Source organism: Leptodactylus fuscus, chromosome 1 (assembly GCF_031893055.1).
Source record: "Leptodactylus fuscus isolate aLepFus1 chromosome 1, aLepFus1.hap2, whole genome shotgun sequence".
NCBI lineage: Eukaryota > Metazoa > Chordata > Amphibia > Anura > Leptodactylidae > Leptodactylus > Leptodactylus fuscus.
Genome location: NC_134265.1, coordinates 300,571,486 through 300,643,574, shown reverse-complemented (window position 1 = coordinate 300,643,574; position 72,089 = coordinate 300,571,486).

Genomic DNA, 72,089 nt, shown 5'->3' with positions numbered 1-72,089 from the left:
GTCAGGTGGATACACAGCTGATAGTCCTACTGAATAGACTGTTAGAATTTGTATTATGGCAAGAAAAAAAGGGCTAAGTATAGAAAAATGAGTGGCCATCATTACTTTAACCCTTTCACTGCCAGGCACGTAGCTATACGTGCTCCCAAGGTGGCACTTCAGTAGCGGAGGATGTAGTTACTACGTCCTCCCTACTAATGCCGATATCTCTGGACTGCATCAACATATCTTGATGCTTTAAAATGCATTTTAAAGAAAGCATCAAGATATGTTGATGCAGTCCAAAGATATAGAGCTCCAAAGTGTCCCCCCCCTCCTGTCTAAGCAAGCAATTTGCAAACTTTAACAGGAAAGGGAGAGGGACACGAGCAGTTCAGAAGAGAGAGAGAGAGAGACAGAGAAACAATCAGACTCTGTACATACCCTGTATGTGACAGCAGGAGGGGGGTGGCAGGGACTCTATTGTCCCTATTAACCCTTCTCTTGCCAATCAGAGAACATACTATACATTTGTCTCTGATTGTCACATACAGGTATAATGTAATCCCGCCCCTGAGCTTTACTAGTGGGGTATTCTTATGTTATACCCCTTGAACATAACCAGGAAGTTTAATGGCACTGTGACCCAGGCATTTACTATTGTCCAGGTCGCAGCACCAAAAAAAAAGTCACACCAAACACTTACACAACATATACATAAAGTCGCAAATAAAGTTTACATTTCACCCAATCCCTGTCCTGTCTATACCTGAGCTTTCTACAGTAAAATACGTCTCTAAACGCTAAAATAATAGTAATAACAATTATCACTAGAGCTGAATGTATAGATTGCTAAAATTTTTATAGGGGGATGGAAAATAACATTTTTATGTAAAGTCCTATTTAATTTGCATGCACAAAATGGGATGGCGCATTTCTGCGATTTTGGAGATTCTTTAACATTTATTTATGAACTCCTCACATATTGCAGTTTTATGTACAGTACATTATGTTTGCAGAAAGGCATTGCTTGAGCCGCACTTTAGTGGCAAATTAGAATTTTTGCGCAATTTTTGCTAGCAATCTCTGTTTGCCGCAAAGTTGAATGAAGGTGGTTGTATATATGAACTATTAAATTGTGTTTTTATATACGGTATGCTGTGTACTCTGAAAAAAGTTAGATTTTGGTATCACAGTCACCATTTGGTAGGTGCAGTATAGCTTTTTAACATATTAGTGAACAACAGCAAAATCCTGCTTGTCTTCTGTATTCGTGTTTTAGGGAGTCTGAGCTCTTGTTGTAGTTGATGTTTGCGGTACATATAGTATATTTACACATTGTATACACCATAAGCTATTATTTTTAAAGTATTTTGTATATGAATGTGAGATTGAACATGAGTTTTAGGTGCAAATCTGTGTTTTAGCGTATTCTTTAAAAAAAATATTTGTGTTGGTCTCAAAGTTGCATGAAGGTGGATGTGGCTATCGATGACCCATTAAGATATTTGTAATCTTCAGGTTGTCTACTTTCAAAAAATATATAGGGTTTAGGAGTTCACTTACTTTTCATGGTGTGTAATCCTTACATTTTATAGGATGATACTTTTTTATCATTTCCAGCTTCAAAGCAGATTTTTGTTCCTTTCAGTTCTAGCGATTTTCTGAAGACACGTGCATGCAGGTTCAGGCCATAGTGATATGTATGAACTCTGCACATGTTGAATTCTTATTTTTAGGAGGTTTGGTGCATTTAATTTTTTGTTTGGTTTCCGCTTTTAACAACTAATATACATTTATTAGCATTTTTTCATAAAACATTCACTTTAAATCAAAATTGCATGAAGGTGCCTGTTCGTATACAGTACCAAGTGGCATTTTGACAATGCTGCAGGTATGTACTTTAGGAAAATATATAGGTATGGGGGGGTTGGATGCTTTTTTAATGTTGCAATTTAGGTTTGATTTGTTCATCTCAAAACTGTGAAAATTGCTCTGGCTACTGGAGGTGCAAAATTTCCAGAGACCCTTGGCAGCGAAAAGGTTAAGAAATAAAGGTCAGTCAGTCCGAAAAATTGGAAAACTTTGAAAGTGTCCTCAAGTGCAGTTGCAAAAACCATCAAGTGCTACAAAGAAACTGGCTCACATGAGGACCGTCCAGGAAAGGAAGACCAAGAATCACCTCTGCTGCGGAACATAAGTTCATCCGAGTCACCAGCCTCAGAAATTGCAGGTTAACAGCAGCTCAGATTAGAGACCAGGTCAATGCCACACAGAGTTCTATCTGCAGACTGTTAGGATTGTGCAGCAGGTGTGGCCATGATATCACAGTCGCAGCCTGTTCCACTATTTTGGCCCAGTCTAGCATGTATGGGGTTAATCCCTTTGCATCCGATGGGCGTGGTTGGCATGCTGACTGATGCTGTTGTCAGCCTATCGGCGTCTGGCTTGTAGCACCTGGGCTGCTGATCGGTCCTGACTTCTTCCTATTTAAGGAGGCTGGTTCGGATGCCTGGTGCTCTAATATCAAACCCCATTTGTAAAATGTGTGTGTGTGTGTGTGTGTGTGCGCGTGCATGTGTTCCTGTGAATTTTCCTCAGTTGACCTTAGTTAGTAATAGTGCTAGAGGTCTCGCTAGAATGGTTCCCACCGATTTTAACCATAATTTCTCAAGATAGCTGTGATAGGAGGGTGATTTCGGGCATACGAGTGGCAGAGCTACGGATCAAGCAGCCATCTCATTTGATGGTCAGGCTCCACCCCCACCCCCCTGTGAATTTTCTGTGAAGAGCACTGCAGGAAAAACTGCGGTGCATTTCGACAGTGATTTTTCCTTTGGCACTTTTTCGCTGTGGCCCACTACGTGGGGCCTTACTCTAAGAGGGAATTAGTAATATTTGAAGTGTTTCTACTCATCACTGCATTGATTTTCAAGATAATAGGTTTGGTTCAACATGACAACAGCCCCTGGTTTTACATTATATTGTCATTGTAGTATTAGGATAATTGCATGCTTCGTCTATTGTTGAGGTAGAAGGTGATGACAGTTACCTGGACAACTCCCTTAATTACTTTGACATTTGTCATTTTATGACTCTAATATATATAGTACGACTTAGTAACAGCGATACATATTAGTGTTGTTACCAATTGTGCATTCTGTATTCTACAATACAGATGCCATTGAAATTATCTTATTTATTATTACCCTGTCCAAAGTACAGCTAACAGAGGTTTCTTCAACTGTTTAATGAATCCTCTTGATATGTAATTTTCATTCCACATTTTTATTTTATGTACAACAAATAGTTCAAGATGTTTTGATCTCATTCTGAGATTATTAATTAATAATTTTCTTGTCAAAACAAAGCATTTCTGTATGACCAATGATACTGGGCAACAGCCAAAAAGGTTTTGGTATGAAACATTCAAATTCCTATGTAATCAGGTTCCCTTTATACAAATCCATTGATAAAATATTGAAACTGACTCTTGTTTCAAAAATATTTCATAATACAGATTTGGTGAAAACTACGCAAAGTGTGCTTCTTCGTTAACTTAAAAATTTAATTTTACAAGTCCTTGATGACCAATTTCCTTAAAAATTGAAGCAGAGGTTTCACACACACTGCACATATATCTTGCCAAATGTCATCCAGTTTTCTTAAAAACTGACAGAATAGTTCAGATTATAATAGGAAATTTAGGTATGAAAATGGCACGTCTAGTTTTCAGATGGGTCAATAATTTTAAAATAATTTTTCAATTCCACAGTTGTAAAGAGCAGCTTCTGAGCTTCAATTCCTTGTATTTGAATTTGTTTGAAAAATTCTAAAGCAAGATTTCCCCAAAAAACTTAAAAAAAGCACTACTTCTGTTGCAAAACCTGTGGCAAGAGGTGTTTCCTATGACGTCTGCTCAGCATTATGCTCAGATTATGGTTAACCACATCCAGTATATAAGGAGCAGATGCCAGACAACTTGGCATAACATCCTCCAGCTTTGAGCTGCAGTGCACTATGCCACTTGATTGTGTACATAAGGTAAACAACTTTTGGTACATTTGTGGTGAGTTTGTATTTGCGGCACAAAAAGAAACTTTACGCCCATGATCTGTAAAGCCTATGAACTCTATTTTGGTTGCAAGGTTGGTGATCAAGATAAAGCATGGGCTCCTCATGTCTGTTGTGATACATGTGCAGTGAAGCTGAGGGAATGGATGAATCGGAAACAAATGTCTATGCCGTTCGCAATGCCAATGATATAGAGAGAACCAAAAGATCACACCACTGACTATTACTTTTGTGCTACACCAAGTGCTCAAAGCATGACAGTGTCAAAGAGGAAAAAGGTTGTTTATCCAAACCTCTGACCAGCCCTTCGTCCAGTTCCCCATGGACCAGAGATGCCACTACCACAGCCCCCAGACAACTGGACCATTGAGGAAGAAGAAGCAGATGTTGTAGATCATCCCATTGAGCAAGATGAATACTTTTGTCTTCCCAGTAGCTCAGAAGTCCATCTTGTTAAACAACAAGAACTTGATGACCTTGTTCGAGACCTCGATCTTAGCAAAGCCAAAGCAGAAATCTTCAGCTTCAAGGGTGGAACCTACTTGCAAATGGAATCAAGACCACTTCATATCGCCAGCAAAACCAACCTTTTGTAGATTTTTTTTTTGCAATGAATGGATGAGTATGATTTTGCAAAAACATTAATAGCTTGCTGGCAGCACTTGGAATAGACCACAATCCAGATGAGTGGAGACTATTCATAGATGCCTCAAAGGTGAGCCTGAAAGGGGTACTTCTGTACAATGAGAATGAAAAGCCTTCAAGCCACTGGAATGAACCACAGACAAAAGAGACATATGATACACTGAAGAATCTTTTGGAAATTATCCAGTATAATTCCTACAAGTGCGGTGACTTGAAGGTAGTGGCACACTTACTAGGTATGCAGCTGGGATACAAGTTTCCATGCTTTCTTTGTGAATGGGATAGCCGTACAGACAGCAAGCATTATGTTGTGAAAGATCGGGCAATGAGAAGCAACCTACAACCAGGAACTAAGAATGTGCTGCATGAACCACGTGTTGACAGGAAATAGATCTTGCTGCGACCATTACACATAAGACTTGGACTCTTGAAGATTTTCGTAAAGGCCCTTCATCATAAAAGTGAGTCGTTTCATTGCCTTAGAAAAATGTTTCCATACCTGAGTAAAGCTCAGGGAAGGTGTATTTATTGCTCCACGGATTCAGAAGGTTATGGAAAGTGAACATTTCACTGAACTTCTAGCAGGAGTGGAAAAAAAGGCATGGTGTTTTTACAAAAATATTGTTAATTATTTTCTTGGAAACAGGAAAGCATCCAACTATGTGGAAATTGTTGAAACTATGGTGGCAAATTTTAGAGATATGGGATGTCACTGGACTTCTTCCCAGACAATCTAGGATCTGTAAGTGATGAACATGGGGAACAATTTCACAAATGAATACCTACAATGGAAAATCATTACCAGGACAACTGGAATCACAACATGCTTGCAGACTATTGCTGGACTACCATTAGAGAAACGCGTACTTTCTGTTCATATGTAATGAATAATGTTGCATATCACAAAAATAGGAACCAGGACAGCATTTTCATTATCATTTTTGTATTCAGCACACTGAAATGTATCAGAAACAGTTGCTTTCATTAACCCTGCTGTTCTGTTCGCATTTGCTATACACTTGTACTGTTCCCGGGTCAATATGACCCGACCTATTAATTCTTGATTTTTAGCTACTCTAATTGTTTTATTTGAATACTTTTTTCATTGAAATACTGTATGTGAACATGTTTGATCATAAATAAAAGAAAAATTTAAATTCAGACTTAATTTTTTTTATTTATTTTTTTTCATAAAAAGGTTACACAGGCTTTTTGCAATTATCTTCGATTGTTGACATTCTGCACACAAATAATAAAGAAGCTTTACATTACTATTAGAGATGAGCGAACAGTGTTCTATCGAACACATGTTCGATCGGATATCAGGGTGTTCGCCATGTTCGAATCGAATCGAACACCACGTGGTAAAGTGCGCCAAAATTCGATTCCCCTCCCACCTTCCCTGGCGCCTTTTTTGCACCAATAACAGCGCAGGGGAGGTGGGACAGGAACTACGACACTGGGGGCATTGAAAAAAATTGGAAAAAGTCATTGGCTGCCGAAATCAGGTGACCTCCATTTTAGACGAATAGTGGATTTCAAATCCGGGTCATATGAGAATGTGAACTTTGTGACTATGAGACAGGGATAGCTGTACAGGCAGGGATAGCTAGGGATAACCTTTATTTAGGGGGGAATGTTATTAAAAATAACTTTTTGGGGCTCTATCGGGTGTGTAATTGTGATTTTTGTGAGATAAACTTTTTCCCATAGGGATGCATTGGCCAGCGCTGATTGGCCGAATTCCGTACTCTGGCCAATCAGTGCTGGCCAATGCATTCTATTAGCTTGATGAAGCAGAGTGTGCACAAGGGTTCAAGCGCACCCTCGGCTCTGATGTAGCAGAGCCGAGGCTGCACAAGGGTTCAAGCGCACCCTCGGCTCTGATGTAGGAGAGCCGAGGGTGCACTTGAACCCTTGTGCACCCTCAGCTCTGCTACATCAGAGCCGAGGGTGCGCTTGAACCCTTGTGCACACTCTGCTTCATCAAGCTAATAGAATGCATTGGCCAGCGCTGATTGGCCAGAGTACGGAACTCGACCAATCAGCGCTGGCTCTGCTGGAGGAGGCGGAGTCTAAGATCGCTCCACACCAGTCTCCATTCAGGTCCGACCTTAGACTCCGCCTCCTCCGGCAGAGCCAGCGCTGATTGGCCGAAGGCTGGCCAATGCATTCCTATGCGAATGCAGAGACTTAGCAGTGCTGAGTCAGTTTTGCTCAACTACACATCTGATGCACACTCGGCACTGCTACATCAGATGTAGCAATCTGATGTAGCAGAGCCGAGGGTGCACTAGAACCCCTGTGCAAACTCAGTTCACGCTAATAGAATGCATTGGCCAGCGCTGATTGGCCAATGCATTCTATTAGCCCGATGAAGTAGAGCTGAATGTGTGTGCTAAGCACACACATTCAGCACTGCTTCATCACGCCAATACAATGCATTAGCCAGTGCTGATTGGCCAGAGTACGGAATTCGGCCAATCAGCGCTGGCTCTGCTGGAGGAGGCGGAGTCTAAGGTCGGACCTGAATGGAGACTGGTGTGGAGCGATCTTAGACTCCGCCTCCTCCAGCAGAGCCAGCGCTGATTGGTCGAGTTCCGTACTCTGGCCAATCAGCGCTGGCCAATGCATTCTATTAGCCCGATGAAGTAGAGCTGAATGTGTGTGCTTAGCACACACATTCAGCTCTACTTCATCAGGCTAATAGAATACATTGGCCAATCAGCGCTGGCCAATGCATTCTATTAGCTTGATGAAGCAGAGTGTGCACAAGGGTTCAAGCGCACCCTCGGCTCTGATGTAGCAGAGCCGAGGCTGCACAAGGGTTCAAGTGCACCCTCGGCTCTCCTACATCAGAGCCGAGGGTGCGCTTGAACCCTTGTGCAGCCTCGGCTCTGCTACATCAGAGCCGAGGGTGCGCTTGAACCCTTGTGCACACTCTGCTTCATCAAGCTAATAGAATGCATTGGCCAGCACTGATTGGCCAGAGTACGGAATTCGGCCAATCAGCGCTGGCCAATGCATTCTATTAGCCCGATGAAGTAGAGCTGAATGTGTGTGCTTAGCACACACATTCAGCTCTACTTCATCAGGCTAATAGAATACATTGGCCAATCAGCGCTGGCCAATGCATTCTATTAGCTTGATGAAGCAGAGTGTGCACAAGGGTTCAAGCGCACCCTCGGCTCTGATGTAGCAGAGCCGAGGCTGCACAAGGGTTCAAGTGCACCCTCGGCTCTCCTACATCAGAGCCGAGGGTGCGCTTGAACCCTTGTGCAGCCTCGGCTCTGCTACATCAGAGCCGAGGGTGCGCTTGAACCCTTGTGCACACTCTGCTTCATCAAGCTAATAGAATGCATTGGCCAGCACTGATTGGCCAGAGTACGGAATTCGGCCAATCAGCGCTGGCCAATGCATTCTATTAGCCCGATGAAGTAGAGCTGAATGTGTGTGCTAAGCACACACATTCAGCACTGCTTCATCACGCCAATACAATGCATTAGCCAGTGCTGATTGGCCAGAGTACGGAATTCGGCCAATCAGCGCTGGCTCTGCTGGAGGAGGCGGAGTCTAAGATCGCTCCACACCAGTCTCCATTCAGGTCCGACCTTAGACTCCGCCTCCTCCAGCAGAGCCAGCGCTGATTGGCCGAATTCCGTACTCTGGCCAATCAGCACTGGCTAATGCATTGTATTGGCTTGATGAAGCAGTGCTGAATGTGTGTGCTTAGCACACACATTCAGCTCTACTTCATCGGGCTAATAGAATGCATTGGCCAGCGCTGATTGGCCGAATTCCGTACTCTGGCCAATCAGCACTGGCTAATGCATTGTATTGGCTTGATGAAGCAGTGCTGAATGTGTGTGCTTAGCACACACATTCAGCTCTACTTCATCGGGCTAATAGAATGCATTGGCCAATCAGCGCTGGCCAATGCATTCTATTAGCGTGAACTGAGTTTGCACAGGGGTTCTAGTGCACCCTCGGCTCTGCTACATCAGATTGCTACATCTGATGTAGCAGTGCCGAGTGTGCATCAGATGTGTAGTTGAGCAAAACTGACTCAGCACTGCTAAGTCTGCATTCGCATAGGAATGCATTGGCCAGCCTTCGGCCAATCAGCGCTGGCTCTGCCGGAGGAGGCGGAGTCTAAGGTCGGACCTGAATGGAGACTGGTGTGGAGCTATCTTAGACTCCGCCTCCTCCAGCAGAGCCAGCGCTGATTGGTCGAGTTCCGTACTCTGGCCAATCAGCACTGGCCAATGCATTTCTATGGGGAAAAGTTAGCTTGCGAAAATCGCAAACTGACAGGGATTTCCATGAAATAAAGTGACTTTTATGCCCCCAGACATGCTTCCCCTGCTGTCCCAGTGTCATTCCAGGGTGTTGGTATCATTTCCTGGGGTGTCATAGTGGACTTGGTGACCCTCCAGACACGAATTTGGGTTTCCCCCTTAACGAGTTTATGTTCCCCATAGACTATAATGGGGTTCGAAACCCATTCGAACACTCGAACAGTGAGCGGCTGTTCGAATCGAATTTCGAACCTCGAACATTTTAGTGTTCGCTCATCTCTAATTACTATTACTAAAACATGAAATTTAACTTTTTGAAAACAAATTTTATAAATCAACAAATGAAAAATCATAAAAACTTCAACCATTTTAGAAAGAAAAAAGAAAAAACTGAACATGTTCATGCTTTTTTACATTGAGCACAATAATAAGACCCATGTCCTTTACACAGATATTTTGAACATCCAGCACATGTCAGATTAGTCTTATTGTCACAGGAAGATGGACAGAGGCGACATCTCTTCCTTTTTTGCTGGTAGCTGTGCTGGTGGAGGCCGTGGATGTGGAGTCTCTTTCTTGAGCATGCTGGACACTTTTTACAATGGCTGCTGCTCCCTCACTTCTGGGGGTCACTTTTCTGCTCTCAATATATGGCCTCACCAGGAATTTTCCCAATTCCTCAAGAAATAATCTTCTTTTATGCAGATTATTCCGGTTCCAATCGGGGTCAATTTCTCTCCATAAGACAAATGCATTGTATGCAGAAACGTCCAGTATGTTATAAAATAAAATCATTGGCCACCGATTGGTTTTGCGTTTGCATGTATTTGTTGATATTACTTGGTCTAAATCAGGGGTCCTCAAACTTTTCAAACAGTGGGCCGGAGGCAGAGCAGGTCGCACAGACATCGGGAGCGGTGCCCTCCAATAGGTAAAGTGAAGCGCGCTCCATGGCCTGGCCCGAGCTCCTCAGGAGCTTCATTATAAATGCATGCCTGCCGGCGTTGTCGGCTGGGCCAGACAGAAGTGCTAGGCGAGCCGCATGTGGTCCGCGGGCCGCAGTTTGAGGACCCCTGGTCTAAAGTATCAACTGCTCCCTTTGTGGCATTATAATCCAAAATAATGTCAGGCTTTCTGTCTTCTCTATCACTTACGGCATTGTCATGGTGCATTGTGCTCATGAGAATTACCTGTTTGGTAAGTTGTTTTTTCTTCAACATCTGGCCTAGTTGATAGGATGTAAAAAAGTTGTCACCTGACATTTTGTCCTTTTAGTCCATGAGTCAAATCTAGAACAACACGCATACCCTGATTTTTTTCAGGTCTTTCATCAGGGGCTTTTCCTGTATACACTCGAACATTTAGAGCATATGAACTTTTGCTGTCGCAAAGTGTCCAGATCTTGATGCCATATTTTGCTGGCTTACTTGGTATATATTGTCTGAATGGGCACCTACCTCGGAATGCCACCAGTTAGGAGATGAAGTACACATAAAAAACATAACTTTTGCAGTCAGAAATAATCAGAGACCTGTAGAACAGTATAAAATGCTATCGGGTCATATTGACCCGAACAGTACAAGTGTAACAATCAGCGTGCAGCAAAAAGTAAACAAAAAAACAAAACAAAAACAAAACAAAAATGTAGAGCTCCACAAATGAGGAGAAGTCAAGGAACCACTAGTTTCAAATCCTCATAAAAAAAAATCTGCAGGGTCTCAAAAATCATTTAGGGTCATATTGACCCGAACAGAACAGCAGGGTTAAAGAACCTGAAAAGAAGTTGAAATTTGTTGTCCAGTGTGATATATAAAGCATTATTTTTGTGATATGCCTAAGAAATCAATATTTTTCAAAGGAACCTCAAAAAAAAAAAAAATCTATCTATACACCTTTTGAAAGCTTTTATAACATTCTGTTTTAAATCTATAGGAATTAATATGGAGTTGGTTCCCCTTTGTAACTTAAACAGCTCCATTTTTTCTAGCAAGATTTTGGAGTGTGTTTGTGGGAATTTTTGCCCATTGATCCAGGACAGCTTTCACAACGTCAGGTACTGATGTTAACCTAGAAGGTTTGGCACTCTGTGATTGAAGAGGTTAAGGTTAGAGATGAACAAACAGTAAAATGCTCGAGGTTCGATATTCGTTTCGAGTAGCCCCTCAATATTCGACTACTCGAATCGAATATCGAACCTTATTATAGTCTATGGGGGGAAAATGATCGTTTCAGGGGTAGGTAACATTCGATCAAATTATACTTACCAAGTCCACGAGTGAGGGTCGGGCTGGATCCTCCGAGAAGTCTTCTCCATGCAGCATCCCCGTGGCATCTTACGGCTCTGAATTCACTCTGCTAGGCATTGGGCCTGGGCAGAGCCGACTGCGGATGCCTACACTACAAGCGGACATGCGCAGTCGGCTCTGCCCAGGCCCGATGCCTGGCAGAGTGAATTCAGAGCTGGAAGACGCCGCGGGGAAGCTGGACGGAAAAGACTTCTAAAGGTAGGAGAAGAACCAGCGTTGATTGCTGTATAGCATTTGCCAATCAATGCTGGTTCTGCATCGAACTTTTCCATTCGAATAGCGAGTGGTACTCGATCGAGTATGAGTATTTCGAATACCGTAGTATTCGATCGAATACCTACTCGATCGAGTACTACTCGCTCATCTCTAGTTACGGTCATGGTGGTGTGTGAGCCAGTCACGTTCTTCCACAGCAAACTGATCCAACCATGCCTTTATGGACCCTGATTTATGCACAAGTCATGGTCATGCTGAAAAGAAAAGAGTTCCCTAAGCTGTTCCTATTAAATTGGAAGTATACCGTACAATTATCCAACGTCTTGGTATGCTGCTCCTCCATTCATTGCCTCACGGTCTTTTTCAGACATTAGTAAAGAAATATAAAAAAATAAATGAAAATTGTCACTTAAACACAGAATGAAGTGAGGTATAATAGCAGCATATGAATGTGAGTTTGATGCAGGACAATATGCCAGCAGGCAGTGTGTCAATGAGTCATCATTGATCTCATGCAACTACAGTTTTTGGGCTAAGGGCTACCAGCAAAGCATTATGGGGAAGCCCACTGAGCGAAGTCATATGATCCCCTTTCTTTGTCATGTTCTGATATATGAAATGGCAGACACTATTTGCCATATTCATCCTAAAGAAATTTGTTGGAATCCACAACTTTTGCTTATCTTCAGCTATTAATGATACATTGAAATTAGTATTCATACATCTTTTGTTATAGTCTATAGAATAAACCAGATAATGAGAATATTAAGTGCCAAACCTAAGATAAAAAGCTATGAGATAAAATAAAATCCTAATACTGTGCCTTGATTTACATTATACAAAACATGCATTAAGATAATTAGAAGAAACACTGAAGCAATTTTATACATATAGCAGAAAGATGAACATAAAACCTAGCTTTAATGCAAATATTCATCATTTACTTTGTATATCTTTCTGTACAATGATATGCAGCTTTTTTATTATGCTTGATTTAAGCACATTAGTCACAATTAAGGCAAAGAGACTCTTCATAAACGATGGTGCTATGACATATTCAATTATGGCAGAAGATGTTATCTTGAAATATTTGATTCTCTTTTGATGTCATTGAATAAGCAGATGCTTTATGTATGTGTGCCATGTTCCCTTTCAGTATTTTCCAGTGTTTTTAGCTTAATTATGTTGATTAGTGCAAGTGGTTACATCTGAAGAATTGATTGAGTTTTAATTGACTGTAGTTTTCTATAACCTGTGACACATGAGGTATTGTCTGTTTGCCACTTACATTTAATCAGAGATGTCACTACTTATTGCTTTTTCTATCCTCTTACAAGAAAATGTTCCTGCTAATTCCAATAGCACACACTTACTATTCACATTGATCTTCTTTTATATTTGACTTAAGGAAAGTTCTACTTCTCAATAGCAAATCACAATATGCACAACACTAAAAATGTGCTAACAGTTCAATAACTGCAAAAATATTAGTTTTACTTATTTTTCACTGAATTTAATCACATTTTCTTCCTGTTTAAAGAAACAACTGGGGGGGATTTATTAAGACGATTCTTATGCCATTCTTAATTCCCCGTCCGGTGCATGACTTGCTAGAATTACTAATAGGCTCTGGTCTCTTAGTAATTTTAGGGCATGTAAGAATACCTGGTACCAAATCTACCCCACCCCACCCCACTGACTAATCTACCTACTAATCTAATCTACCCCATTGACTAAAAAAAGTGGCAGGGCTGTGATGCACCACAGTGTGCCAAGTTGTGACATGTTTTTGCCACTTTTCAGGTGCATTTGTAAATATGGAGCAATGATGTAGAGATGTGTTAACCATTACATCTACTTTGACATGTCCAGGTATGTGAATCACAAGTTAAAGGGGAACTTTCACCCCCTCCCCCATCTCCAGTTCTTCTATAATGTGGTTACGGAGTTCACAGGAGTTTTACCAGTGAAAAATACACATCATTGGCTGGATAATTTAGCCAATCACAGAATACAGAGACTGCAGTGCAGGAAAGTTAATATGGCTCAATAAATATCTTTTCAAGTTGAAGGGGCCTGTAACCAGTACTAGTAACATATATCATTTGATAGGTGCTGTCACCCGAAGCATTTTTATATTTCTTTTATCTAAATCCGTTCAACCATTCTAAAGATATAAGTCCTTTTAGGGTTGATGCAGATTAGGGTATACAAGTCAAGTAGGTGGCAACATTGTGGTTTCTGTGAGGACGGAATCTTTATCTTCTGTAGGTCATACAGTGTTACTTATGGCCCACATGGCGAGTATATCCTAATTTACATAAACACTAAAAGTGCTTATATCTTTGAAATGGCTGAATAGATTTGGATAAATAAAACACAAAAATTTTCAGAATGAAAGGGCCTATCAGATGATGTACCTGGGTATGCTCCTTAATAATAAGCTGGACTGGGCTGATCACCTGGATGTGCTGCACAGAAAAGGACACAGCAGGCTCTACCTGATTAGGAGGCTGAGGGCCTTTGGAGTCCAGGGGACACTTCTTAGGGCCTTTGTCAACTCCATGGTAGCATCAGCCATCTTCTTCAGAGTGACCTGCTGGGGGAGTAGCATACCAGCCAGGGAGAGAAATAGACTTGGCAGGCTGGTTAGAAGAGCCATATCTGTCCTGGGGTGCCCCCTGGACCCAGTTCAGGTGGTGGGGAAGAATACTGTCCGTGGTGAGCTCCATGCTGGAGAACAACTCCCATCCCATGTATTAGACCTTGATAGCACTGGGCAGTACTGTCAGTGACCGACTGCTTCACCCCAAGTGTGAGAAGAAGCTTATTGGAGATCCTTCCTCCCAACCATGATCAGGCTGTATAATCAACAACAGGCTAAGTGGAGATCAATCCGCACAGAGAACTAAATGATCCTGAAGTCTTTCTTTTCTTTTTAGTTGCTATGACTCCTAGTACCTTTCTCTATCTGCTATGAGCATGTATATGTTCTTCCTTGTAATATATTACTTTATTCATGCTGCTGTAACACACTGAGTTTCCCCATGGTGGGACTATTAAGGATTATTTTGTCTTATCTTATGTACGTCATAGGGCTTTTCCTACTTAGTGAATAAAAGAATCCATTGTAAATTCAAAGACTACATTATCAGCCAGAACCTTTATATCAGATGTGACCTGCTGATATACATTGTAATCTCAAAACAGAACAAATAGAAGCAATAGAAAGAAATAAGTCATAAAACTTTTCACCGCTCAGATGCCAGAACATTTTCAATAAATAGAAAAAAAAAAGAAAAAAGACAAATCACGTGAAAAGTTATTTTACTTTATTGATGTTATTGCACAGAAGGAAAGTGAAGAATATTAGGGATCGTATACAAGACCTTGATGAGCAGAGTGCATTGGGAACTACTGCAGTTTTCAGTATATGAATGTCATACGTTTATTAAATGCCTGAAGATTATTTGTCATGTTTCCTTCTTTTAGGCATACACTATGAGCAAATCTAAAATCAATCTCTCTAATATCAGTTTCTTTATGACAGTTCTATGCAACTTATAAACTGTATTCAAAACCTATTGTAATAATTTAAAATGCCTCCATTTACTGCAGCGTGAATGGGATTTTATTATTGCTTTAGACCTTTGTTCTGTTGTGTTTTAATATTCCAACATGGAAAACTGCAGCATCCACATTATAATACTAATTTGTGCTGGTTTATGATAACCCTTTTTATTATGGTCTTATAACACAAACTTGCTCTTCTTGCAAAAAACCACTTATGTGTACCCACATTTTATTGGCTGTCTATTTTGCACAGAAAGTCTAGGCAATTTTTTAATTAAACAAAATGAACAGGCTAACATTAGCATCATATTGCTGCTCACCAGATTTCTGTACTTAAGCAATTTTGCTACTGTTATAGTTTCAATGCACCTTAATATCTCATATTTTGCATAGCAGCTACAGTTAGATAACATAATAGAATAGCAAATGCAAAAGCCTAGCCATTGTTTTATATTGTGAAATAATAAAAGCTACATTTGAATATGATACAAACAAGGACTTTTTTCATTCTTAGCTTATAAACTGCAATGACAACACCAAACAATCTATATACTATATTATGAGGAATATTTATTTACTATACAGATGCAATTGTCTTGAGTCCAATTTATTAAATGATAGAGATAGAGATGGTTTCTACATCTGCCTCAACAATATGGATAGAATATTTGTTCCTTGCTACAAAATGATTTTGGTGCTATGAATGGCTGGAATGTCGCCTCACCTTGTACAATGGAAAAACTTTGTTTAATCCTTCCTGCATCATGATGTATTAGTATGGCATGACAAGTAGCAAATAAGTGCACCATGCCCAACAATTACATCATGGACATGGCAATGGCTCAGGAGTCGAGCATACAGAGGTCAACAATAACTAGCTTCAAAACCTGCCAGTTTATATAACATTAGTTTCAGGTTTATAACCCCTGACCCCTGGTTCACGGTAGCCTATGCATTCCGTCTGGGGAGAGTCTGCATAGAGACCCCCCGGATGGGGTCACCTTCCCCTGCCACAGTCAGGGGTCTGTCAGTGAAACCCTGATCAAGGCCTCCAGGACTGCTGTCATTAACCCTATATAACAGGGGTAGGGAGCCTTCGGCTCTCCAGCTAATGTGAAACTACAACTCCCAGCATGCTTCCTTCACTTCCATGCGAGTTCCAAGAACAGCAGAACAAGTATGTATGCTGGGAGTTGTAGTTTTGCAACAGCTGGAGAGCTGTATGTTCCCTACCACTGCTATATAAGGTCCTGCAAGAGACCTAATTCCCTGGCCATCAGATTTAAGACTGAAATAATAAATAATCTCTCATGGTAAAGACGATGTCTATGGAGGAGCTTCATAGTGTCCATCAAACAGTCAAAGCTCACTAACCAACTTGTAGAAGAATACAGGAAGTAAGAGTAAGAGAGAGCAGGTAAGGGCTCGTTCACATCTGGTCTCTGTTTATACAGGTTTCCGTTTCCTGCCGGTCAAAAAGTCGGACATGCAGGACTTTGTGTCTGGTTTAAAAAAAAAAAATGGTCACGCCGCGGAGAGCATAAAACGCTCACTGGCACTCACGGCTGGACCCGGTCTGACAGGTTTCCGTCTTCTGCCGGCAGAAGATGGAAACCTGAGTACGGACACCAAACGCTGTTGTGAACCCAGCATAAAGCAGATGAGACGGGAGATGGCAAACTCGCTTTAGGTTTGCTCTGCGGACTTTCTGATTAATTATTATAGGGAAATTATTAATAGGGAAACCACTGGAATTTCCACAGATGTAATTGACATGCTGTAATTTCCAAAACCGCAACAGTTTTGGAAATCACAATGTATCCGCTACATTTATTTTTCTTGATTGTGTGGATGGGATTTGTATCCACTTTGCAGGGGCCCTGGCCCTAAGGGGTTAAAGGGCTTTTTCTTACTGTTCATATATTGCTAGGCCATGCCATCGCTTTCTAATAGCTGTGGTCTATATGCAATAGTCCCACTTTTCCTAGTTAAATTCTGTGAAATATTCTCCTACGGTAATTTTCTCTACATAAGAGAAAAAAAATTCCTAAGGATCTCTTTCCTAAATGTCCTTAGTGTTTTCCACTAAGTGTGTGTGTGTGTGTGTGTGTGTGTGTGTGTGTGTGTGTGTGTGTGTGTGTGTGTGTGTGTGTGTGTGTGTGTGTGTGTGTGTGTGTGTGTGTGTGTGTATGTGGTGTGTGTGTGCCTTACCTCCCCTGCGACTCCAGCTATTATTTGGAATCAAATCCTGTTCCAGCCTATCATCTCAAGCTTCATAAAACAGTTTGCCATGATTTTTTCAAATGCTAAATACAGGAAATTTGGTAAAATAATGAAAAAAAAACTGCTTATCCTCACCTGTTAAATCTCCTGTCATTCACCATCAACTGTAGTGGATCCTGACAATTTGAAACTCCACAAACTTTCTGTTTCAAGTGCTGCAGGAAGAAATGTGATGCGTTGCCGCCGGAGTTTTTCCTGCAGCGCTTTTTGGCTGCGGGTCATCCTGAGCGGCTTTATCCTGAATGTGTCCTGTGATGTAAATGTGCATTTTCGCTGCAGCCAGTCATTGGTCGGATCAGTGATAGCTGTGAGCCAGTGTTTGAGAGTAGAAATATTGTGCACATGTATGGTATCAGAAGGGTAACTTGAAGCTCCTGGGCCCCAATAACAGAATGACACCCATAGTTTTATAGCTGTGTCTATAGCTGCAGTACCAACACACTCAAAATTGTATGGGTGCCACAGAGTTGAGTACATCTATTAAAGAGCATCTTTACTCTGAAGAATCTGTTTGGACCAAAATTGTTTGATCCCGACCAGAAGTGCTTTTTATTAAACTCTGGGGTTTCTTTACACCCTAGAGTATAATAATTGGAGGACCAAGGGAGATACAGGAGAAAAAAAAAAAAGCTCATTCACCTTGCCTGACCAAAATATTTGTAAAATTTATAATGAATGAAGCTCATTGTGAACTGACTCGCTCATCCCTTACCCCCAGCGATTATACACCAGTAACCTATGCTATATCCTGTGTAAACATGGCATCTTCAGAATGGGGTTGTTACCATGTAAGTCAGGCACACGGAAGTGTAGGTACCAGTTCACACTTGCAGTTTTATTGGCAACAGTTCTGACAATCCAACTCAGAACCGCTTACTTAAACAGAAACAATCAAAACAGTTAACAAAAACCGTCCTCCATGTCTGGGCACCAAACAGTTCACATGATCTCCTCACCCATGCAGTTGGTTGGGTTTGAGTTCATCCTTCACACAGTGCAGTGTGTATAGTAGCTGAATAGACTTGTATGACACTACAGCATAGTTATGTTCCACCACACCCACCACAGCTCTGGCAGCTTCCAATTTAAAGGCTGCATTCACCTGTACTAGCAACACCTGGGCTGGTGTGGACCTGCATCTAATCCCCTATCCCAGATCCAAGCCTTATCTCACTGAGCAGTATTCTGTAGCTGCTTAAACACGGAGTAACGCTCCGCTCATTCTGACACGTAAACACTAGAGATGAGCGAACAGTAAAATGTTCGATATTCGATATTCGTTTCGAGTAGCCCCTCAATATTCGACTACTCGAATCGAATATCTAATCCTATTATACTCTATGGGGGAAAATACTCGTTTCAGGGGTAGGCAACATTCGATCAAATAGAACTTACCAAGTCCACAAGTGAGGGTCGGGCTGGATTCTTCGAGAAGTCTTCTCCGTGCAGTGTCCCCGCGGCGTCTTCCAGCTCTGAATTCACTCTGCCAGGCACTGGGCCTGGGCAGAGCCGACTGCACATGCCCGCACTACAAGAAAATGGCCGCTTACAGTCAAAGAGGCCATTTTCTTTTAGCGCGGGCATGCGCAGTCAGCTCTGCCCAGGCCCGATGTCTGGCAGAGTGAATTCAGAGCCGGAAGACACCGGACGCTGCACGGAGAAGACTTCTAAAGGTAGGAGAAGAACCAGCGTTGATTGTCCGACTGTATAGCATTCGGCCAATTGACGCTGTTTCTGCATCAAATTTTTCCATTTGAATAGCGAGTAGTATTCGATCGAGTACGAGTATTCCGAATACCATAGTATTTGATTGAATACTTACTCAATCGAATACTACTCGCTCATCTCTAGTAAACACGTGTCAGAGTGACCGCTGTTAAACAGAATCCCATTGACAAAAAGCTTCCCATTGATTTCAATGTGTAGCGCGCGTAAGACGGCACCCATTGAAATCAATGGGATTCTGTTTTACAGTGGTCACTCTGACACGTTTACGTGTCAGAATGAGTGGAGCGTTACTCTGTGTGAAAGCACCCTAAGGGGGCATTTACACGATGTAAAGCGGCGGTGATTCTGGCATGATAACTTGTGTAAGAATCAAAACAGCAAACAGAATCCCATTGACTTCAATGGGCTCCGTTTAGCGGGCGTAACACATTGAAATCCATGGGAGGCTTTTTAACCCATCAATTTGAATGTGTTATGGGCGTTAAACAGAACCCATTGAAGTCAATGGGATACTGTTTTTCAGCGCTGATTCTTACGTGAGTTATCGTGCCAGAATCAGCACCGTGCTAGGGCCCGTTCACATAAAGTAAACGTGCGTGTATTTTGGCAAAATTTTGTAAAAAATAAGACTCCCATTTAATTCAATATTTTTTTACACGTGTAAAAAAAAAAAAAAAACACGTCAAAATACATGTGTAAAATGTCATTGTATTTTGTCAAAATGGATGCATGTTTACTCCGTGTTAATGGACCCTTGCATCGTGTAAATGCCCCCTAAGAGGCAGATACTGACCATCCATCACACTGCCTCTTTACACCTGATATAACCTTTCATATCCACCAGTGTATCTGAAACCTGCAGGCTAAATAATGTAGATACTATGAGATTTTTAAAATGCGAATACAGAACTGCTTCCAGGACTTCAGAGAGCGGATTTTCTTTAAGTTAACAATTTGAACTGAATTTATTATGTCACTTACCATTTTGATAGATTTCTTTTTCTCTTACTTTCATGTTTATCAAAAAGAGGTTCTGAAGAGCCAGGTCACAATATTATACCACAGGTATACCACTATCATAGGTCACATTGTAAAAATGACAGTCTTATTTTGTACAGCATATTATGAGTAGCAGAATAAAATTGGGAAGAATTACTATTTCAATATTTGTAATTTGTCATAAGAATGGAAAGAGGATTCTCAAATATATTTTAGTTGTTTTCCTACCTCCAATGTTTATTTAACAGATTTACATTTGCAGAACTCATATGCGTGTATCCCTGTGTCACATTTGTAAGAGATTACCTATTCATTTTCGGCTGGTAGACTTACTGCTGTTTCTAATCGAGAATATATAAACAATGGCTCTGATTGGAATGGAGTGCTAGAATAATATTTCTCATAGGGATCGCTTACTCCAGGTGTTTTATCTTCATTTTTAGTTGTATTGTCTTCAAGTGTAACCTAATTTTAGTAACTTAAACCATATAATTCATAGTTCCTGGTAGAGGATTGAGTTTAGAGATATAATATGAGCATGTATATTCAGAAGAAGGATCTTATAAGGGCCTGTTCCCACAATGTAATGCACCGCTCATTCTGACACGTAAACACGTGTTAGAGTCAGCCCTTCAAAACAGATCCCATTGACTTCAATGGGTACTGTCTTACGCGCGCTACACATTGAAATCAATGGGAGGATTTTTAACCTATTGATTTCAATGTGTTATGCGCGTTAAACAGAACCCATTGAAGTCAATAGAATTCTGTTTTGAAGCGCTCACTCTGACACGTGTTTACATGTCAGAATGAGCGGCGCGTTACATCGTGGGAACGGGCCCTCAGTGTTATGTACAAAAGTATTGTAATATCTGTTATTTTTTTTATCTTCATTAATGAAACCAATACTATTGGAATAATCACCTATTGTATCATTTATTGTCTATATATTTATTTTGATTAATTATATAGCGCCATCATATTCCACAGCAATCACTGTCCTATCTAGACCTCACAATCTAAATTCCTTGCCAATACTGTTGTAGTGTGGGAGGAAAAAGGAGTACCCAGAGAAAACCCATGGAGAACCTACATGCTCCTTGGAGATGTTGTCCTTAGCTAGACTTGAACCCAGAAAATTGTGAATTTGTAATTGTTGTAAAACAGCAGAAGCTGTTGCTTCTGTTACATTCACTACCTAACATAGTGATACTAGCTCTGACTCCCCGCTATCTATTAATTACTAGAGATAAGCGAGTAGTATTCGATCGAGTAGGTATTCGATCGAATACTACGGTATTCGAAATACTCGTACTCGATTGAGTACCACTCTCTATTCGAATGGAAAAGTTCAATGCAGAACCAGCATTGATTGACCGAATGCTATACAGTCGGCCAATCAACGCTGGTTCTTCTCCTACCTTTAGAAGTCTTCTCCGTGCAGCTTCCCCGCGGTGTCTTCTGGCTCTTCATTCACTCTGCCAGGCATCGGGCCTGGGCGGAGCCGACTGCGCATGTCTGCTTGTAGTGCGAACATGCGCAGTCGGCTCTGCCCAGGCCCGATGCCTAGCAGAGTGAATGAAGAGCCGGAAGATGCCGCGGGGACGCTGCATGGAGAAGACTTCTCAGAGGATCCAGCCGACCCTCACTCGTGGACTTGGTAAATATAATTTGATCGAACGTTGCCTACCCCTGAAACGAGCATTTTCCCCCCATAGACTATAATAGGGTTCGATATTCGATTCAAGTAGTCGAATATTGAGGGGCTACTCGAAACAAATATCGAATCTCGAACATTTTACTGTTCTCTCATTTCTATAAATTACAATCATGTGATGATGTCATCACATTGTGTTGTGGACAGTTGAAGGCTTTGTTTGAAAGGAGTTAAGGGAGGATTAACTCATTTGGCCCACATGTTAAGGTCCACAGGTGGTTACGACAATTATGACATCACTATTAGACCTGTAAGAACATATAACACATGGACCACTGGACTTGTGTAATCTGTAGAAGAGAGCTGCACTGAAACACGTGTTGGGGTTAGCGACATTTCAGGAGGAGTGACCAGCATATGGGTAAAGTGATGTTTTTATGACCATTCTGTGGTTGTAAGTTAGCAGTCTGTGATCAATTTGGTTTATGCACTGTTGTGATTGCTCCCATTTTGACATTATAGGAATGCTAGAGTTATCACTTACTGTTGTAATACAGAGTGAGAGCCGTGTTATAACTAGCAGTAGTTATTATACAGTAGGTTTTTCTATAGTAAACATAGTTAGGTTACAGACCTTGTGATATTACAGTAATTGATTGGGTTATAGCTTTATGCTGAACAATTGTATTGCTGCAAATAATGTAAGTATACTAATGTCCTCCAGGGATACCACATTATACCATTCAGATGTTTGAAGGTTAAAATCGGTCATTTTATTGTCTATAGATTTTGACCTTTATGATAAATAAAGTTTATTTGTTTTTAAATTTGTAGTCAAATTATAGTGTTTTGTGTTTTGTTTTGTTTTTTAGTATTTTTGAGCATGGCATATATTGGTGCAACAGACATGATTTATACATATAGCTGTATTAGGTTTATGTGATATACCTCTATTTTGGTTATTGGTGTTCTTCCTCATGTATCGCCTCATCCTATGCCCCCCTGGCTTTTAACAAATATTTATTTCTGGAATTAGATATCACTTAGAAATACAGTCTTTGTTTTTGAAACACAATTGTCTGTTAGAGACAGTGCTGCATGGCCTTGAATACAGGTACTTACAGGATGCTAATAAGCTGTCCCAAAACCTCAAAATACTCTTGTTTTTCATTGTTATAAAAACAAAGATGTCAACAATGTTTTTTCAATTCAAGGAAATTCAGCAAGTGTTTATACCATGAAAATTTACTTATTTTACAATTTGAGACTCCAACAGATGTATGCAACCATATAGGCATATTAAACCTATAAAGAAACCTTAGTGGGCTTTGAATACATTTTAACTAAAAACAAAGGTTTTTTTTTTTAGTTTGTTTGTTTGTTTGTTTGTTTTTTATAGTTTAAACTCCTTTTGAATATCAAAGTTTTTTTCCAGATACAGTTGGCTATGCATGACTTTGTGTCCGGCCAAAAAAAAATAAACTCTTTCCCCCCACGGACACCAGCTTTTAAAACTAATTGAAATTGATGGGTTTTAACAAATGACCGGCAGGAAGCTGTTCCCTATGCAGTTTCCCTAGGGAATAGGACGGAAACCTGGTGCACGCAAGTTTGACTGCCTCCTTATCTGTTGCTGTTAAAGGGGCTACATCATAAAATGTTGTTTGTTTTTAAAAAGCTGGTTATCTCACATATAAAGTCTTCTCCCTGCTAGGTGAAATGTAAGCAAACCAATTCACTGCAAACCAGATTTCAGGTTTCAGGTCTGAATTTTCCACACATTTCAAGCTCAACCAGAACTTGAAACCTTTGGGTTTCCATTATTATGCAGTATTTTCAGAACCCAAAGTATAATAAGTGGAGGCCTTATGTGGCCTAACATTAGAGCCCATTATACTTGCCTTGTCTCTTCTCTCCTTTAGGGAGCCTGCACATGGAGTTTACGCTTGCTCATTCTGAACATAAAACTCGTTCAGAATGAGCGGCATAAAAAACAGATCCCATTGACTTGAATGGGTGCCGGCATACGCGCACTCCCCATTGAAATCAATGGGAGGCTTTTTTACCTATTGCTTTCAATGTGATACGTGTAACCGTAGAATAGTATGAATGTTTTATATGTCACCTCCCTTGGGCCTTCAACCGATTATACTCTGGGGTCTGTAGATACCGAAGAGTATAATAATGACCCTTTCATTTTTACATAATTTGGGCTCAGTTTGGCTTATAGAGAGAGAAATTGGAGATATAAATTTGTAGTAGCTCTGTAAGTGTTTTATACCATGTTTTAAGCCAAATTAAGATGTGGATTGTACTGAACTTGTTTATCCCAAAACAAATCTTTGACCTACGTCTCTCACACCTGAAATGAAACAAATCCTGAGAGATCTTTATTGATGACCTATCCTAAGATATTGATGAGTAGACTTCTTGGTATAAGGGAACAGCTTGCAAAAATAGTCCAGTTGCCCTTTCTATTTAATTAGCCAATGCCTAGTTATTATAGTACTGTAGTAAAAGTGCCCACTGATTAACAATCTACAGCATAGTAGAAATGCCAAAGTCCACTTTAGTCCAAAGCATCAACTGTTTCAGTGTAGCACTTGCTCTCATTTGGCATTTCTCATTTGATAAGTGGGATTACAGGTTACAGTTTCGCTGAATTTAAATGTAATTGTGAACACTCCCTTAATATTACCATTTATAGAGAAGTGGTTATTATTAGAGATGAGCGAGTAGTATTCGATCGAGTAGGTAATCGAACAAATACTATGGTATTCAAAATACTCGTCTCTATCAAATACTACTCCTATTCACAGTAAAGATTTGATTCAGAACCAGCGTTGATTGGCTGAATGCTATACAGTGTATAGCATTTGGCCAATCAACGCTGGTTCTGCTGCAGGCTCATCTTTGCTAGTCGGGAGAGCTGGCAGTTTTCGTTACGGGAGCTGACTTTTTCTCATAGGAATGCATTGAGCAGCGTGGATTGGCAAAATGCTATACAGTGTACAGCATTTGTCCAATCAACGCTGGTTCTGGCAGAGGCTCGTCTGTGACCACAGCAGTCTTCATTGTGGTTTGATATCTTATACTCCACCTCATCACAGAGGAGCCTTCGGCAGAACCAGCATTGATTGGCTGAATGCTGCACACTATATAACATTTAGCCAATTAACGCTGGTTCTGCAGGAGGGATGCTGCAATACTATCCTGTGGGTCTATCATTCTCCCCGCGCCGTGTCCTACTCCTTCCACTTTTCTTTTAAGGCCGGTTCACAGTAGCACTTGCCTCCCGTCCGGAAGGAGTTCGCAGGAGGAACCCCCCAAACGGAATATCAGCGCAAGTGATGTGCAGTTAAAGTGCACAGACCCCATACACTATAATGGGGTCCATGTCCTTGCTGCAAAATGCCCGCACAAATCATTTGTGCGGGCAGTGCGCTGCAAGCACATGGACCCTGTTATAGTCTATGGGGTCCATGCGCTTTAACTGCACAGCGCTCCTCCTCAACACTGCTCAACTGCACTTCACTCCTCCTAAACACTCTCCTCCTGCTACTCATGGACTTGGTGACTCTCCTTTAGTCGAATAGTGGTTTCGCGTGAAACAAGCATTTTTTTTCCCATAGACTATAATGGGATTCGATATTCAATCGAGTAGTTGAATATTGAGGCTCTACTCGAAACGAATATCGAATCTCGAATATTTCACTGTTCGCTCATCTCTAGTTATTATGCGTTCAATATATTAAATAATCTAAAACATATTTTCCTCCAAAAAGTCATTTTCACTATACAATTTTATAGGAGACTGGCTGGTTAACTTTTTTTTTTCTCTTTTAAGCAGTACATATTGTTGAAGCTGAAGCAGCTCCAGGGGATGATAATGTGCTCATAATTCATTATAATAGGCAAAATGTAGTTGGTGCAGCTCTCCAGGAAACAAGAGTAATTAGACAGATCATGACTAAAGACAATCAAGCTTCTAAATGACTCATTTTACATTTACATTGTTCATCTCTGAGATCTAACACAAAGTGGCTGTTCTATCAAGAGCAGACAACTTACAAGAACATTTCGCCAGAAGCCTTGAATTTTTTAATCCATATGCCTGGAAATGACAGTACCCTTAAAAATTATACTAATGTTTTTCACCAGAAGGGAAACAAGTTAATATCTCTTTTTCAGCTGTTTGTCGATCAACAGATTAGAGAAAATCCAAGTTCCAACAGGGAAAACATTACAAATGTTACTGTATCTCTATAAGTAAAAAACTGTTATGTGCTGTGTGCACAGACTGAGAGACTATGATGATAATATACTGCTGCATTTTATATGCTTGAAAAGGTTTCTTTTTTATCTTAGTCTTCACTTTAATACCAAGTATTGCTTGAACTAATAACTTTAAAGGGGCAGCATCAGGACAATGGTGTTTAGGTGTTGGGTCCCCCACTTGACAATCCTTTTATAAATCAGAGAGACACTTTGCAGGAAGAACTTTTGCTCCAGCTCAACTACGCAATACCACATTTTTCGTGCAGACAGATCAACTTAAACTTCTTCTGACATAGCTGTGTGCAAGGGGTCTACAGTATATGGTAACTATCTTATCCCCACTGCAGTATTAAAAGGGACCCTTCACCAACTCCACCAGCTTCAACTCATTGCAACCAGCGCTGTTGGATTTCTTTTCTCTAGCTCCGTTCATTCCCAAACAATCACTGCTGTTAGCTTTAGAATCCAATATGTTAATTAATCTCTCTACTTTCTTGTGGGAAGTCTTAGGGGCATTCACACAGAGTAAAATGGCACTGATTCTGCCACGATAACTCGCGGCAGAATCAGCGCTAATAAAGACTCCCATTGACTTCAATGGGTTCCATTTTCCGTGCGGAACACATTGAAATCAATGGGTAAAAAAGACTCCTATTGATTTCAATGTGTTTCGCGTGGAAGACGGAACCCATTGAAGTCAATGGGAGTCTTTTTATCAGAGCTGATTCTGCCGTGAGTTATCATTGTAGAATCAGCGCCACTTTACTCCATGTTAATGCCCCCTTAGTCTGCAGCACATAGTCTGGGACTGCCCACCTGACAGTTGAGAGCCTAGCTAGCTTTTTAGATGCTGAAAGTAACAACCCCACTTGCTCAGGAATGGAGGGTTCCAGAGTAAAAATTCTAACTATTAGAGATGAGCGAACAGTGTTCTATCGAACACATGTTCGATCGGATATCAGGGTGTTCGCCATGTTCGAATCGAATCGAACACCACGTGGTAAAGTGCGCCAAAATTTGATTCCCCTCCCACCTTCCCTGGCGCCTTTTTTGCACCAATAACAGCGCAGGGGAGGTGGGACAGGAACTACGACACTGGGGGCATTGAAAAAAATTGGAAAAAGTCATTGGCTGCCGAAATCAGGTGACCTCCATTTTAGACGAATAGTGGATTTCAAATCCGGGTCATATGAGAATGTGAACTTTGTGACTATGAGACAGGGATAGCTGTACAGGCAGGGATAGCTAGGGATAACCTTTATTTAGGGGGGAATGTTATTAAAAATAACTTTTTGGGGCTCTATCGGGTGTGTAATTGTGATTTTTGTGAGATAAACTTTTTCCCATAGGGATGCATTGGCCAGCGCTGATTGGCCGAATTCCGTACTCTGGCCAATCAGTGCTGGCCAATGCATTCTATTAGCTTGATGAAGCAGAGTGTGCACAAGGGTTCAAGCGCACCCTCGGCTCTGATGTAGCAGAGCCGAGGCTGCACAAGGGTTCAAGCGCACCCTCGGCTCTGATGTAGGAGAGCCGAGGGTGCACTTGAACCCTTGTGCACCCTCAGCTCTGCTACATCAGAGCCGAGGGTGCGCTTGAACCCTTGTGCACACTCTGCTTCATCAAGCTAATAGAATGCATTGGCCAGCGCTGATTGGCCAATGTATTCTATTAGCCTGATGAAGTAGAGCTGAATGTGTGTGCTAAGCACACACATTCAGCTCTACTTCATCGGGCTAATAGAATGCATTGGCCAGCGCTGATTGGCCAGAGTACGGAACTCGACCAATCAGCGCTGGCTCTGCTGGAGGAGGCGGAGTCTAAGATCGCTCCACACCAGTCTCCATTCAGGTCCGACCTTAGACTCCGCCTCCTCCGGCAGAGCCAGCGCTGATTGGCCGAATTCCGTACTCTGGCCAATCAGCACTGGCTAATGCATTGTATTGGCTTGATGAAGCAGTGCTGAATGTGTGTGCTTAGCACACACATTCAGCTCTACTTCATCGGGCTAATAGAATGCATTGGCCAGCGCTGATTGGCCGAATTCCGTACTCTGGCCAATCAGCACTGGCTAATGCATTGTATTGGCTTGATGAAGCAGTGCTGAATGTGTGTGCTTAGCACACACATTCAGCTCTACTTCATCGGGCTAATAGAATGCATTGGCCAGCGCTGATTGGCCGAATTCCGTACTCTGGCCAATCAGCACTGGCTAATGCATTGTATTGGCTTGATGAAGCAGTGCTGAATGTGTGTGCTTAGCACACACATTCAGCTCTACTTCATCGGGCTAATAGAATGCATTGGCCAATCAGCGCTGGCCAATGCATTCTATTAGCGTGAACTGAGTTTGCACAGGGGTTCTAGTGCACCCTCGGCTCTGCTACATCAGATTGCTACATCTGATGTAGCAGTGCCGAGTGTGCATCAGATGTGTAGTTGAGCAAAACTGACTCAGCACTGCTAAGTCTGCATTCGCATAGGAATGCATTGGCCAGCCTTCGGCCAATCAGCGCTGGCTCTGCCGGAGGAGGCGGAGTCTAAGGTCGGACCTGAATGGAGACTGGTGTGGAGCTATCTTAGACTCCGCCTCCTCCAGCAGAGCCAGCGCTGATTGGTCGAGTTCCGTACTCTGGCCAATCAGCACTGGCCAATGCATTTCTATGGGGAAAAGTTAGCTTGCGAAAATCGCAAACTGACAGGGATTTCCATGAAATAAAGTGACTTTTATGCCCCCAGACATGCTTCCGCTGCTGTCCCAGTGTCATTCCAGGGTGTTGGTATCATTTCCTGGGGTGTCATAGTGGACTTGGTGACCCTCCAGACACGAATTTGGGTTTCCCCCTTAACGAGTTTATGTTCCCCATAGACTATAATGGGGTTCGAAACCCATTCGAACACTCGAACAGTGAGCGGCTGTTCGAATCGAATTTCGAACCTCGAACATTTTAGTGTTCGCTCATCTCTACTAACTATGTCAGAATGACTGTTAAGGGATGTGGTGAAACATCCTGTTTAAAGTAATTGCCTTTAATGAGAAAACTCTGAATGTCCCTCCTGTCCCCCGTACCACATCCCCCCTGTCCCTGCCTGCTAGCCTCACTGCCTTTCCTAGAAATAGGTGATGACAGAACACAGACAAGACAAACAACAACAAAAGCAAAGTTTCAGTAACAGTTGAGCAACGCAGTACAGAATTGGAATCCAAGATTGTAGTCAAAGGTAAAGCCAGAGGTCTGGAATATGAATACAGGTAACAAACAGCAAGAGAGAATAGCCAGCACGCACAAGGCAATAGCAAGCACCAATGTGAATGTGAGCAAACAATAAATTGGAAGGAAGAACACACTCCAGACCTGATAGGAAGACAGGCTGTCAATAACATGGGCAAGGCTAACATTGACTATGGGACAGAGGGAAACCAAGGTGAATGAGATGGGTGTGGTGGAAAATCAATTACAGAAACGAGGGAATAGGACCATGTTCAGACAATACAAGAAGAACCCTAAGCAAGGATTCAAAATTGAACACTTCTTCTATGCCATGTGAGCGGATGGTGCAGAAGTTCGAATGGGTGTGGACGTAATATTAGTGTTATTTAGTTCTTTGAGAATTCATTGACAAAACATAGGATTATGTGCAATAGCTGAATTCGTATGGTCCAGATAACACATCAAGGTTTGATTTGTTGTTCCACCTATGAAACTCTGCTTTATATTTGGTAAGAATCATAAATAAAATAAAATGTACATGTCCTAAAAATGTAATTTCTTCCTTCTAGAGATTACATTTTTCTTAACATTACAAGCAATATTTGATTTAAAAAAAGTTTACTATATGAAAATCAGGAATCCCCAAAAAATAAAATATTTTTTATTTATACTGTTTGTGTTAATGGAGTCAAAATGTTAATTTTGCTACAGTTAATAAATTTCAGTTTTTCATATGTTATGCCAATATTTCTCTGCAAGAAGGATGTCTCAAGATTTAATGAACGATGTAGTTACTGAAGCAAAGTTTATCATGGTCATCAATCACTCTTTCAAAATGACAGAAGTGCTGTGACCCAATGTCAGCCTTATGGAGTAAACTTGTTAAACATTACATAAGATCCTTAAATATTGTCAGTTTGGAACCTGAACTAACTCACAAAATTAACTCTATGAGCAACAAATAATATATTAAAATAATAAATTCTACATTTTCATCATATATACAATGTCGGTTTGTATACCTCATAGGTACTATCAACATTTATTTTACAGACTGCGTAAAATCATTATTTTAGCACCACCTGGCACAACCGATGGCATCATTTATCTTCTTGCTATACTACTCTCCTAGGCCTTGGATACTGGTCTTCTGTATCTGCTTACAGGGTGCATACTATGGTGCCACTGAATACCCCCATGTTCTCTGGAATGATGAATTGCATTTCACTGTCAGCTCAGAAATAGAACAGGCACCATAACCAAAAGGTCTCTACTGTGTAGAGAAGTCTGCTCCGATCACCGGTATTAATCCTTTTCTACAGCCCAGATTCTAAAAAAAAAATCCCACTCTCATGCTCCCCACCCTCTTATCCATTTCATTTCTTTTTTTTTTTTTTTTAAATGCTCCTGTATGGCATGACAGGCGGTCTGTCCTATAATAGCTAAATAATGTTACCACTATGAAGTACAATCTGACCCACAAAAAATAAGTCCAATTATGTTGGGTTAGGAGTAAAAAACTACAATAAAAAAAACAAAAAAACAGAAAGATGGGTGCATTGATGGGCATCAGGCATTCTTGACCAACATGAGTGGCTCTTTTGGGTCACTGGACACATTCCCACAGACACTTCAAATTCTTGTGAAAAATTTTCATAGAAAAGTGAAGTGGCTATTTTGGATCTAACATAATGTCTATATTAAAATCCGTGCCGTTGGAATAGGATGTTCAAAACAGTCAATTAGGGTGTCCACGTACACTATGAATTCTGGTGTTCTACTCAGTTTTTTGCCATAAGTGTATAAAAGTCAGCAACTAGCCATGCAGTCTGCCTTTACAAACACTTGTGAAAGAATGGGCCTTAAAGAACTTAGTGAATTTGAACATGGTGCTATGATTCCCCCAATGCAACAAGTCAGTTCCTGAAATGTCTTCTTTCCTCCCTATTTCCTAATCCATACTCCATACATCCATGCATATTCAATAATCCAACTGTGAGTGGTATTATTGAAAAATAGAAGCCTTTAGGAACTATACGAACTCAGGAATCCATGCAGTGGAGACCATGTAAAATCACAGAGTGGGGTCATCCAGTGATGAGATGCATGATGCATCAAAGTCACAAAATGCAATGCTGACTGAATAACTGCAGAGTTCTAAACCTCCTCTTGCATTAACCTCAGCTTAAAAACTGTGCCGGGAGCTTCATTGCATGGTTTTCCATGATCAAAAAGCTGCATGCAAGCCTTTCATTATCATGATCAATGCTAAGTATTAGATGGGGTGGTGCAAAGCTCACTGCCGTAGAATTCTGGCGCAGTGGAAGTGTTCTGTTGAGTAATAATAAATTGTTTTTTTCTATCAGTTTGCTGGATGAGTCTGAGTTTCGAAAATGCAGGCCAAATGTTACCTGTCTGACTACATTGTGCCATGTAACATCCTTGTCCGCTTGCCATCCCCTGGCTGCAAGCTACGGCACAAGAGACGTGTCTGGCTATGATTCCTTGCCCTAGGTTCTTCTTGTATTGTCTAAACATTGTCCTATTCACTCACCTCTGCAATTGATTTTTCTAACACACCTATGTCTTTCACCTTGGTTTCTCTCTGCTCTTCTAATCGTCACTCTTAGCCTTACCTGTGTGATTGACAGCCTATTTTCCCATCACATCTGGAGCAGGTTCTTCCTTCCTCTTTCTTATTTGCTCACATTCACCTTGACACTTACTTTTGCCTTTTGTGTGTGCTGGCTTCCTCTGTTGTTATCTCTATACATATTTCTGACCTCTGGATTTTCTTGTAACTGCTCTCTGGGATTTTGATTCTGTACTATGCTGCTTGATTGGTATCGACTCCTTGGCTAACTGACTTTCCTATTTTGTTGTTGTTTGTGTTCTGTGTCATCATTTGTATCTAAGAAGGGACTGTCACCCAGTTGTCTTCTGTTGCCTAGGCAGGGATAGGAGAGGGTTCAGGTTAGAACTCACTATCTTGTCTTGCCCCTCCTCCTAGGGTTCATCAGCAGATACTGTGGAATTGCTCTTCCAGCAAATTCCTTACATGCCAACTGTACAATTTGATAAAATGTGGCTAATGCTATGGGTTTGTTTTCCAAAGATTGGTCTATCTCTCTTAATTCTAGTAAAGAGAAATCTAAATGCTTTAACATAGCAAGAAATTTTGGACAATTGTACGCTTTCAACTTTGTGGGTACGGTTTGGTGCTGTTCCTGCGTCACTGTGCCCCAGTGCACAAAGCAAGGCCTATAAGAACAAGATTAGGTGAGTTTGGTCTGGAAGAACTTGAGTGGCCTATGCATAGCCCTGACCCCAACCCCCTCAAACACTTCAAACTTATATTATCTGTATCTGATTTCATAAACGCTCTTCTGGATGAATGGGCAAAACGTCCCACAGAAGGTTACTACAATCATTACTACACATTTGCTTAGGTTGTTGTGGCTTGCCTCTACTTATGTGTTGTAAAATCCTATACTCATCACTTAGCTAACACATCATATTTATTTTCTAAACATTTAATAGTACAAAAAAGCCTTTTTCTTAAAGGAAACTGTTAAATACTATAAATATAGGTCAATAAGTCTTTGTATAATGTAAAATATTTGGATTACTCCAGTATAGATTGTTGATATTTTTACCACTATACTTTAATGTAACACCGTGTCTAAAAAGCATTGTTACAAGGATGATAGGATAATAACTTGCTATGTTAATGCTTCAACTGAACTGTCAAAGGTGTTCAGATTAATAAAATAATAATGTTCTGAGGCTTCAAGACAAAGACTTTTTTTTACAATTACTGAACTAAATAAAACATTGCAATGACAATGTAATGAATAGAATAATGTTGGAAGATTCTAAAATGAATTGTAATTTGCTGAAGGGCAGTATTTTGCCCTCCAAATGTGTATTACCATTTCATGAGTATTTGCATAAGAATTAATGTTTTGCATCTTTTGAGGTACTTTACTACATTTGCTATGAAATTACTTAGAGCAAGTTAGAAAGCAATTTACTAAATAACATTATCAATGAGAACATTCCTGTTACAAATGAAAGTTATCTGAAAATATGCTGTAGAAAGGGATGCTGTAGAAGGAGATATGTGATGAAATTAATAAAATATAGAAAGCTGTATTGAAGTCAGGTTTTTAAAGTTGACATTCTTATGTTTTATGTAGTTATTGAAAGTTACAGGACATTGTATATACTTAGACTAATTAAACATAGCTCCTTAAAGAGCACCCTCACTACTTCCACCAACTCCAATTCTGAACAACTGTTAAGATGTGAGGGTCCGCTGATTTGGCACCACTGGATTTTTTTTCTCTAGTCCTCACTGTTCTAGGGCAGTTACTTTTGATGCCTAACAAAAGTAATAGCACTTATTGCTCATTGACAGTGGATTCTAAACAAAAATTCCAACGATGCCAGAATCAGTGAAACCAGATTTGCAGAAGGGGTGAAGGGTAATCTTTAAACACATTTCCTTTTTTATGTCTTATTTTATGTTTTATATTTTTTTCTGTACATTATCAATGGGGTGACTGTCTTTCCTGATCAACTGTTCTGCTCTTCTCTTCTCCAGTAGCCCCATAGACATAGGAAACTGGTGTCTGAAGATAATTCATGGATTTCTATAAAAGAATGTTCAGAGTATACTGCAGCTGCTCTTTATATAATGACAATCCCAGCACAGAAATAGAGGGGAGTATAATGTTTGTGAGTAGCAGGAAGAAACTGTATATAAGAAACTGTATATAAGAACTGGGGGCTTGGTTGAACCCTGTAATGACATGCCTAGCACAGACACAGTAAGTGCACACCACGGACATGATACATGTCTACAACAAATAAGTGACCAATATAAAGTCATGCAACTGAATTTGTCAATTTTATGTCTGAAAACATAGAGTTGTGTGACAAACTGTCATTGTATATGATACTTGCCGCTAGTCCATGCTGTTAAATCATACTTGTATGTGATCACAGATACACTTTAACCATTTCAGTACTGGGCCAATTTGTGGTCCAGGACAAGACACATTTTAGCTTTTTTTTGTATGTGCAGCTTTGAGGGCTGTAACATTTTTCTCATATGTCTAATTCAACTATTTTTGTGTCTTTTTTCGAGAACACATAGGGCTTTATTTTTATGTTTTTATTTTTGAATGTGTTTTAATTTTTTTTCTATCCAGGAAAATAGGAGTTAATAAACCTTCCCTGCCTTCTCTCTGGGAGCTGCGGCTGAAGTTACAGTCAGCTCCCAGTTTCAGCAGCTCCATGATCTCGTGCAGCTGCTGTGTTCTGACGGGACGTACCGGTACATCCTGTCAGAACAAGGCAAGCACTTTCCAGCTGTAAATAGTCTATGGGCAGTCTGAAAGTGGTTAAAATGGCTTTCTAGAGAGAGACCTACAAGATTCATTGACATTGTTGGAATAAAACATATGGCTCTTTCAAGGAACATTCATATATTATGTTTTATGGACTAAAATATAATTGATGTTTCACTGCCCAAGAATTCATAATAACAATAATAATTATTATTTATATAGTGTCAACATATACTTCAGCACTTTACACATAAGAGGGTTCATGTAGAGATAAAATGAGACTTTACAATGCAATAAATGATTCATTAATTCATCAATAGGACTGACAGCCGTGCTTATATCTAAGAATTCATCAGTTTGTAATCCTTTGGATAAAACCCAAGCACAGTATATCTTTTGATCACATAACACACTGTAAGTAGTACTCATGTGGCTTGTACCCTGTTGGGAAATACTTTTTATTGTCTATAGTCTGAAACTAAATGTCTGTTTCTGTAGAGAATACAAAAGTCAATAAGAGCTGTTCATTTCAGAGCGCAAACATTTGTAAAGTTAATAATGATTGAAAAGATATACCTTATCAGACAGTAGAGAACTCGGTAATAGTTTTAATAATTGCTTATATACTAACCTAATGTGACATGAAACAATATAATGTTCAATGTGTTGTGACCTAGTAACAATGACATTCCAAAAAATTAAAGCAAGACTTGCTTATGTATCAGGAATCCTACATCGTCATATAAAGGAGTAAAAAAAAAATCAATATTTTCATTTAGCACATTCCATCTTGTTAAATCCACAAAGCACAAATGTCATCTAGTTAACTTGTTGGATATTTTATAGTACGAAGCATTGTAAAATCTGATGTGACATTTCAGTGCAATAGTATTTGATGACAAGAAATATTTGAAAATGGAACATTGAAAGATATAACAATATTATGCATGTACCTTACAGTCAATTACTGTATAAAAAATCCAGCCATGAGTCCTGTAGGTCATGAAAGTGGTATCTACACGGTAAATTAGAGAAAACTAATGGATGATGAAATCCATCCATTAATGCAGCCTGATGGAGGTTTCACACAATGGCCCACATTTACTAATAGTTACAGTGTAAATTTGGAAAGCTGAAGTTAGATGACACATCTGGTGCTTTTTAGACTATCTTCTACCCTCTATAAATTGTATTATTTTGATCAAGAACTTTCATGTAGAGCCAGCCTCATTTAGCTAGTAAATTGAAATCTTTTATCAAAGTAGACCAGAATTCTCCAAGGCACACCATGATGCCCCAAGATATACCGCATTTAGGAACATTTCATGCTAGATTCTAGTCTGAACCACAGTCGTGAATCTGCCTCATCATTTGTTGTAAAAAGGGAACATATATATATATATATATATATATATATATATATATATATATATATATATAAATTTTAACCATCAGGAAGAAATATAACTATAGCCTACAGGAATCATACAGTTCAAATTAACAACAAACTATATATACACTTAGGTATGTGAATACTAAGGTCACACCCTGGCCATCACAACCTGAAAACACATACAGACATTAAAATCAATCTTGCTGATAGTGGCACTTTCGAACTATACTTCACATAGCTCATTTCATTTAAATCACCTCTGGCTTTGTCTCAAAAAACTGCATGAAAAAGTCACATGAAAACAAAAAAATGTGTAAAAAAATGTGAGTGTGTGTGTGTGTGTGGGGGGGGGCATTGTTGCAAAGTTTGCTGCATTTTGCTTTAAGACAAATACAAGGGATTTCATAGTAATGGGAAATATATAGGAGACTCTTCTCCTTTCTGTTAACTCAACTTCTGACTTTGACTCAAAAAAATCAGTCAAAATAAAAGTAGGTGTTGTACAACCTGTCGTCTCAGCCTTAGAAATAATTTATTTGCACTTAAATGAATGCCACAATGCAAATGTGATGGATTCCAAACTAAGGCTTACTGTATGTTAGGTATAACCTTGTCATTGACTATCATTTAGATCTTTAGTAAGATATAAAAAAATTCCAGAGCAAAGGTTAAGATTGGGTGTGTTCTCCTTATGAATATAGTTGTCTCATAAGTATCCTTTGTTAGATTAATAGAGGCAGACCTGCTCCTTACTATACTGCCCTTTAATAGTGTAATAAGTAACAGATCTGTTCTAAAAATGCACATAATGCATAGAAAATGAGAACATTTCATTGTACTCATGTGCATGTAGACATGTATGTAGACATATTAGGTATGTCAAAGCCATAATACTTGTCGTTCAACAGATTTTCATAAAATTCTCTGATCAGATGTGTTTTGCCATTTACAGTATTTCTTATTTTACTGAAATTTGTTGACTGAGTCTTTTTGTTCCCCTAAAAAATATATAAAAGTTTATTCAGAATAAAGGTTTAGAAAAGAAAAAGTATTCTAACAAATCTATTTTTAATGTATATTTAGATAATAATTAGAGATGAGCAAATAGTGAAATATCCGAGATTTTATATTCATTTTGAGTAGAGCCTCAATATTCAACTACTCGATCGAATATCTAATCCCATTATAGTCTATGGGAAAAAATGCTCATTTCAGCAGAAACCACTATTCGACTAAAGGAGAGTCACCAAGTCCACGAGTAGCAGGAGGAGAGTGTTTAGGAGGAGCGCTGTGCAGTTAAAGCGCACAGACCCCATTATAGTCTATGGGGTCCATGCGCTTTAACTGCACAGCACTTGCAGTTGTGCTGATAAAAAGTAAGCTCCCTAGTAACCGCAAGCTGCCAGCTCTCCCGACTAGCAAAGACAAGCCTGCGGCAAATCAACGCTGGTTCTGAAGCAGGCTTGTCCTTGCTAGTCGGGAAAGCTGACAGCTTGCTGTTATGAGGGAGCTGACTTTTTTGTCATAGGAATGCATTGACTAGCGTTGATTGGCCAGTGTACAGATCGGACCACAATGGAGACTGTAGTCTGATCTTAAACTCCGCCTCCTCACAGACGAACCTCCGGCATAACCAGCGTTGATTGGCAGAATGCATTACACTGTATAGCATTCAGCCAATCAACGCTGGTCAATGCATTCTTATGAGAAAAAGTAAGCTCCCTCATAACAGCAAGCTGCCAGCTCTCCCGACTAGCAAGGATGAGCCTGCTGCAGAACCAGCATTGATTTGTCAAATTCTATACACTGTATAGCATTCGGCCAATCAATGCTAGTTCTGAATCGAATATTTACTGCGAGTAGCTACTGGTATTCGATGGAGTATGAATATTTTGAATACCGTAGTATTCAATGAAATAGCTACTCGATCGAATACTACTCACTCATCTCTAATAATAATAGGAAATTATGAGACTTGATAACTGGCCACTGGTAATGTCTTAATGTAATGTATTTATTCAATATTGTTCTTGAAATGAGAGGAGAAGGGAGTTTTTCCCTGTTATCATAGGATTTGCTCACATTACATGATGGAAATTGATTAAAATTATTTTGACATTGCGCTGCATAGGGGCCACCATCTTTAACCTGATTGTTAACAACAAATTATTATAACAGGGCACTGATCTGTTTCAATGACAGCCAGGAGTCCACTGAGGGCTCCCAGATCTGTCATCATAGAAGTTCTGTTGTACATAGCCGCAGGGTAAATAGACGATTTACAAATTGGCAGTGTACTGCAATACAAACTAACTGAATGAGGAGACAAACATAATAAAGCACATCATTAGTATTGCCATGTGCATAAATGGCCAATGTATAAAAGTATTTAAGCCATATAATTAGAGATGAGCGAGTAGTATTCGTTCGAGTAGGTATTCGATAGAAAACTACGGTATTCAAAATACTCATACTCATTCGAATACTACTCCTATTCGCAGTAAAGATTCATTTCAGAACCAGCATTGATTGGCCGAATGCTATGCAGTGTACAGCATTTGGCCAATCAACGCTGGTTCTGCCAGTGGCTCATCTGTGATGAGTCGGAGTCTAAGATCGGACCACAATGAAGACTGCTGTGGTCCGATCTTAGACTCCGCCTCGTCACTGATGAGTCTCCGGCAGAACGAGCGTTTATTGGCCAAATACTGTACACTGTATATCATTCGGCCAATCAATGCTGGTCAATGCATTCCTATGAGAAGAAGTCAGCTCCCACATAACCGAAAGCTGCCAGCTCTCCCGACTAGCAAAGAAGAGCCTGCTGCAGAACCAGTGTTGATTGGCCGAATGCTATACACTGTATAGAATTCAGCCAATCAATGCTGGTTCTGCAGGATGAATAAGTTCACATTAGTGCTTGCCTCCCATCCGGAAGGAGTCCGCAAGAGGACCCCTCCCGAATGGAATATCAGCGTAACTGCAAGCGCTGTGCAGTTAAAGCGCACGGATCCGTTATAGTCTATGGAGTTGGTGACTCTCCTTAGTCGAATAGTGATTTCCCCTGAAACGAGCATTTTTCCCCATAGACTGTAATGGGATTCGATATTCGATCGAGTAGTTGAATATTGAGGCTCTACTCGAAACAAATATCGAATCTCGAATATTTCACTACTCGCTCATCTCTACATATACTGAATGGAAAAAAATTACAATAACTAAATGAACATTTTTTTTTTTTAAGCAGTAAAACATGAATACTATTAAATAACAATAGTAATGCCATAAACATTCTGATCCACAGAATCATGGTAACATAATATTTACACCTGACAGTGAATAGTGTAAAAATAAAATACAAAAACAATTTGTGGATGAATTTTAGCATCGCACATTTCTTTTTTCCTTGTTTCACAATACAGTATATGAAAAATTCAATGGCGTCATTAGAAAACACAGCTTGTAATGAAAAAAATAAGACCTAATTTGCTTATATCAGGAAAAAAATAGTTATGGCTTTTAGAAGACAAGTAGAAAAAGATGATAACACGATGTAACAAATTTAAATTTTTGTTTTGTCTTTGTTTTAATAATGTAATTTTCTGATTATTTAGATCTGAAAAGAATATTAAACGCTTATTTCAACTCATAAACTTTGCTTTTGGTACCAGGACATTGATATTTTAAAAATCATATATTTTACTTAACAAGCCTATCATATGTCTAGATGTTGGTGAAGTAATCTGGACTGTTCTGAAAACTTCTAACGTCTACATCACTCTAGCCACATCTAGACGTCAGTAGAATATTCTAGACATTTGCCTGTTTACTATATATGCACGTCTGCTGGACAGTAGTACTTATTGTACTTATACTGTGACAGTGGATAGTGATATAGTGTGAGAACAAGTGCAGCAACTGAATAGGACTGAGAAATATAGTGTGTAGTTAGATACAGAGATGGCATCAAGAGGCTGTAAGCATTCTGCTGATTCGTTTTACTACGTATGTGGCAAATTCATCAAGACGAGCCAAGAAATATTCAATGAGAACATCGGTCAGGGTGTGTGAAGCCTATAAGTTATACTTCGGAGTACGGGTTGGGGACGAGGACAAACCCTGGGCAGCTCACTACAGTTGTGGAATGGGCTGCAGCATGTCTCTTAAAGTTCATATTCTTGATGCCCACCTCAACAAGTTTAAGGAGAATATGGGGTCACTCTCTGAAGAGCAAGAACACTTTCAACAAGATATACTGAATTTTGAACGTCGCTACCAAGGGTAATACAACGGAAACATGATGGGAGATTAATTAGATTTGGGGACTTGTTCGAGAAAGTGACTTGAATTATCATCATAAATATAGAAAGCAAACACACTTTTAAGTTTAATATTTCAACTCATATATATATATATATTAAACTGCTACTAGTAAGTTTTCAGAAAATTAACCTACTAACAAATGAGTCTGAAAAACTTGTTCTGACAGCTATAATTTTGTGGTGTGAATTTAATTAGATGGTCTGGGGTCTGAGTTAATTTTGGGACTGAGTTTATTTTAATGTCTTGTTTAGATTCTACATGTGTTTGAGCAAATAAACACAAAAGATACATAAGTATTTTACAAGTGCTAAGAATATACAGACACTAAATGCATTAAATATAAATATGATTACGGCTATATTTATTTACTGTATATTGCATATATAAATGTGTAGTTCTTATTGATCAAATAATAAAAGTTCATCTGTCCCAACAAGAAAATCTCATCAGCTAGATTGCTACAATTAACAGACTTACCTGCTATAGACTAAGGGCTCACGTAGCAAGATGGAGAAAAAAAAAAAACTTAAGAAAAAAAATGCGGCAGAAACTCAGCACTTTTTTTTTTTTGCAGCATTTTTCACAAAAGTTCATTAGAAAATATCAATAAGATTCAGAAAAGTCATGCGATAACAGTTCAAGTAAAGTTCTATTGTGTTGCTAACAACTTGATAGTAAAGTATGAAACTAAGCACATAGAGTACTAGTGTAACTATCTATGAGACCAATATAGGACTGATAGTCCATGGTGACGTAAACCAATAGAGATGTAAGACAGAACGACTAGAAGATAAGAAATACACTGCGTTAACTCCGTGAGCGCTTGTATAAAACACACACTTTATTGTATTTTACACACACACACACACACACACACACACAATGTGTTACGGAGTTAGCACAGTGTATTTCCCATCTTCTGGTCGTTCTTCCTTGCATTTTCACCCTGTGTGGGTGTTGGGTACCTCTCCTACTTATCATCTCTCCATTCATTCAAACACCTTGTACTGTCACACACTCTGAAAGAACCGTTGGAGTCGACAGGAGTCAGTTGTTCGGTATATTTCCTACTGTTTTATCTAAGTAAACCAATAGAGATGTCACACATAATGGGAAAATTACCATTTCATTTAATATAATACTACATAACTTCTAGGAAAATTCATGTATAAATGTGCAACCCAATTTTTCTGTTTTAATAGCTTAAAGGTAGTGATCTATGTATTTCTCACAAAATGCAGTATATACACAGATATATACAGTTCATGCGTTAAATAGACATTTAAAACACACTTTAGTTTTTCCAATAGCTTTCAATCTCATCTTTCAAGCTCATTGGTAGCTAAATAAATTTCAGGAATGCAAAGAAAACCCTATATCCCTTATACCCACTGTAACACAGGATTCTCTTCAACAAAGTAGTACAGCAGTACAGCATTTCAGCATGCACAATAAGGAGATGTTTATACATTTGCAATATACACAGCCTTTAACCCCTTCCAATTGGCATTGTACATAACCAGAGACAACTTTTAGTGTCATATCAAGGTCCTGAACACATCCCTACCGAATGATAAAGGGATTCAGTTACCATTCATTTATCAGTCAGGGAGCAGAATGTTGGGTGCACCTGGAAATTCTAACATGAAAATGATCTGAAACCTAATACCAATCCTTCTGTGACCAAAACAAATGAAAAGGCTAATTATAGTCTTATTACTTCAACATTATTTAGCCACTTTGTGACCTCAAACTTACAGTTTATGCATGGTAATGAAGGAATTTACCAGACCTGGGGGAGTTGTGCCAAAATAAATAGGCAAATAAAGAGCTTCAATAGCTATTCCAAAAATATTATAACAGATGGAGAATGTTCAGGATGGTCTCCAACCTCTGTCACAGAGGAAAACATCAAAAGTGTTCCTCACATAGTCATGAAGGACAGATGAGTCTCTGTATGATACATTGGTGAAACAATTGGAATTTTAATAGTAAGTGTTAATTTTTAACCAGTTCTGAGAAGATGGGTGCCAAGACTGTAAACAAATGATCAGAAAGCATTTCGCAGTTGGGTGCCATAAATGACCAAGATTCTTTCTGGTGCTGTCTATTAAATTTAGGTCTATTACTTTGCTCCTGAAAACAAAATACAAAGAATGGTGTAGAAATATGTAGGATCCCCACCAAAAAAGGTTTAAAGTCATGAAAGGCATTATGAATGGTGGAAGATTACTTGAAGAAGAGTAGAACTGTCAAAGGATAATACTATAGTAACTTAATCATCTGCAAGAAGATATCAAGGGGAATAGGTGTAAAATATTACAAAAAGTTCATTCAGGACAATGCTCCCAGTCACACCTGCCAAATTGACATGTCTGGCATGGCTGCTTTGAATTTCATACCACTGGAACACCCAATTTACTGATCAGATATGTTTCTAAGCTACTTTTGTATATTCCAAAAATAAAAGAAAATCTGTGTAGCAAAATATTTTAATTTGATGAGGAAACCTCTGTGGACCTTCTGTGAAAATGGCTTCCCATCCTCAAATATCTGTAATTGTCTTGTTTGGTCCTTTAATTTGATTATGACTGTTCTGGGCTAAGTATGAAAAAGTCTATACACAGTGTCCCAAAATTGAAAGGGAAATTTGAGATAGTAGATAATGGTTCCCATGATAAAAGTAATATGTAGTAGCATAATACATTTGAACACCAAAGCAAACCTCTTACTACCTTAAACTTTTGTCCCCCGCCACCCACCCACACACCAAAACCCATAAACAAGTCTGTATAGAAAAGATAAAGTACATTTGTCCGAATTCAGTTATCTTCCAAAAAATGTCAAAAAATTGTTGGTGAAATGGAGCAGGAACTCCTGCTCTGTAAACCTTTAGGATACTGAGTTTTTTAAAAATCTAAATGCCAAATCCAAATGGCATTTGTAGTCAACAAATTTTTCCATCACACCACAATGTAGCCAACACAAGTCAAAATATTAATAGTATTGTATCTTCACCACAATGTGACAAGTGTTATTGCACATTATTAAAAAAAATATTATGAATGAATAAAAGTTAAAGGTGTATATACTGTATAATATACTAAATGCCAAAAAAATCTGCACTAAAATAACTGAATACTAACTGATGTACTGTATATTAAACTGCTGAGCAAAGGGAATACACAAAAATCCAATTACTGAAAATGATGTTATCACCTTTTATGTCCCCTCGATGGAATCCATGGTAATTTAGTGGGTCATTGGATTCAGCTATTACAACTTTTCAACTGAACATACTCTAAAAAGTCTGATCAACAATTGTTTTGCGAAAGCTTTGTATGTGCATAAAAAAGATTAGACAACTAAAGTAACACCTTTATGGAAAAAGAAATTTCAACAGAAGAATAAAAGTCAATAAAGCCCTAAATACTGGCAAATAACTTTATAATTGGATAATGATACTCTATTTAATATTTACTTAGTCAAAAATTCTATGTGACATCTATAAAAGGTTGTTTTCTCTGAGTGGTTTTAAGTATATAATCTGCACTTACTTCATAGTTTGATTTTATGAAATAGCATATAAAATACAACACACTTATGAATCTGAAATGCTTAATTACAAGTTGTCTCAAGTAGCATCATATACAATAGACAAGTCAAAATAAACACAGAATTATGTAGCATGCTTTGAAAATGTAATACACAAATAGTGCAGAATTTACTTTGTTTTATATCATAACAAACACCTAAAATAGGCAAAATGCTACAATGTACCTTGAAATTGTTATAGCATAATTTTCAAACAATGGAACTATAAAATACTAATCGTCACGATACAACATGCTGGAAGATTACACATTTTCAATTGTAACAATAAAATAATCAATGGTGGCAATTTAGAAGGTAACATGCACAATAATATTTTATGTTTATTCCACAAGTGGATATCGGGACAAATTTCACATGATGCCAAAGCAGTGCCCAAAGTGATATCAAAACTCTACCGTAAACTTATATTTGTTTACCTCCAAAATCTAATTCTAAGTACGAAAGTTTTACCTACATCCTATTAAACAGAGTACTAAATGTGAACAGAACCCTGCACAGAAGGTGAAGTCCAACTATTACAATTTAATATACTGCAGTCATTTTCAGTAGAAGAATTTAACAATGGAGATATCAGAGATATCAGATGAGAAAGGTTGTATATCAAGGCTTTTTAGTCAAAGTGATACACCAAGTGTATGTCAGAACAAAGAAAGACAGAAGTGGTATTGAAGGAAGTATGACTGAAAAGATCAAAATAAACAGGCTTTCTCAGAAGTTTGTAACCATAGATTCATGTCTTAGACAACTACAGCTCTGATTTCATTTTATTCTCTGTAAATAAAATAATATGATTATATATATATACACCCTTTTAGCATGACCCAGCCATGCAAACGAATATCCTTGATTCATATACCTATAAGGTCTCTGCTTAACAACACCAAACACAGCCAATAAATAGGAATACTGCTCATGGAAAGTTGGCAGACCTCTTCTTCTAACTCTATGCAGGTTGGTACATGAATACATTTTCCACATATCTAATTAAACTTAATATCACAAACTTTATAATTTAACTACTTAATTTAATAACTAAACATACATAATATTTCTGAAAGTACCGCAATCTTAATATGTCATTAGATAATGATAATACAGAAACTTACGATTTTGTGATTGTAGATATTCTGAAAAACAATATTCCTGTAACACAAATTAATAATTGAAATTAAAAATGGCAACTTGAAAGATACAAAAGAGAGAGAGAGAGAGAGAGAGAGAGAGAGAGAGAGAGAGCATTTTTATCTAGAAAATGACAAGTAAAAATAAAAAAAATACATTATTGTACTGTACTATAAGAGTGTTTTAAGGAAAAACTTCATAAAAATGCCATCAAATTTATTTTAGGTGACAATGGCCTTACCCTAAGGCTCAAGCACTACAATACTTGGATTACTTTGCGCTTTGGACCATCCAGGATTCTCAGAATGAAAGATCCTATAAAGAACATTAACAGCTTTGCAATTGAAAGTGTTAAGTGATTTCTATTACTAGAAACCAGATTTTAACCCATTATATGATAATTTGCTTTGAAAGTGAAATGATTTTTGTTTTTTGTTGAGGTAGTCAGCAGATTGTTATACAATTGCAAATGCCAGGCCATGATCAAGGTCCAACTGGGACTGAAATGTTGACCTCATCCCGTATTAATAAACTACTATTCACTTTGCATCATATATGGAGTATTTTCTCTGATAGTTTAGCCCCTAACTTATACTCCTCTAGCTAGTCTAATGGTTAATTCAATGGATAACATTGGCTATAAGGAACAAGTTTGAAGATATTAAGAATTTGATATGGTCGGCATGGCCAGTGGCAAAGAAATGTCTATAAAAATTTACTAGGAAGAACATTGAACAGAGAATTATGAAGGTAGCTCCAATTTTTTTTTAAGCAAAGTCAGGCACAGACACATGAAGTAAGGTTGATAGGTTTAAGTGAGGGTGATGTAAAAGACCTGGGTATGTGGAACAGTATCAGGAGTTAGATCAGCCATATGTTGATAAAGGTAATGCGGCAAAGTTGGGTATGCAGTACTGGAGAGGTATCCAGTATTCAGGCACACAGGGTTAGTAACAGTAATTTAGTAGTGTTGAGTGTAAGGTACAATAGGGGATATGGAAAAAGAGTCAATTTAGATTCATATGATAATATAGCCTAAGGGTAAAAGAGGAAATTTATCATTGTAAATATTGCCCCTTTAATTCTAAATGTGTACACTACCTCTGCGCCCATGCCAGACCCACTACAGTCATTGTAGCGATGGTTGACAGGATGAGATGACACTGCATAAGTACCTTGCAGTAGCAAAGCAATGCTAAAGGGAATTAAGAATTCTGTATCTAGCAATAGAACTTTATTTTTTTCTTCTGGCAATCCTAAAATCCTCAATTTCACCAATACAATATTTTGTATGGTCATCTATTACATGTCAGAAGATCACTTTACTGCAATGTTCCTTTAATAATTTTCCTTTATACTTGAAATTGAATGGTGAATTGTAATCTCAACTAACTTCATTATTGCTGAACAAAAGATGAAAACTTCTTGTCCTCGCTTACCTTTCCTATTGGTTTGGAATGTTTTAATTGCTTTAAATAATCATTCTATATACTGTAATAGTAATGTCACAGACAGCCATTTTGTATCTTTTAAGCCATATTGCTACAGTATTTGAACTTTAAAGTTGGGTGTAGTCTATCATCAGCGCCGCACCTCCCATGAGGCGACCTGAAGCGACCATTGCCCCAGGGAGGGTGGCATTTTTGCTTACCTAAGCCAGTCCAGGACAAGGAACAGGACGTAGTTGGACAGGAACTACGACACCGGTGACGTTGAAAAAAGTAGGCAAAACCCATTGGCTGCCGAAAACATCTGACCTCTAATTTAAAAGAACAGCGACGCCCAGGTTCGCGTCATTCTGAGCTTGCAATTCACCGGGGACGGAGGTTTCCGTCCAGTTAGCTAGGGGTTAGATTCTGGGTAGGCAGGGACAGGCTAGGATAGGAAGGAGAAGACAACCAACAGCTCTTGTAAGAGCTAAATTCCAGGGAGAAGCTTGTCAGTGTAACGTGGCACTGACGGGCTCAATCGCCGCAACCCAGCATTCCCAGGATCCTGAATGGAATACACTGACAGTGTATTCCCGTATACCCGATATATACCCCCGATACCCGTTCCAACGGTGTGCCCCCCCACCTTCAGCCCAGAAATACCCTGCAAGTCCCCTAGCAATAGAATTGGGGCTATATACACCCACTATTTTTGCTACTGCCATATAGTGCCATTGTCTGACTGGGAATTCAAAGAATATATTGGGGTTATAAATACCCTCATTTCTTGCTACTGGTATATAGTGCCATTGTCTGACTGGGAATTCAAAGGATATATTGGGGTTACAAATACCCTCATTTCTTGCTACTGGTATATAGTGCCAGTTTCTGACTGGTAATTCAAAGAATATATTGAGGTTATAAATACCCTCATTTCTTGCTACTGGTATATAGTGCCATTGTCTGACTGGGAATTCAAAGAATATATTGGGGTTATAAATACCCTCATTTCTTGCTACTGGTATATAGTGCCATTGTCTGACTGGGAATTCAAAGGATATATTGGGGTTACAAATACCCTCATTTCTTGCTACTGCCATATAGTGCCAGTTTCTGACTGGTAATTCAAAGAATATATTGGGGTTATAAATACCCTCATTTCTTGCTACTGGTATATAGTGTCATTGTCTGACTGGGAATTCAAAGAATATATTGGGGTTACAAATACCATCATTTCTTGCTACTGGTATATAGTGCCATTGTCTGACTGGGAATTCAAAGAATATATTGGGGTTATAAATACCCTCATTTCTTGCTACTGGTATATAGTGCCATTGTCTGACTGGGAATTCAAAGGATATATTGGGGTTACAAATACCCTCATTTCTTGCTACTGGTATATAGTGCCAGTTTCTGACTGGTAATTCAAAGAATATATTGGGGTTATAAATACCCTCATTTCTTGCTACTGGTATATAGTGCCATTGTCTGACTGGGAATTCAAAGAATATATTGGGGTTACAAATACCCTCATTTCTTGCTACTGGTATATAGTGCCATTGTCTGACTGGGAATTCAAAGAATATATTGGGGTTACAAATACCCTCATTTCTTGCTACTGGTATATAGTGCCATTGTCTGACTGGGAATTCAAAGAATATATTGGGGTTACAAATACCCTCATTTCTTGCTACTGGTATATAGTGCCATTGTCTGACTGGGAATTCAAAGAATATATTGGGGTTACAAATACCCTCATTTCTTGCTACTGGTATATAGTGCCATTGTCTGACTGGGTATTCAAAGAATATATTGGGGTTACAAATACCCTCATTTCTTGCTACTGGTATATAGTGCCATTGTCTGACTGGGAATTCAAAGAATATATTGGGGTTATAAATACCCTCATTTCTTGCTACTGGTATATAGTGCCATTGTCTGACTGGGAATTCAAAGAATATATTGGGGTTACAAATACCCTCATTTCTTGCTACTGCCATATAGTGCCATTGTCTGACTGGGAATTCAAAGAATATATTGGGGTTACAAATACCCTCATTTCTTGCTACTGCCATATAATGCCATTGTCTGACTGGGAATTCAAAGAATATATTGGGGTTACGTGCACCCACAATTTTTGCTACTGGTATATAGTGCCATTGTCTGACTGGGAATTCAAAGAATATATTGGGGTTATAAATACCCTCATTTCTTGCTACTGGTATATAGTGCCATTGTCTGACTAGGAATTCAAAGAATATATTGGGGTTACAAATACCCTCATTTCTTGCTACTGGTATATAGTGCCATTGTCTGACTGGGAATTCAAAGAATATATTGGGGTTATAAATACCCTCATTTCTTGCTACTGGTATATAGTGCCATTGTCTGACTGGGAATTCAAAGAATATATTGGGGTTACAAATACCCTCATTTCTTGCTACTGCCATATAGTGCCAGTTTCTGACTGGTAATTCAAAGAATATATTGGGGTTATAAATACCCTCATTTCTTGCTACGGCCATATAGTGCCAGTTTCTGACTGTTAATTCAAAGAATATGTTGGGGTTACATGCACCCACAATTTTTGCTACTGGTATATAGTGCCAATTTCTAACTGGGAATTCAAAATGCGCAAGGCTCCCGGAAAGGGACGTGGACGAGGCCGTGGGCGAGGTCGGGGGAATGGTTCTGGGGAGCAAGGTAGCAGTGAAGCCACAGGGCGTCCCGTGCCTACTCCTGTGGGGCAGCAAGCATTGAGCCACTCCACAGTGCCAGGGTTGCTTGCCACATTAACTAAACTGCAGGGTACAAACCTTAGTAGGCCCGAAAACCAGGAACAGGTCTTGCAATGGCTGTCAGAGAACGCTTACAGCACATTGTCCAGCAGCCAGTCAGACTCTGCCTCCTCTCCTCCTATTACCCAACAGTCTTGTCCTCCTTCCTCCCTAAATTCCCAAGCTTCACAGAACAATAACCCCAACTGTCCCTGCTCCTCAGAGCTGTTCTCCGCTCCTTTCATTGTCCCTCAACCTGCCCCTCCACGTCACGATTCCACGAACCTAACAGAGGAGCATCTGTGTCCAGATGCTCAAACACTAGAGTCTCCTCCATCTCCGTTCGATTTGGTGGTGGATGACCAGCAACCCACCCTCATCGACGATGATGTGACGCAGTTGCCGTCAGGGCATCCAGTTGACCGGCGCATTGTGCGGGAGGAGGAGATGAGACAGGAGTTGGAAGAGGAAGTGGTGGATGATGAGGACACTGACCCGACCTGGACAGGGGGGATGTCAAGCGGGGAAAGTAGTGTGGATGTTGAGGCAGGTGCAGCACCAAAAAGGGTAGCTGGAGGCAGAGGCAGAGGTCAGCAGCTTAGGCGAAGCCAGGCCACACCCGGAATCTCCCAAGATGTTCCAGTTCGTACCCAGCCCCGAAAAACTCCCACCTCGAGGGCACGTTTCTCGAAGGTGTGGAGTTTTTTGAAGGAATGCGCCGAGGACAGATATAGTGTTGTCTGCACAATTTGCCTCTCGAAATTGATTAGGGGCTCTGAGAAGAGCAACCTGTCCACCACTTCAATGCGCCGTCATTTGGAATCCAAGCACTGGAATCAGTGGCAGGCAGCAACGGCAGGACAAAGGCCGCCTGCCGTTCACGTCACTGCCACTGCCTCTGCCTCTGCCACTGCCACTGCTGACTGTGCTGGCGATGCACTCCAGAGGACGAGCCAGGACACCACTTCATCTGCCTCCGCCACTTTGTTGACTTCTTCCTCATCCTCCCCTGTTCCTGTCTTATCTCCTTCTCCTGCACCATCAAAGGCACCATCAGGCGCTTCTTTACAACAACCCACCATCTCTCAGACATTGGAGCGGCGGCAGAAATACACTGCTAACCACCCACACGCGCAAGCCTTGAACGCCAACATCGCTAAACTGCTGGCCCAGGAGATGTTGGCGTTCCGGCTTGTTGAAACTCCCGCCTTCCTGGACCTGATGGCAACTGCGGCACCTCGCTATGCCGTCCCTAGCCGTCACTACTTCTCCCGATGTGCCGTCCCCGCCTTGCACCAGCACGTGTCACTCAACATCAGGCGGGCCCTTAGTTCCGCTCTTTGCACAAAGGTCCACTTGACCACCGACGCGTGGACAAGTGCATGCGGACAGGGACGCTACATTTCACTGACGGCACACTGGGTGAATGTAGTTGAGGCTGGGACTGCTTCCCAAACTGGCCCGGTGTACCTCGTCTCCCCGCCTAACATTCCTGGCAGGGACACGAGAAGAACACCCCCCTCCTCCTCCTCCTCCACCGCCTCCTCCTCCGCCACCGCCTCCTCCTCCGCCACCGCCTCCTCCTCCGCTGTTAGATTGACCCCAGCTACGAGTTAGAAACGTTGCAGCACTGGCGTTGGTAGACGTCAGCAGGCTGTGCTGAAGCTGATCAGCTTGGGGGACAGACAGCACACTGCCTCCGAGGTGAGGGATGCCCTCCTCGATGAGACGGCAATATGGTTTGAGCCGCTGCACCTGGGCCCAGGCACGGTCGTTTGTGATAACGGCTGGAACCTGGTAGCAGCTCTGGAGCTTGCCGGACTCCAACATGTTCCATGCCTGGCCCACGTCTTCAACCTAGTGGTGCAACCATTCCTAAAGAGCTACCCCAATGTTCCAGAGCTACTGGTGAAAGTGCGGCGCATGTGCGCCCACTTTCGCAAGTCGACAGTAGCCGCTGCTAGCTTAAAATCTCTCCAGCAACGCCTGCATGTGCCACAACACCGGCTTTTGTGCAACGTCCCCACACGCTGGAACTCAACGTTTCAGATGTTGAATAGAGTGGTTGAGCAGCAGAGACCTTTGATGGAATACCAGCTACAAAACCCTAGGGTGCCACAAAGTCAGCTGCCTCAGTTTCACATCCATGAGTGGCCATGGATGAGAGACCTTTGTGACATCCTACGGGTCTTTGAGGAGTCCACAAGGAGGGTGAGCTCTGAGGATGCGATGGTGAGCCTTACAATCCCGCTCTTGTGTGTTCTGAGAGAATCCCTGATTGACATCAGGGATAACTCAGATCACACAGAGGAGTCAGGGATAGCATCTGATCCATCACAGCTGGAGAGTAGGTCCACACATCTGTCCGCTTCAATGAGTTTAATGGAGGAGGAGGAGGAGGAAGAAGAGTTGTCCGATGATGTGATGGTGATACAGGAGGCTTTCGGGCAACTTCGAATCGTCCCATTGTTGCAGCGCGGATGGGTAGACATGGAGGATGAGGAGGAAATGGAGATTGAACTTTCCGGTGGGGCCAGAGGAGTCATGCCAACTAACACTGTGGCAGACATGGCTGAGTTCATGTTGGGGTGCTTTACAACCGACAAGCGTATTGTCAAAATCATGGAGGACAACCAGTACTGGATCTTTGCTATCCTTGACCCCGGTATAAAAACAACATCTCGTCTTTTATTCCGGTAGAGGGGAGGGCCAATCGCATCAATGCTTGCCACAGGCAATTGGTGCAGAATATGATGGAGATGTTTCCAGCATGTGACGTTGGCGGCAGGGAGGACAGTTCCTCCAGTAGGCGACCAAGTTCTCACCGGTCCACACAAACGAGGGGCACACTGTCTAAGGTCTGGGACACCTTGATGGCACCCCCTCGCCAAAGTGCCGCTACGGAGGGTCCTAGTGTCACCAGGCGTGAGAAGTATAGAAGCATGTTGCGGGAATACCTTTCCGACCACAGCCCTGTTTTCTCCGACCCCTCTGCGCCCTACACGTATTGGGTGTCGAAGTTGGACCTGTGGCTTGAACTTGCCCTATATGCCTTGGAGGTGCTGTCCTGTCCTGCCGCCAGCGTCCTATCTGAGTGGGTGTTCAGTGCAGCCGGTGGCATCATCACTGACAAGCGCACCCGTCTGTCAGCTGAGAGTGCCGACCGGCTCACTTTGATAAAAATGAACCACCACTGGACAGAGCCTTCATTTTTGTGCCCACCTGTGTAAAGCACCCCAACATGAAACTCCATGTCTGTACTCAACCTCTCCAATTCCTCCGCATCCTCATACTCATCCACCATAAGCGTTGCACAATTCTGCTAATACTAGGCTCCCTCCACCCTGATTTCCCCCAACTCTGCTGGTTAGAGGCTCCCTCCACCCTGATTTCCACCAACTCTGCTGGTTAGAGGCTCCCTCCACCCTGCTTTCCCACAACTCTGCTGGTTAGAGGCTCCCTCCACCCTGCTTTCCCACAACTCTGCTGGTTAGAGGCTCCCTCCACCCTGCTTTCCCACAACTCTGCTGGTTAGAGGCTCCCTCCACCATGAATTGGTCCAAACTGGGCTGGTTAGAGGCTCCCTCCACCATGAATTGGTCCAAACTGGGTTTTTTAGAGGCTCCCTCCACCATGAATTGGTCCAAACTGGGCTGGTTAGAGGCTCCCTCCACCATGAATTGGTCCAAACTGGGCTGGTTAGAGGCTCCCTCCACCATGAATTGGTCCAAACTGGGCTGGTTAGAGGCTCCCTCCACCATGAATTGGTCCAAACTGGGTTTTTTAGAGGCTCCCTCCACCATGAATTGGTCCAAACTGGGCTGGTTAGAGGCTCCCTCCACCATGAATTGGTCCAAACTGGGCTGGTTAGAGGCTCCCTCCACCATGAATTGGTCCAAACTGGGCTGGTTAGAGGCTCCCTCCACCATGAATTTGCCCAAACTGGGCTGTTTAGAGGCTCCCTCCACCATGAATTGGTCCAAAATGGGTTTTTTAGAGACTCCCTCCACCATGAATTTGGCCAAACTGGGCTGGTTAGAGTCTCCCTCCACCATTAATTGGTCCAAACTGGGGTTTTTAGAGGCTCCCTCCACCATGAATTTGCCCAAACTGGGCTGGTTAGAGGCTCCATCCATCATGAATTGGTCCAAACTGGGCTGGTTAGAGGCTCCCTCCACCATGAATTGGTCCAAACTGGGTTTTTTAGAGGCTCCCTCCACCATGAATTGGTCCAAACTGGGCTGGTTAGAGGCTCCCTCCACCATGAATTGGTTCAAACTGGGCTGGTTAGAGGCTCCCTCCACCATGAATTAGCCCAAAATGGGCTGTTTAGAGGCTCCCTCCATCATGAATTGGTCCAAACTGGGCTGGTTAGAGGCTCCCTCCACCATGAATTGTTCCAAACTGGGCTGTTTAGAGGCTCCCTCCACCATGAATTGGTCCAAACTGGGGTATTTAGAGGCTCCCTCCACCATGAATTTGCCCAAACTGGGCTGGTTAGAGGCTCCCTCCACCATGAATTGGTCCAAACTGGGCTGGTTAGAGGCTCCCTCCACCATGAATTTGCCCAAACTGGGCTGGTTAGAGGCTCCCTCCACCATGAATTGGTCCAAACTGGGTTTTTTAGAGGCTCCCTCCACCATGAATTTGCCCAAACTGGGCTGTTTAGAGGCTCCCTCCATCATGAATTGGTCCAAACTGGGCTGGTTAGAGGCTCCCTCCACCATGAATTGTTCCAAACTGGGCTGTTTAGAGGCTCCCTCCACCATGAATTGGTCCAAACTGGGGTATTTAGAGGCTCCCTCCACCATGAATTTGCCCAAACTGGGCTGGTTAGAGGCTCCCTCCACCATGAATTGGTCCAAACTGGGCTGGTTAGAGGCTCCCTCCACCATGAATTTGCCCAAACTGGGCTGGTTAGAGGCTCCCTCCACCATGAATTGGTCCAAACTGGGTTTTTTAGAGGCTCCCTCCACCATGAATTTGCCCAAACTGGGCTGTTTAGAGGCTCCCTCCATCATGAATTGGTCCAAACTGGGCTGGTTAGAGGCTCCCTTCACCATGAATTGGTCCAAACTGGGTTTTTTAGAGGCTCCCTCCACCATAAATTGGTCCAAACTGGGCTGGTTAGAGGCTCCCTCCACCATGAATTGGTCCAAAATGGGTTTTTTAGAGACTCCCTCCACCATGAATTTGGCCAAACTGGGCTGGTTAGAGTCTCCCTCCACCATGAATTGGTCCAAACTGGGGTTTTTAGAGGCTCCCTCCACCATGAATTTGCCCAAACTGGGCTGGTTAGAGGCTCCATCCATCATGAATTGGTCCAAACTGGGCTGGTTAGAGGCTCCCTCCACCATGAATTGGTCCAAACTGGGTTTTTTAGAGGCTCCCTCCACCATGAATTGGTCCAAACTGGGCTGGTTAGAGGCTCCCTCCACCATGAATTGGTTCAAACTGGGCTGGTTAGAGGCTCCCTCCACCATGAATTTGCCCAAAATGGGCTGTTTAGAGGCTCCCTCCATCATGAATTGGTCCAAACTGGGCTGGTCAGAGGCTCCCTCCACCATGAATTGTTCCAAACTGGGCTGTTTAGAGGCTCCCTCCACCATGAATTGGTCCAAACTGGGGTATTTAGAGGCTCCCTCCACCATGAATTTGCCCAAACTGGGCTGGTTAGAGGCTCCCTCCACCATGAATTGGTCCAAACTGGGCTGGTTAGAGGCTCCCTCCACCATGAATTGGTCCAAACTGGGTTTTTTAGAGGCTCCCTCCACCATGAATTTGCCCAAACTGGGCTGTTTAGAGGCTCCCTCCATCATGAATTGGTCCAAACTGGGCTGGTTAGAGGCTCCCTTCACCATGAATTGGTCCAAACTGGGCTGGTTAGAGGCTCCCTCCACCATGAATTGGTTCAAACTGGGCTGGTTAGAGGCTCCCTCCACCATGAATTTGCCCAAAATGGGCTGTTTAGAGGCTCCCTCCATCATGAATTGGTCCAAACTGGGCTGGTTAGAGGCTCCCTCCACCATGAATTGTTCCAAACTGGGCTGTTTAGAGGCTCCCTCCACCATGAATTGGTCCAAACTGGGGTATTTAGAGGCTCCCTCCACCATGAATTTGCCCAAACTGGGCTGGTTAGAGGCTCCCTCCACCATGAATTGGTCCAAACTGGGCTGGTTAGAGGCTCCCTCCACCATGAATTGGTCCAAACTGGGTTTTTTAGAGGCTCCCTCCACCATGAATTTGCCCAAACTGGGCTGTTTAGAGGCTCCCTCCATCATGAATTGGTCCAAACTGGGCTGGTTAGAGGCTCCCTTCACCATGAATTGGTCCAAACTGGGTTTTTTAGAGGCTCCCTCCACCATGAATTGGTCCAAACTGGGCTGGTTAGAGGCTCCCTCCACCATGAATTGGTCCAAACTGGGTTGGTTAGAGGCTCCCTCCACCATGAATTGGTCCAAACTGGGCTGGTTAGAGGCTCCCTCCACCATTAATTTGCCCAAACTGGGCTGGTTAGAGGCTCCCTCCACCATGAATTGGTCCAAACTGGGCTGGTTAGAGGCTCCCTCCACCATGAATTGGTCCAAACTGGGTTTTTTAGAGGCTCCCTCCACCATGAATTTGCCCAAACTGGGCTGTTTAGAGGCTCCCTCCATCATGAATTGGTCCAAACTGGGCTGGTTAGAGGCTCCCTTCACCATGAATTGGTCCAAACTGGGTTTTTTAGAGGCTCCCTCCACCATGAATTGGTCCAAACTGGGCTGGTTAGAGGTTCCCTCCACCATGAATTGGTCCAAACTGGGTTGGTTAGAGGCTCCCTCCACCATGAATTGGTCCAAACTGGGCTGGTTAGAGGCTCCCTCCACCATGAATTTGCCCAAACTGGGCTGGTTAGAGGCTCCCTCCACCATGAATTGGTCCAAACTGGGCTGGTTAGAGGCTCCCTCCACCATGAATTTGCCCAAACTGGACTGTTTAGAGGCTCCCTCCATCATGAATTGGTCCAAACTGGGGTTTTAGAGGCTCCCTCCACCATGAATTGGTCCAAACTGGGCTGGTTAGAGGCTCCCTCCACCATGAATTGGTCCAAACTGGGGTTTTTAGAGGCTCCCTCCACCATGAGTTTGCCCAAACTGGGCTGTTTAGAGGCTCCCTCCATCATGAATTGGTCCAAACTGGGCTGGTTAGAGGCTCCCTCCACCATGAATTTGCCCAAACTGGACTGTTTAGAGACTCCCTCCATCATGAATTGGTCCAAACTGGGGTGTTAGAGGCTCCCTCCACCATGAATTGGTCCAAACTGGGCTGGTTAGAGGCTCCCTCCACCATGAATTGGTCCAAACTGGGCTGGTTAGAGGCTCCCTCCACCATGAATTTGCCCAAACTGGGCTGTTTAGAGGCTCCCTCCACCATGAATTGGTCCAAACTGGGGTTTTTAGAGGCTCCCTCCACCATGAATTTGCCCAAACTGGGCTGGTTAGAGGCTCCCTCCACCATGAATTGGTCCAAAGTGGGCTGGTTAGAGGCTCCCTCCACCATGAATTGGTCCAAACTGGGCTGGTTAGAGGCTCCCTCCATCATGAATTTGCCCAAACTGGGCTGGTTAGAGGCTCCCTCCACCATGAATTTGCCCAAACTGGGCTGGTTAGAGGCTCCCTCCACCATGACTTGGTCCAAACTGGGGTTTTTAGAGGCTCCCTCCACCATGAATTGGTCCAAACTGGAATTTTTAGAGGCTCCCTCCACCATGAATTGGTCCAAACTGGGGTTTTTAGAGGCTCCCTCCACCATGAATTTGCCCAAACTGGGCTGTTTACAGGCTCCCTCCATCATGAATTGGTCCAAACTGGGCTGGTTAGAGGCTCCCTCCACCATGAATTGGTCCAAACTGGGTTTTTTAGAGGCTCCCTCCACCATGAATTGGTCCAAACTCTGCTGGTTAGAGGCTCCCTCCACCATGAATTGGTCCAAACTGGGCTGGTTAGAGGCTCCCTCCACCATGAATTTGCCCAAACTGGGCTGTTTAGAGGCTCCCTCCACCATGAATTGGTCCAAACTGGGGTTTTTAGAGGCTCCCTCTACCATGAATTGGTCCAAACTGGGGGTTTTAGAGGCTCCCTCCACCTTGAATTGGTCCAAACTGGGGTTTTTAGAGGCTCCCTTCACCATGAATTTGCCCAAACTGGGCTGTTTAGAGGCTCCCTCCACCATTAATTGGTCCAAACTGGGCTGGTTAGAGGCTCCCTCCACCATGAATTTGCCCAAACTGGGCTGGTTAGAGGCTCCCTCCACCATTAATTGTTCCAAACTGGGCTGGTTAGAGGCTCCCTCCACCATGAATTTGCCAAAACTGGGCTGTTTAGAGGCTCCCTCCATCATGAATTGGTCCAAACTGGGGTTTTAGAGGCTCCCTCCACCATGAATTGGTCCAAAATGGGTTTTTTAGAGACTCCCTCCACCATGAATTTGCCCAAACTGGGCTGGTTAGAGGCTCCCTCCACCATTAATTGGTCCAAACTGGGCTGGTTAGAGGCTCCCTCCACCATGAATTGGTCCAAACTGGGTTTTTTAGAGACTCCCTCCACCATGAATTTGCCCAAACTGGGCTGGTTAGAGGCTCCCTCCACCATTAATTGGTCCAAACTGGGCTGGTTAGAGGCTCCCTCCACCATGAATTTGCCCAAACTGGGCTGTTTAGAGGCTCCCTCCACCATGAATTGGTCCAAACTGGGGTTTTTAGAGGCTCCCTCCACCATGAATTTGCCCAAACTGGGCTGGTTAGAGGCTCCCTCCACCATGAATTGTTCCAAAGTGGGCTGGTTAGAGGCTCCCTCCACCATGAATTGGTCCAAACTGGGCTGGTTAGAGGCTCCCTCCACCATGAATTGGTCCAAACTGGGCTGGTTAGAGGCTCCCTCCACCATGAATTTGCCCAAACTGGGCTGGTTAGAGGCTCCCTCCACCATGAATTTGCCCAAACTGGGCTGTTTAGAGGCTCCCTCCATCATGAATTGGTCCAAACTGGGGTTTTAGAAGCTCCCTCCACCATGAATTGGTCCAAAATGTTTTTTTTAGAGACTCCCTCCACCATGAATTTGCCCAAACTGGGCTGTTTAGAGGCTCCCTCCACCATGAATTGGTCCAAACTGGGGTTTTTAGAGGCTCCCTCCACCATGAATTGGTCCAAACTGGGGTTTTTAGAGGCTCCCTCCACCATGAATTTGCCCAAACTGGGGTGTTTAGAGGCTCCCTCCACCATTAATTGGTCCGAACTGGGCTGGTTAGAGGCTCCCTCCACCATGAATTTGCCCAAACTGGGCTGGTTAGAGGCTCCCTCCACCATTAATTGTTCCAAACTGGGCTGGTTAGAGGCTCCCTCCACCATGAATTTGCCCAAACTGGGCTGTTTAGAGGCTCCCTCCACCATGAATTGGTCCAAACTGGGGTTTTTAGAGGCTCCCTCCACCATGAATTGGTCCAAACTGGGGTTTTTAGAGGCTCCCTTCACCATGAATTTGCCCAAACTGGGCTGTTTAGAGGCTCCCTCCACCATTAATTGGTCCAAACTGGGCTGGTTAGAGGCTCCCTCCACCATGAATTTGCCCAAACTGGGCTGGTTAGAGGCTCCCTCCACCATTAATTGTTCCAAACTGGGCTGGTTAGAGGCTCCCTCCACCATGAATTTGCCAAAACTGGGCTGTTTAGAGGCTCCCTCCATCATGAATTGGTCCAAACTGGGGTTTTAGAGGCTCCCTCCACCATGAATTGGTCCAAAATGGGTTTTTTAGAGACTCCCTCCACCATGAATTTGCCCAAACTGGGCTGGTTAGAGGCTCCCTCCACCATTAATTGTTCCAAAATGGGTTTTTTAGAGACTCCCTCCACCATGAATTTGCCCAAACTGGGCTGTTTAGAGGCTCCCTCCACCATGAATTGGTCCAAACTGGGGTTTTTAGAGGCTCCCTCCACCATGAATTTGCCCAAACTGGGCTGGTTAGAGGCTCCCTCCACCATGAATTGGTCCAAAGTGGGCTGGTTAGAGGCTCCCTCCACCATGAATTTGCCCAAACTGGGCTGGTTAGAGGCTCCCTCCACCATGAATTTGCCCAAACTGGGCTGTTTAGAGGCTCCCTCCATCATGAATTGGTCCAAACTGGGGTTTTAGAAGCTCCCTCCACCATGAATTGGTCCAAAATGGGTTTTTTAGAGACTCCCTCCACCATGAATTTGCCCAAACTGGGCTGTTTAGAGGCTCCCTCCACCATGAATTGGTCCAAACTGGGGTTTTTAGAGGCTCCCTCCACCATGAATTGGTCCAAACTGGGGTTTTTAGAGGCTCCCTCCACCATGAATTTGCCCAAACTGGGGTGTTTAGAGGCTCCCTCCACCATGAATTTGCCCAAACTCTGCTGGTTAGAGGCTCAATCCACCCTGATTTTCAAAACAAATGTTGGTGCCAACCTCAACTTACTACAAGGGCCAAATTCACTGCTGGTGACAAGCTCTCCTCACTGCAAGTGCCAAATACACATGTTTCAAGGTGTTTTCCTACTGTCAGAGAGGTGTTATTGAGTGTGTAAAGTGTGTAGTTGTTAGGCTGTGATGTTGGGGTAATAGAGGGTCTTTGGTGTGTTAGATGCCCCCAGACATGCTTCCCCTGCTGTCCCAGTGTCATTCCAGAGGTGTTGGCATCATTTCCTAGGGTGTCATAGTGGACTTGGTGACCCTCCAGACACGGATTTGGGTTTCCCCCTTAACGAGTATCTGTTCCCCATAGACTATAATGGGGTTCGAAACCCGTTTGAACACACGAACATTGAGCGGCTGTTCGAATCGAATTTCGAACCTCGAACATTTTAGTGTTCGCTCATCTCTAGTCATTAACATTTTTTGCTTGAAAACCACTTTATTGACATGATTTTCTGTATGCCACCTTCCATAAAAAAGAGACTCCAGAGAGTTGGTTTATTCTTAATTCTAGCAGTTAAACTGCCCCTGTCATATCTTAGAGGTTCTTATATGATAGAAGATACACAGTAATGATTATGTATGTTTTTTTTCTTTAAAATGATTATATACAATACATTCAGTGATTATGAAAGTTTATTCAAATCTTAAATTGCCTATTATTGTATTGCATAATAATTCCTGTGACTTTAATTTCAGGCTAAGAACTATAATTTGAATGTAATTATTAAACCAATTCCACCCCTTTCTAGACCCTAAGAAACATGAGTAGCTAATTGCTTATTTCCTTTAATTGTGTACATTACTTGGCAATTATAAAGCCAAGTTTCCTTAATCTATGAACATTTTTCTCTAATTGGTAAGTTAAACTTTTGCAAGCTAATTAATTGCTTACACATAAATTAACTAGCAATTAGCAATTACATAAGTAAAAGCTACCTGATGTTCAGGAAATAGTTTTTCCATTTCATTAATAGGGATATATCTCACCATCTGGAAAGACTATTTCCAAGCAGGTGTTACCTTCTGTTTAAATACTTTAAGACTAAATGCTTTAGAGAAGGTGAGCTAAATCTTTAATCTTAATTGTATATGACGACTATAAAAATGTTAGTTGAGACATCTGCCAAGTTTACATGTACCTTCCCAAAGGAAGGAGATATCACAAAGTGTAACAAATGCGTTTTCAAGTTACTTAGTTGGTAATCTGATTTCAAGACATCCAAAATATCAAATGTGGCAGTTTCTTTCTATGACTTTTTTTTTTCAGTTGCTGTAAGAAAAAAATATTTTAAGACAGTCAAGGATATGGACAATCCCTAAGTAAGCTACTTTGTATAATTTTTATATATAAAACGGTAGTGATCAGACTCAACCGCCGACCAACTACTTATATAATGCAATCTCTTATTAACCCCTTCCCACAGCAGTTATTTTTTTGTTTTTGATTTTTAATCCTCATTTCAAAAGCCTTTTTTAAAAAAAAAAAAAATTCATGTACAGAGAAGTTTTAGGGTGTAATTCTGCTGTACAAATTATACTTCATAATTGGTAACATTTAATATTCCCTAGGATGAGAACCTGAAAATAAAACTCAGAATGGAATGGAATTAGAGAAAAACTGCTTTGGGTGGCTCAGGGCTTGTTCACATCTGCACCCGGTCTCCATTCTCAGATTTCCGTGTTCTGCAGACTGTGTCCAGCCATGAGCGCCGGTGACCATTTTGTGCTCTACTCGGCAAAACTTTTTTTTTTTTTTTTTTTTAAACCAGACACACAGTCCTGCATGTCCGAATTTTTGTCAGGTTAAAAAAACAACGGTTTCGCCGCGGAGAGCACAAAACGCTCACCGGCGCTCATGGCCAGACACAGTCTGTCAGGTTTCCATCTTCTGTCTGCAGAAGATGGAAATCTGAGAATGGAGACCGAGTGCAGATGTGAACAAGCCCTGAGCCACACATATGCAGTTTTTCTCTAATTCTGTCTCATTCTGAGTTTCACGGCCAGACACTTTTCAAATCCATTCATTTGAATGGGTTCAAAAAGGGCCTGCAGGACACTGGGCAGGAAACAGAAACCTGCATAACAGACTGGGCACAGATGTGAACAAGCCCTAAAAAGTTATGCAATTTGTTGAAAGTAACATCTAAAAAAAAGTTCTCATTAAAACTATGGCTTTTGCTTTGTTTTCTTTTTACGTTCACATACCATCCGTTTTGCATTTAAAAAACAAAAAAACAAAAACAGCCTCAAAAACCTAGTATGAATACACCATTAAATGATTTTCCCACTGACTGTAATAGAAAAAATAAAGTTAAAAAATAAATACATTTAAATCCTACAAATACATATGCATAACCCATTTACTTAAATATCCTTTCTTCAATTTATCACAATTATATGAAGATTGACTCTTAGGACCAAGGAACTGATGTTTGGCTGCTGTTCCCATGGCATATTTTTGTCACTATCTGCCATTGTTAAGCTTTTATTAGTAAATTGTAAAAACTAAAATTAAATTTTATAGGATTTTTACTATCAATATTATAACAAGCTATTCCAGAAGTAACCTTTGCTGATTTTGAAATTAGTGGAATTTCAGTACTCCCCAGAGAAACATAAAAAAGAAAACAAAATTTTAGAAAATCACAAACTCTATTCTATTAAAATGTGCACACATACACATGTACTAGATGAACAGCTTTGAAAAAAGATATGATTTCACAATACCATATTGGGAATTGCCTATGCTATAATTGTGTCTATGTGTCCACTCAGTGGTTATTATTAGTGCTGGTTGAGTCAGTTTGTAATGAGTGGGGTCCCTACAAATTTTTTGGGCTCTCAGTGGTCAGGTGGGTAGTACTAACATGATATTTTGACAAAAGTGTCATGCCATTGGTGCACCCTACTTGTCCACTCAGAGCTAGGGTTGAGCCGATCCTGACTTTTCAGGAACGATTTTAAAATCCGATTTCCGATCATTTTTCATTCGAACCCGATCTCGATCCCAATTCTGATCCCAATGCAAGTCAATGGGATTTTTTTAGTAATCGGAGATCGGATTTTAAAAGCAATCCTATTCACTATACAGCATGGAATCTAAGAATTGTTAGAATCCACACTGTGTAGTGAATCACTAAGTAGCCAGAGGATTTTTTCGTTAATCCTCTGGCTACTTAGTCCTCCCTGGTGTCCACTTACCTCCAGAGATGGCTGCTCCGCTGTTCTTCGCCTCGCTGCCGTTCCAGCTGCAGTCTTCTTCTCCCTTCGCTGCCCCCTCCCTGCCAGGTTAGGAGAGTGTGGGCGGGTTAGGAGAGTGTGGGCGGGTACTGGGATGGGAGACGTGATGTCTCCCCGCCCTGTATCCACCCACACTCTCCTAACCCGCCCACACTCTCCTAACCTGGCAGGGAGGGGGCCGCGAGGCGAAGAAGACTGCAGCTGGAGCGGCAGCGAGGTGAACAGCAGCAGAGCAGCCATCTCTGGAGGTAAGTAGCTATGAGACATGTTAGTTTAGTCTCCCATTAGAATGAATGGAGGCAGCCGGCGTGCAGGGGGTTAAGGCTGTGTGTCGGCTGCTTCCATTCATTCCTATGGAACCGCAGCGGAGCCTTCACACTGAGTATACACTATATACTCAGTGTGAAGGCATTGTGGGAAATACTACCGATCCCGATCCCACCTAAAAAGATCATGTTCGGAATTCCGATCGCGATCGTGAAATTTTCTCGATCGCCGATTGGAATGTGATTTTTTCCTAACACGATCGCTCAACCTTACTCAGAACCATTCACATATCTCAACAGTCACCTAAAGGAAAGGCAAATAGATCTGCAAGGGAGCCCAGGAGAGGTGATGGAAGATGAATATATTTGACCACACTTTTCCTGGGCCTCTACTGATTACATTCCTGGGTATGAAGAGACCCTACAGTCTAATAGTTATTTATGGATGGTGAGCCCCAAAAGTTTAGGGTTTGTGGAATCAAAGTATTTTGGAAAATTTGTAAATGAACCCAACTCATTACAAACTGGTTTCCTTATCTATATATTTAGATTTCTCTGCACAGGATTAAGAAAAATACAATGACTAATATCCACACTTACCAATCTCTAATTTGGTTAGAGATTTCAATTTGTCTTGAAACCCATTCAACACATTATCACAACATGTTAACAAAACCCTAGAAAGGCTCCAAGTCAATCTCTCACATTTGTTGACCAATTGTAGGCAACGTTCAGCACTCCTATTGTTGTGAAACTACAACTCACAGCATGCATACTTGTTCTGCTCTTCTTGAATCTTCCCACAGAAGTGAATGGAGCATGCTGAGAGTTGTGGTTCTATAGCTACAGGAGACTGCTAGTACTGAGGTAACAAAGGGCTATTTATATAATAACTTGCTGATTTACAATAACCTGGTCTGAAAACTACACAGATTACAGTGCTGTCTGCTTCCTGCTCTATTCTCTGTGTATCAGCTGCTGAGAACAGTTGATTGATGGGAGTGCTGATTCTGATATTGATGACCTACTTGTAGACTATATATACACACTGTGGTCATCAACATTTTTGTCTGACCCTCCCCTTTAACTCGTGTTACACATATCTGAGCATGCTCAGCCAAGAGAGCAAGTAAAAGTACATCTGTACTGATTCCACCTTAAAATCAGGCTGCAAAAAATGTGTATGAACATAGCTTAGGCTGTGCTTGCCTTAGGGTAAGTCAAAGTGAAGTGACAGGTATGTCTTTATAAAAATGGATGTTACGCAAAAGATACAAACCATATACTCTTCTGCCATTCACTTCTGCATTTTAACATTTAAAATGTTCCAAATTTAGCCAATTTTGGGGGAAAGATGCATAGGTGGGTAAAGATGGTTCTTTAAAAATTCTTTAGCCTGTTTTGATGATTTATAAGTGCTACAGACATGTAATTTAGGAAACAAATTTGTGTCTGAGTGCCTAGTTGAAAAGTTATGAAGAAATAGCTTTTTAAATAAATAAAAATTAAAAACAATATCCTTTGACTGGAGCAGATTTGAAATTAAAATGGATTTTTTTAAATTCCCAAACTGCATCAATAGTGTTGGATAGTAGAATGCGATGGCCCAGGCTGCAGCGTATTTCTGGATGAGCAGTTTCTGTGGTGGTAGCAGCGGCAACATGAGTGGCAGTATGGCATGGAATAATGTGATGGACCAGGCTGCAGGAAAATTACTCTCCTTTCTATTCTAAAGTATAGCACTAGTAGGCCCTTTTCTGATAGGCTGTTTTTAACACCACGTGCCTTTTAAATGCAAAAAAAGATCTCTCTTCCACTCTGAAGTATGAATATTGAGGGGCTATTCGAAACGAATATCGAATATCAAATATTTCACTGTTCGCTCATCTCTAATTATTATGATATAACATTATTTTATGTTACCATAGATACTAAGATAGTCTACAGTATAAACTGATTTGTTAAAGTTAAAATTAATACTGACTAGAGAAAGTACATGTCCTGCAGTTTTCAGCTCTCCATCTGCTAGCTACTGGGCATATTAACCTAAAATCAAATACCATTGGCTGTATGCCAGATCATTTTGCAAAACAAATGCATTGATGTTCTTCTAGATGTTTAAAGGTAACAATGAAAGCTAGAAAACTAATTATCTGAGTGGCATAATTTGCTTTTTGATTTCTTTATTTATAGTGCCTTTACAAATTAAAATTTATTCTTTGTGTTGGGAATTTGGTAATACGTTACGAGTATTTATTGGGGTTGAGCTGATCTTGAGATTTCAGGATCGTTTTTAAAATCAGATTTCTGATCATTTTCCATTCGAACCCGATCCCAATGAAAGTCAATGGGATTTTTTTAAGAATCAAAGATCGGATTTTTAAAAAGATCCTATTCACTACACAGCATGGAGTCCTAAAATTGAACTCTAATTTTTAGACTTCACGCTGTGTAGTGGTTAAAAAAAAAAATCCTCTGGCTACTTATTTCCCCCTAGTGTCCACTTACCTGCACAGATTGCTGCAGCTGCCGCTCCCCGCTGTTCTTGCTCCTCTTCTCGCCTTGCTGCCCCCACCTCGCAGGTTATTGTTACAGACCTTGGAAGAAGGCGGGGCTTGTGGCTTGGCTTGGCTTGTGGGTGGATACAGGGCGGGGAGAGGTGAGTGCATCATTCATGTCTACCCTCCCTGTACCCACCCACACTCTTCTAAGCCACAAGCCCCACCTTCTTCTTAGGTCTGTAACACTAACCTGGGAGGTGGGGGCAGCGAGAAGAGGCGCAAGAACAGCGGGTAGCGGCAGCGGCAACGATCTCTGCAGGTAAGTGTTAGCTACTAGAGATGTTTGCTAGTGACTAGGTAATGTGTTATGGTCAGCAGGGTTTATTAAAAAAAACAACTTAAATGAAAACCCTACGGAGCCCTCTGGGCCATTACTGCAACCAACCTGGTGTGAATACAGACTAACAGTTCCTGTCACTGCCAGCTAAATTAAATGACCAGGTGCGCTCTGTTAATATTCACAGAGCTCTGTGCAGTCAAAGCAGCCGCACAAATAAATAAACTGGCTAGCCTGAACTCCAGGACTAGCCAGAGACCAAGTAACCCTGTGTGTGGTAGTTCCACCCAACCACCCAGGCAACTACTGCCAAGCCCACTCCCAGTCACCCTGTCTGGGAATTACTGCTAGCTGACCCTACAGAGTTTTACCACAAACACACACATACAGGGCAGCATGCTGCCTGACAAACAGTGGCATTGCTATCTCAGGGGTCTTTTGCTAACTAGGGCAATGTTTACAGGCTGGAACCCAAACATACATACACACACATCATTTCGGGTTTGGAATGCGATCATAGAGCGCCGGGCGTCCAGACCAGCCCCCTTATATAGGCAAGGGGCGGTTACCAGCAAATAGCCCAGCTGCCCAATCCGAGCGTCCATTGGTTGATACACATGTCGATCAACCAGTCGACTACGCCCGGCTGTTGCAAGGCAGGTTAACCCTTGCAACCCTGGATTTTGTAGAGGAACAGACAGCGACGCCCATATCATGGCCGCAGTCTCTGCATAATCCTAACATAATGCTACTCACTGGCTAACATTGTTATCTTTATAACCTCCGACCTTGTTCCCGCCTAAAAAGATCTGGATCAGAATTCTGATCACGATCGTGAAATTTACTCGATCGCCAATCAGAATCCAATCTTTTCCCATCCCGATTGCTCAGTTCTAGTATTTATATATTATATGCATTTAAAATATGTTTTATAATAATTTTAGTAATTTCAGTAAATCTTAATATTCTTAATATTCTAAAATATATAATGGTACCTTCAACTATCATATATATATATATATATATATATATATATATATATATATATATATCTTACTTTATGTATGACAGTTTCACTGTTGATAAAAAATAAGGATACGAATAACGTCAGCTTAGAATTTCAAAAATTCTTATGGAAGGAAAGTCTTGAAGCACTTCTGAAATGGCATAAAGAAGGACTCTATCTTACCAGGATATCAGAATTTGTAATACATGCATATGTCCACTCTTAACTGATCTACATGACACAGGACTCATGATAACGCTTTCCTTTTCTTCTCTAAACAATCATTCTTCCAGATGTCCCAATGAGTCTGAATAGGGTTTCATCAGAGAGAATAACTTTACCCTGTCCTCTGAAATCTAATCCCTGTACTTCCTGCAGAATATCAAACTATCCTTGTAGTTTTCTTGGAGAAAAGTGGCTTCTGGAAGAATGATTGTCTGAGAAAGAAAAAGTGAGCACTATCATAAATCATGATTCAAGCTATATTTGCCAATGTGCCAATGATCCAAGACAAATTTGGTGATAAATGCTGATTCCAGCACCGATCTGATCGAACTTGAAAAAGTGCACCAGCACAAAACGATCATCGATCCTTCCATCTTTTAAGCATGCATGAAGTTTGAAATAAAGTTTGAACGTTTTCATCCAGCGCTTTATGGTGAGTGCCCAGTATTTTTTCCTTGGATGCCCCTTTTAAACAAAACATCAATCTATTCTCTTGTACCCATGATTATTCATTTACATGTGTATATTTCAACATTACAATTGTGAGTGATTTTTTTCTTGAATTTCAATAAAAAGATATATTGAAAAAAAAAGTTAAAATGTTCTGCAACTGTTTATTTAACGTATTAACTGTAATGTTAAATTTTGCTTCATCCATGAAGAATTCAGGCCATGGTCCATAGACATATGGTAGAAAAATGCTCTTTATGATAAAATTCAGGGAAAATAATGTAACATGAAATTAAGTAAAAAGCTGAGAAGCTTTTTTTGGGGAGAAGGAAGATAGTGGGGTATATAAAAAGATGTCCAATCGGCCAATGAAACTCTATAATTTAATTAGCCTTGTGAAATAAAGAAGCCAAGTAGCTGCTATTTTATTATTCATTTAGGCAAAAGATTTTATTATTCACTATTAGGGCGCGGAACAAAAAAAAAGTTGGGTTTCTAAAGGATTTTAAAAGAATATGCTAATTAGGGGTTTGACAAGGTCAGAAACACATGATTGCATAAAGTAATTTTTTTTTTTTTATACATCTAGGAATGCCATGAATAGCTATGGATTTTAGAATACCGGGTGCATGAACTTCTACAAAGCCAAAATAATCAGAGAGAAAGGGAACAGCTCTGATGGACAACTCTTAATAAATAGACTGCAACATCAATCAGGTTTTCTATTTTTACACAAAAAGTCATGGTGTAGTAGGCACCGAATATAAATTAGGCAAAACAGCTTACCAGTTCATTTTAGAATTCAAATAGAAAAGCCCATTAAACATTAATAAAAACCTGTCCTCTTGGTCCTCTTCTTTTGTTCAGAAAGTCATATCAGTTAAAATTCTTTCAAAATACTATAATTAAATAATGTGCGATATTTTAATACATTTAATTAGCTTTTGAAGTTCTGTACATTTACTAAATAGGATTAATGCAAAAAAAATATGTTATATTGTGATGGTTTAAAGCATCATTTAAAAAGCAGCTCTTTGTATTGTTTGATACAGTAGGTGCTAGGGGGGCGTGGCCTGACCGAGTAAGATGGCGGACGCATCTCTGTGAAGCTCCGACTAGTGTGAACCAGAAGGCCGCTATAACAGCAGATAACAGTCGCCAAAATGGTGAGAACAGGCAGAGATAGATCCAGAGACCCTCCGAGCACGCCTAAGACTCTGAAACTGCACGGAGACCTGCAGCGTTTTGCCAGAAAGAAGACCTCCGTTTCACCCAGGCCTTCTCCCAAGATGGCGCCGGCATCCTCGGCCGCACGGGACACCATGGGAGACTCAGATGGAGAAAGCGAGACGGAGGGGGCTCCGACTGATGAGGGTGAAGTACTACTTACTCGTACTTTTTTTCAGAAAACACTGGCCAGTGCACTTTCGCCAATATTACTTGAATTGAAGGAGATGCGAGCAGACATGGTAACAGCCGGTCTCAGGCTAACTGCCTTGGAGAAAGCATATACCTCTGTGCAATCACATGCAGACTCTGTAAATGACCATCTTAGGTATCATGGAGATTTATTGGATAAATCATTGTCGCTCATTGAAGATCAAGAGAACAGGAGTAGAAGGCGTAATATTAGATTGAAGGACTTACCTGAGTCGGTTGAGGCGGACTCCCTCCACCAGGTGGCGATGTCCTTGTTTTCGGATCTTTTGGGCCCTGAACGCGCCAAGAAAATAGTGATAGAAAGGATTCACCGAGCAGTGCGTCCAAAACCCCGTCAAGGTGAGCCCCCACGGGACGTTATATGCGGCCTTCTGTCGTATGTTGATACTAGTGCTATATTGACCGCGGCTCGAGAGAAAGACCGCATGGAAATAGAAGGACATGAGATCTCCATTTTTCAAGATGTGGCGCCCTCTATTTTGGCTAAGAGGAGATTACTGAGACCCTTGCTGGAAGTGCTCCGCGCTAGGGGAATCAAGTATGCTTGGCTGTATCCTTTTGGTCTAGCTATACTACATGGTAATAAGCGTGTTACTGTTCATTCACCTGTTGACCTCCCACAAGTTTGGACTTTGCTAGACATAGATCCCTTAGAGATTCCATCATGGCTACCATCTAGCAATCTGGACTTACCACCTCAATTACCTCCTCTGGATCTGGGAGCTCAAAAACACCGTACTCCGAAAGCAAGGAAAAATATTTTGAAACATAGGCAGAGCCTACTATGAGAATCCTACACCCCATTGTTCCTGTGAGTGCCTACTATCTCCAGCCACATTGGACATATTTTGAACTGTGGGATACTAGAATACTGGTTCAAACCTTCATACGTAATGGAACCTTAGTTCCTTTTGGTTCCTAGACATTAGGAATTTGTTTTTTCCTTCAATTGTGCTCATCATAGTTTGCTGAGATTCGAATTTGCTATATGCCTTATATAGTTTAAAATAATGCACTGTTCTCTGTTGAGTTCTCGCCTAGCTTATAGTTTTCTATTTTTGACACATGTGTACCGACTGAATAAGTATCTTTATTCACATTTTCTTTCCACTGGATAATGGCGGCTGCCTGAGTTCACGTCCGATCAGGATATATTTTGACCCCCGAGTTTGTTACGATCTGCTGTAATTTGATTGTAGTAGTGTACAAAACTACTCATAGTTCATTTTACTTATTGATAGTAGTGTCCTACAAAACTGCTTTATTGCGAAATTTGTTTGTTGCAATTTCTCTAACCCCTATATCTCTCTAACCCCCTTTCAAGACTACCCTCCTCCCCTCTTATCCTTTTTTTTTTTCTACATTTCTTTCTTCCCCCCCCCCCTTTTTTTTATTTTGTATTTCTTTATCAGGAATTAAAGAGGGCTCAATCCCATTGCCATGGCTCCTTGTGTCGACGCCAGGAAGCCAGCTCTAAATTCTTCGATGCCATCGTTTAAGTTCACATCCTTTAATGTGAATGGACTTAATTCGCCGAACAGACGTCATTGGCTTCTGAGTATGGCGAAGAAGCTAGATGCAGATGTCCTGTTCTTGCAGGAAACGCACTATAAGCAAGGTAACATTCCTAAATTGCCTAAATCACCTTATGACCAATGGTATTACTCTTGCCACTCTTCTTCTTCTTCAAAAGGAGTAGCAATAGCAATTAAACACACCCTACCATTTACCTGTAAACAACAGTTGAGAGATGCTGAGGGTAGATTTATCTTTATCAAAGGAGTGTTAGCGTCTAGACCTGTCACTTTCGCATCTATCTACACTCCAAATACTTCTCAAGCCCAATGGCTTTCTGCCACTCTGCAAACCCTTTCTCAATTTATGGAAGGTGATGTGGTACTCGGCGGAGATATAAATGTAACTTTAGATGCTTTATTAGATTCCTCCTCTGGGAAGTCGCATTTGTCATATAAGGTACTGGGTTGTATCCAAAAACAGTTACAAAATCTGAACTTGATTGACTCATGGAGATCCCTGCACCCCACTCAGAAGGATTATTCTTTCTTCTCTTTCCCTCACCAGACGTACCAACGTTTAGACTATATTTTTTGTTCCAAGTCCTTGTTGCCTATGGTGACACATTCTTCCATCTCATGCATTAGCGTCTCTGATCATGCCCCGATCTCGACTACTATATGACTCCCTGAAATGACACCGAGAGCCTGGAATTGGAGACTTAATGAAACATTGCTAAGCCACAGGGAAGTCAGGGACTCTGTAGCAACAGCGTTAAGTGACTTTTTTGTTAGAAATGAAACTCCTGAGACCCCCCCTTCCTTATCCTGGGAAGCCCATAAATCCTTTGTTAGAGGACTTTTGATCGCTAAAGCCACTGCAAAAAAGAAAGAAAAACAACAGACAGTGGACTCCCTCTTGTCCCAAATTTATATACTAGAGAGGCTACATAAACGTTCGTCAGCTACGGCTTCACATGCTGATCTAATAGCACTGCGAGAAAAGTTGAAAGCGGTTCTGAACCAATCTTCGGCTAAACAACTCCTTTATTCTAAGGTGAAATTGTATTCACATGGAAATAAAGGAGGTAAGCTTATGTCAGCTTTGCTAAAAAAGGAGAGAGCGAAATCCTATATAGCTTCTATAAGAAATTCTGCTGGATCACTAGATAGTGATACAGAGAATATAGCTAAATCATTCCATTCTTATTACTCTGCCTTGTATAACTTGGGACAAGAGGAGTCTACGTTGCCCTTACAGGAAAAACAACACAAAATACAGGAGTTTTTAAGTCATTTAACTCTTCCGAAATTGACAGAGGAAGAATGTTCCTCTCTTCTTTCCCCCATATCTGAAGAGGAAGTCTGGAAGACTATT